This window comes from Zalophus californianus, chromosome 7, assembly GCF_009762305.2.
Source record: "Zalophus californianus isolate mZalCal1 chromosome 7, mZalCal1.pri.v2, whole genome shotgun sequence".
NCBI lineage: Eukaryota > Metazoa > Chordata > Mammalia > Carnivora > Otariidae > Zalophus > Zalophus californianus.
In genome coordinates, this window is record NC_045601.1 from 136,034,638 (window position 1) to 136,106,726 (window position 72,089).

General features: G+C 42.7%; 1 protein-coding gene across 6 annotated transcripts; it reads left to right on the top strand.

Moving 5' to 3' along the window:
- Positions 1 to 3,038: 3,038 nt before the first annotated feature.
- Positions 3,039 to 33,054, top strand: STMND1 (stathmin domain containing 1). 6 transcript variants are annotated; one of them, XR_003521244.2, is made up of 7 exons: positions 3,039 to 3,214; positions 12,693 to 12,873; positions 17,668 to 17,816; positions 25,623 to 25,748; positions 26,378 to 26,681; positions 30,495 to 30,751; positions 32,402 to 33,054. XR_003521244.2 is itself a non-coding variant. In XM_027600878.2 (6 exons), exons 1-5 carry the CDS (start codon positions 3,134 to 3,136, stop codon positions 26,651 to 26,653), a joined length of 813 nt encoding a protein of 270 aa, XP_027456679.2. In that variant the 5' UTR covers positions 3,039 to 3,133; the 3' UTR covers positions 26,654 to 26,681; positions 32,402 to 33,054. The 6 variants fall into 6 exon arrangements, 5 of the variants coding, with proteins under 5 accessions (XP_027456679.2, XP_027456680.2, XP_027456681.2 ...); XM_027600878.2 differs by lacking the exon at positions 30,495 to 30,751; XM_027600879.2 differs by lacking the exon at positions 32,402 to 33,054 and having other exon boundaries at positions 30,495 to 31,066.
- The last annotated feature ends 39,035 nt before the right edge of the window (positions 33,055 to 72,089 follow it).

Here is a 72,089-nt window from a genome sequence, read left to right on the forward strand (position 1 = left end):
AAAGAGGAAAACCTAACTCCAGAGCTTGGGTGACAGCAAGTAAGGATTTTCTTTTCTTCCTCGCCATGACCCAGTTCCTCACAAAGACCCATCCTCTACCAGGGAGGAGGGAAAAGAAGCTGTAATTCTATGCTCAGAAGTACTTCCTAGATGGAAGTAAAATGAAGTATGGACTTCATGTTCATTCTCACCTCTCATTTTCCTCCTCAATTCTTTCTCCTTCCTTCCATCTTTCCCATCTGTCTTTTGAAGTAATGATTTAATATTCAGATGTGTTCTATACGCTTCCTACCCCAAGTGCGATGCCCTACCAATGGTACCACTGGAAGCTTGTTAGAAATGTGGTCTTTGGGCCCCAGTCCAAGCCTACTCAATGGGAATCTGCATTTTAACGAGGTCTCCGGGGAGTGCACATTACAATTTGAGAGACACAAGTCCTTACAATATCCTCATCACTCCAGAGAAAAAAAAGAGTTCAGATCCAAACTCAGGCTTAAATCCTATAGGGAATTGGAGAGTTGACCTTCTCAAGATTATTCGAAACTGAAGAGAAAAACCAAGGATGGTAGTCAAACTTTAAAATGGGCAAGTGTTCGGGCGCCTGGCTGGTTCAGTCCATGGAGCATGTGACTCTTGATCTCAAAGTGGTGGTGAGTTTGAGTCCCAACTTGCACGCAAAGCTTACCTTAAAAAAAAAAAAAAGAGGCAAACGATGGCCCTGTTTTGGTGAAAATCAAAGGCTTTTTCACACTGGCAGCCTTCAAAGTGGAAACAAATTATCTAAGACCAGAGCATGATCATTAAGAGCCAACAGCACAGAGCCTTAGTAGGACACTCGGGTTCGAAGGGAGGAGGAGAAATGATACACACACATTCCATGGCTGGGGGTGGGGGTGGTTACAGAAATCAGGGAAGGGTAAGCAGAGCAGAGCTATTCCTTGATGTTCCCAGAATAAAAGAGAAAAGGCCACGTTAGGCTGGTAAATGTTTAATACCCAGCTCCAGGGGTGGGAGTTGGGGGAGAAAGCCCTGATTGTTACCTTTTATCGATTTTCATGGTGTCCATATTCCCACTTTGGCTGTGATGTCACTGGAGGTGGAGTTGGAAAAAGATCCACAGTAGCACATCATGAAGGCACCATAAACATTAACAAACTCAAAAACATAGCAGCGGTAAATTGTAATAAAATAATTAGGAACTGATGAGTTGTATTTATTACCTTTATTTTTAATATAACTAATTTAATCGTAAATTTACATAACTTAATTTTTAATAATGAGTGTGTTTAACAGTTAGGTCCAAACATTCCAGACAGTCAGCTCTCCTGAGGCAGCATAAGTAGACTCTAGCACATCCCTAGAAAAAGCATTTTCACAACTTTGGAAGTTATAGGATGCTTCCAGAGATACCTGCACAACACATTTGGCTCCCACCCCATTGATTCACACTGACAGCTTAACAAATCTCTGTTCACAGATTGCCTGAAAAGGAAAGGAAAGGAAAGGAAAGAGAAAAGCCTTTCACCATGCATCCTGTACACTTTCATTAAACTTTCTCAAGAACATTTCACTGGTGTCTTTTGTGTCAAATTATTTTAGTTGAGAATTTTTCTGTTCCCAGCTGGAATATTTCATGTGACTTATTACAACCATGAGTTAATACTTTCAGATATGTTCCCCAAACACCATCTGAGCCTTGTTTCAGCTTCATTCACAAATCCTTCAAACTCCTTGCTCAATAACTATAATGCTTCCACTTGAGTTTTATCCCCTCTTTCCTCGCTTCTCAATTTTAGTGAAAGGAAAATTGACAGGCAACACCATCCAAGCAGTAAGGAGAGGCAGTGAAATGAACTTAAATGCCATGATGTAAATAATCAGCTTCTTCTAACAAAGCTGACCAGTAATTTCCCCGGAAGGATCCAGGATTTTTACATTCCCAAGAATCCTTACTGGAATCTTCCTGGTGTTGTGGATTCATGGACCCGCTGAGTCAGGCCACCCCGTTCCTCATTCTAGATCCCTCATTAACTAGTCTCCCCACCGCAATCTGAATCACTCAACCTCTCTGAGCCTAGGTTTACAGCCTGTAAAATAAGGGGTTGGTAGATGATGTCAAAGACCCCTTTCAGCTTTTTTTTTTAATTATTGAAAATAAAAATTAATTTAGAAATAGAACAAAAAGAAAAAAGAAATCCAGGAAAGAACCTGTTGCTCTTTGAGCAGTCTTCCTGGTCTGACTTTTTTGGTGGATGACACCATTTTTATTTAATTCTCGGAGAGAAGTATGCCTAGCCAGGCACTTTCCTTACCATGTAACAGCTCACAAAACGCAGTCTCCATAAAAATGATTTGCATAACCCATTGCTCGGCTGCCTGGTTTTCTGCATTGTGTGGGTTTCTGTTTGCGTAACCGTGACTGTCCTCCCCAGCTCTGCCTGTGACCCTGCCGTCGGGGGCCGTCGGTCTGTCTGCACCGCCCGCCTCCGCTCAGGAGCTGCTCGCGAGATCGGACTCCGCCGCCGCCTTCCGCGCGGTCCCCAGCGTCCGGGGGGCCCGGGAGAGGCTCCCACGGGGCCTTGGAAAGGAACAAAGAGGTCCCCGCAGGATGCCTTCGACTAGGGTACTTTAAAAACTAACTCGGTCGAGGGATACCTGGGTGGCTCAGTTGGTTAAGCGACTGCCTTCGGCTCCGGTCATGATCCTGGAGTCCCGGGATCGAGTCCCACATCGGGCTCCCTGCTCAGCGGGGAGTCTGCTTCTCCCTCTGACCCTCCCCCCTCTCATGCTCTCTATCTCTCATTCTCTCTCTCTCAAATAAATAAATAAAATCTTAAAAAAAATAAAAATAAAAACTAACTCGGTCGGGCAGCGGGCTCCTCCCACCCCTCGCTTCGCATCCTGCTTGTGGTTTAGACGCCTCGGATCTTCCAGTTTCCAGTTACAAACGTCCCACCGCCGCCCAGGTCCCAGGCCGCGTGATGCGGTTTATTGTGGCAACAGTTCCCGGCAACTGCCCAGCTGCCGAGCGCCTCCAGACCCGAGCGCGGGTGCAGGGCGCAGCGGCGCAGCAGGGAGCATCCCCGGGGGCGCACTGCCAGCCCGACCCGAGGGGAAGCGCGCGGCGCGCGGCATGGGCTGCGGACCTTCCCGGGCTGCTGAAGACCAGAGACGCGTGCCCGCGCCCAGGAAGGGCTGGGAGGAGGGATTTAAGGTAAAACAAGCAAACACAACAAACAGGCGGGCACAAAGCCGTTTGCCCCGCTTGGGGGGCGACTGGAGGCTGGAGCTGGGTCCGCAGGGGCTCACAGACCTCCTGGGTGGGTCGGCGGGGTGGGAGCCGCTCTCTTACCCCGTGTTTAACTGCTGTTGAATCCAGGACTCATCCTGCCACAGGACTAGCTTTGAGAGCCTTTTGTGTTTCAAGAACTTGCGGAGGTGGTCACACCCCAGGGCAGAGGCAGGAGTGGCGGGTAGAGCTGTGCGTTCTGCCCAGAGCTGGGGTTGGGGGTGATTCTCGTGGTCGGGGGCGGGGGGAGTGCCTCGGAGCTGCTGTACGTTATTGGCTTTCGGAAAGTGGGCTCTTTGAGAATTACTTAGAGCTCGAAGAGATCGTGGAGGCCATCCGTCTGGCTGAGCCCTCTCGCTTATCCCCGGAGGACCCTGAGGCCCAGAGAGGTGGACGTCTTGCCTGAGGCTGCACAGCTTGTTTGGGGGCAGAGCTGGAGATAGAATCTGATTTTCAAGAGTTTCATTCCAATACTCTCTCTGCTCTCTCTCTCTCTCTCTCTCTCTCTCTCTGTCTCTCGGTTGCAAACCCCGTAATTTTTCTGGAGATATGAAGGGGAATTTTTTCCAAGGTGGGGCCTGGAGGGATGAGGTCCAGGATTTCCTCCCATCCTCACCACCATCAGTATTGCACAAATGAAACTGGGAACCTGCAGGGCTATACCTTGGAGAGGGGTCACCTAAAGATAATATTACCATATAATCTATCATCAAAAGCAGGATATTTTTAAAAGTGGAAAGGAACACTATTAACAAATTTGCCCAATCTGATTTAAGTCCATACAGTCTGCAGAAAACCAGGATGTACAGTCACCCTACCAAAAGGGCATCTTTGGAGCTACTATCTAAAGAGCACACCTTTTTTTTTTTTTTCAGAAATGTGCCAGTCCATTTGATGCCACTTCCAGCAATCACTGTGTGGGTGGCACACATGCCAGGCTCTTGGGGCACATCATAAAACAAACCAGAGACTCGGGCTTAGGACCTGGTACCCACCATCTTGACACTGTTTTCTGCTTGCTTTCTTTTTTTAAAAAGATTTTATTTATTATACTTGACAGAGGAAGAGAGAGCACATGCAGGGGGAGCAGCAGAGGGAGAGGGAGACGCAGGCTCCCCGAGGAGCAGGGACCCCCCTGCGGGACTCGATCCCGGGATCCCAAGATCATGACCTGAGCCGAAGGCAGACGCTTACCCGACTGAGCCAGCCAGGCGCCCCTGTTTCCTGCTTTCTATCCCAATTGTCTCTGTCCCAGTTTAGGGCCCTATTACCTCTTGCTGGGTCTTCCTGCCTCTCCCATTGGCATCCGCCCTACCCCATCTACCTCTCACACTGCCACCTTTCTTCCTAAGAAAAAAAAAATCCTTGGAGTGTGCAAAACCCTTTGCATGTGGTCCCGCCGTTCTTCCTGACGCCGTTGTGTCCAGTCCCGCATACTCCTGGGTCTGCCCCAGGAACCTGCAGTGCTCCCTTCCTCTGCTCATCAACTCCGTGTATGCTGTTCCCCATGCCATTCCCCCTTCCTGGAATGCCCTCCCCAGACCCCCATTTCCAGTTCACCTGATGAATTCCTACTTAACCTCCAGCACCGAGCCCAAACACCACTGCTGTGACAGTCCTTTCTCACGTGGTAAATGTTTGTTTTAAAACTCCTTCTGCCTCATAGATGTATTAGCTTCTTGGAAACAATTGGTCATCTTTATTACTCATTACTGCTTTGAATTAATATATAGGAATACATTTTTCTCCCTTTTTCCAAAAACTATATTAATGTGGGGCATGTGGGTGGCTCAGTCAGTTAAGCATCTGCCTTCAGCTCAGGTTATGATCTCGGCGTCCGGCGATAGAGCCCCAAGACGGGCTCCCTGCTCAGCGGGGAGCCTGCTTCTCCCTCTCCCTTGGCCCCTCCCCACCACTCATGCGCTCGCTCTCTCTCTCAAATAAATAAATACAATCTTTAAAAAAATATATTAATGTGATTTAAAATATTAACCCATTGTGCTTTTATTCTTTTCGTATGAAAAAAATTTTTTTAATTTACTCTACTGGCGTGATTACGAATAAGACTTCCATAGAAGTAAATTTTCACTATCTGTGTTTCTTATCTGGCCACTATCCTTTGTTTCATTTTGCGGTTATTACTGAAAATGATTTTGTTGAGCAGGAGGGAGGTAGAGCAGGAGGAAGTGATAAAAAGCAATCCTCTCTGTGTGTTGGATACACTGGGTCCCTCTAAGCCAAGCTTCCTCAAGCTTGGGAGGGTTTCTGTATTTCTCCCTGAAGTCCCTGGGTGTGAAAGTCACTGCGTCTCTGTTGGACTCCTGTCCAGTTCTCCTAACTGGTCTCTCTGGGTCCTTCCTGCCCACCCCCACCTGTGCTCCAGCTTGTCCTTTTCATGACCTCCAGTGCAATCCTGAGTTATTACCTTCTCACGCATATACCTCCTCCCCCACCCCAAGCACTTGACTTTGGAAATCTGATCCAGCAAAGGTATGACTATTAATTAAACACTCTCTAGCTATCAGAGCAGTGATGCTTTTGCCAACTTCCTAAATGCACAGGCTGAGGGTTCAGTAGTTCACCGGTGTCTTTAAAATGAGATGAACGTGCTTGCTTGCGTGAAATATTTATGTTTCTTAGCGGCACAACTTTAAAATATTCTGACTCGAACTTCTCAAGACCTGCCTACTGACTTTCTCCTCACTTTTACCTTTGTCTAAAGTGGTAAAAAGACACGGTGATAAAATAATGCACGATAAGAAAAGCAGGGGAACCTTTTCTCAGTTGGAGAAATGTTCTTCTGTAGGGTGAACTCCGAGTTTACGGCTTATTATGAAAAGGAACAGACTAGATTGGAATAGACCATCTCTAAGGGTGCCTCACAGGTTTTCCCTAATCTTTGACAAGAAAAGCCTTGTTTATCATCAGAATAAAAGGGACTAAGTGACTTCTTCTAGTCAAGATTTTTAAAAGATAATATTTCTGAGCGTTTTTGGAGGGTTGCTATTTGTTTTTACATTCATTAGATGTAAACTAGAAAAATCAAATTTTGAAGAATACATTTTTCTTATATGTCTGCAAGACAAACGTATTTTTAAAATGCATCTGCCAATAATGTGATTTAAGGTTTCAGCTCAGGGGAGACTTGACAGATGACTCCCTCCAAACTGTTTGGCAAATGTGTTTCCTGAAAGATTTAGAACACAACCTCCAGACCCAAAACAAACAAAACACCAAAAACAACTCTGTCTGTAGTTAAAAGTAGTATCTTTTTTGGAATGCTGATGATTCTCCTGCATCGCTGTTAGCTTAGAATTCTCAGCTTTTCAATTCTGTCTAAAATTGATAAGATTTTATCCCTAAGACAATGAAGTATAGAATAGAATTGATACAAAATACAGAAACATATTGATTCTGTACTTCTACCACAGCTTCGTCTCAAGGAAAAAATAAAATCCCCACCCTCACTCCCAGCACCACGGCAGATAGACTTCTCATTGGTGTGAAAATGAAAACCCTCCACGCATAAAAAGAACAAGAAATCTGTTTTGCCATATCCCCGAGGGGCAGAGATATAATTACTTTGTAAATATCTCTGGTCTTTGAACTCTGTCTATTTTCCAGTCTAGATTATGAAATAGGGTTAAAATTTCCAGAATGTGTTGCACATGGATAAGGTATTTGAAAGACAGACTTAGTTTTCCAAAGAGAAAAACCTTACATTTCTGCTCTGGAATCTGAAGGCTGGTATATGGTATTTTATGTCAAAAGATTGTGTTTCCTCTGCTACCATTTAAGCTTTGGTCACTAACACAGCTTGAAGGCAGACTGGGTCTAAGTAAGCATAAACGGGTGAAGATCCTTGCTAAGGCCTGGGTTCGTGGCTTTGATGAAACCATTGGGAGATCATGCAGGGTTGTGGCACTTCAATATACTCTGACTTGTAGATGGCAGAATATCTTTGTGAAAAGCCACCTTTGAGGCTGAGGATGTTCCAATTTGCTCTCAGCTCCAATATGGGCATTTTGTTTGTTGTGGTTAAATTTTTCAGGGTCTCCAATGGGAAACGTGAGGTGGCCACACTGCTCCCTGTGTTTAACTCAGTGCCTTCCTAGGTCCAAAACTCGAAGGGTCTGCAAAACAAAACGAAGCTGTAAAATCACCTGTCTCACCATCACGGCAGATAATTGTTTTTTCATAGTTCATTTGGAAAGAGGGGCAAGAATACCTAACACGACTTTTGCTTTACCTTCAGCATGAACTGTGAGTCCCAGAAAAAATATCAGTCTCCTTTTCCTTTGTTATATGTCACAATATGTATTTATATATATTTGCGATATATGTGTGCATAAGTGTGTGTGCATGTGAGAGAGACCCTGTCTGATATAATAGGATTATTACATAATAAATAATAATATGTAATATCTATAAAGACTTTTCCTGGTCGGCTTACCATACAGGGACTACACGGCAGTAACTATGTCGAGGAAGAAAGACAAATGGAGAGAGAAAGAAAAAGCACATATTTGTTCTCATGCTTTCTCCGTATACCATTTGTATTTCAGATCGATTGACTTCTTTGCTTACTCGTTTGTTCAGTTGCGTCACTTTTTCATACTTTCCCCTGTAGTCCTGAAGCACAGATCTGATTAACCCTCAGCACGATAAAGTGATGTTGATTTAGCTAGAGCGATCATGCTATGTAAAACCGGTGATGAGGAGCTATGTGAGTCTCCCTATGAACATACGAGAATCCCTAACTCAATGACAAGAACCTGAGGGTGTTGGAGCCACCATGACCTAGCTGCTGTGATTTCTACTTAGCCTCCGAGGGATTTCAAAGCACTTTGGAGAACTTCCAGAAAGTGAGCAAATGTGCTTAGCTTTTTTTTTTTTTTAATTTGTATGATTTTTTATGGTGAGAGTACCAGGAGTTTCATGCTGTTGTCCTGTTTTTTTGTTTTGTTTTTTTTTTTCTTATTCAATTTTCCCAAAGGGAATGCTTTCCGTTTAGTGCCTGGAGTCATAACTTCAAACCAGAGAGACCTCCCTCCTTTATTTATTTATTTTTTAAAAGATTTTATTTATTTATTTGACAGAGGGAGACACAGCCAGAGAAGGAACACAAGCAGAAGGAGTGGGAGAGGGAGAAGCAGACTCCCGCTGAGCAGGGAGCCCGATGTGGGGCTCGATCCCAGGACCTTGGGACCATGACCTGAGCCGAAGGCAGACGCTTAACGACTGAGCCGCCCAGGTGCCCCGAGACCTCCCTCCTTTAAATGGAAGTTCTGAGAAGTGTGCTGTCTTCCTTTCTAATGTTTCTGGGCCCATCTCTTTCCCCCAGTTTCACTGCCACTGTCCTAGTTTACGTTCAATGAGATCTCACCTGGAAAATTGCAGTCATCGTTACTGGCCACCCTGCTCTGTCTCTTCCTTGCTTCCTTCAGCTCCCTTAGTTGGCACTAATCCCAGTGATTTCTCTAACAACACATGCCTGATTATTTTATTTCACTTCCATATACAGAAATCCTACGAAGGATTCCTGTTGCATTTAAAATAAAATCAAATTCCTTGACTTTCCTTTCCCACCTCAGCACCTACCCCTCTATACCTCCATCTGTTTCTGCTTCACTGGAAAAATTCAAGTTCAGACGCTCACAATATTGTTTCATACCCTGTCTTTGTGTGTGCTTAGACTCTTGTCTAGAAGGACCCTTTCTTCTTGCCCACTTTTCTTCTTGGAAACTCAATCATCAAGACCCAATTCAAGCATCTTCTCTTCTTCAACACCTTCTGCTGCCCCAGCAAGATACAACGTGGTACTAGGGTACCAGGGCATTGCTGGAAATAGTGGGGTTTGGAGGTAGGATCCTGGGGCCCTTTGAATACACAGGGGAGAGGAAGAGCACCCCTTGGGCCAACAACGTGAAATCAATAGACATGAGAAGAAGACCCAGAGGACAATACTCATAGAAGGTGATTATGTTCTTAGGTCTCCTGGGGACACTGAAGAGGCTCCCTCTGGTATGTGTGTCTTAGATGCAGAAGAGTTTGGCCAATCAACCCAAGCAAGAAAAGAAGAGCCAGCGCTGAGAGGGAGCGGGCAGGGGAGTTAGAAGGAACTGGAGAAAAGTGTTCCTGAACATACCAATATTTAGAACATGCGGCTGCCTTTCCAAACAAATGACAGTTCTTTAAATTGAATTAATTTAGCTTTTTGAAAAACTCACTACATTTTTGTCTTACTTTTCTTCTCTTGTTGTGGGACTCTGAAAGATTTGATGCGGACCAGCATTCTGCAGTCCCCGTGAAACTAAATCATATATGGGCCCTTTTTTTACAGAGTTTTGACCTATTTGCAAGCAACGGAATTGTAGTATGGAGAAATTGATATTCTTAAAAGGGAAAGGTGGTGGTGTACGCCAGTGCAGGATTTAGGGAGGACCCTCTAGAAACCTGTATTCATATAAGATGTGTACATCTTTGATCCAGCATGTCCATATCTAGGGATTTATTCTCATGGAATGATTGGGTGAGTTCACACTGATGTTTATGCACAGGTATTATGCCAGCACTGTTCATTATATTGAAAATATATATAGAAACACATATATAAACACAGGTAGAAACAACTAAATGGCCATCAGTAGGAATTGGTTAAACAAGTTGTGGTCTATTACATAATAGACCACACTACAGTCATCAACTAAATGACTACTCCCCACCATTAAGTAGAATGAGGTAAACCTATATACACTGACCTATATACCCCTATATACACTATATACACTGATGGAAGCAAATGTCTCTGATATATTGTTAATGAAAAAACAGGTTACAGAAATATAATACAATACCATTTGTGGGCGCCTGGGTGGCTCAGTTGGTTAAGCGACTGCCTTCGGCTCAGGTCATGATCCTGGAGTCCCGGGATGAGTCCTGCATCGGGCTCCCTGCTCAGCAAGGAGTCTGCTTCTCCCTCTGACCCTTCCCCCTCTCATGTGCTCTCTCTCTCTCTCTCTCTCATTCTCTCTCTCTCAAATAAATAAATAAATAAAATCTTTTAAAAAATAATACAATACCATTTAATATATGACCTGATTTATTCACAAATAGCTTTATTAAAATATAATCCACATATCATACAACTCGCCCATTTAAAATGCACAATCCACAGTCATCACCACAATCTAATTTTAGAGCATTTTTATCTTCCCCACAAAAGAAACCTCTATCCATTAGCGGCCAACCTCCACTTCCCAAGCAACCACTAAATCTATACTCTGCTTCTATTAATTTGCCTATTCCAAATATTCGGTAAGTGGACCCATCCTTGCGTCTGGCTTCCTTCACTCAGCATTAATGGTTTCAAATGTCACCTATGTAACAGCATACTTCAATATTTTATTTCTGTTTATTGCCATATAATATTCTTTGGTCTGGATAGACCACATTATATTTATCCATTCATCAGTTGATGGATATTTGGGTTGTTTCTACTTTTTTAGATATTATGAATACTAGTTTTGAACATTTGTGTGCAAGGTTTTGTGTGGACATATGTTTTCATTTTGCTTGGGTATATATATCTAGAAGTGGAATTTTTGGATCAAACGCTAACATTCTGTTTGGCTTTTTTTTTTTTCTTTTAAGATTTTATTTATTTATTTGAGACAGAGAGAGAGCGCACAGCAGGGGGAGCGGCAGAGGGAGAAGGAGAAGCAGACTCTCTACTGAGCAGGGAGCCCAATGTGGGGCTTGATCCCAGGACGCTGGGATCATGACCTGAGCTGAAGGCAGACGCTTAAACACCTGAGCCACCCAGATGCCCCTCTGTTTGACTTTTTAAGAAACCCTAACTGTTTTCCAAAGTGGCTGCACCATTTTATATTCTCACGGCACTGTACAAAGGCTCCAATATCTCCACATCCCCGCTCACACTTATTATGTGGTTTTTCCATTGTAGTAATCCTGGTGGATGTGAGGTGGTATCTCCTTCTGGTTTTGATTTGCATTTCCTTAATGACTAATGATATTGAGCATCTTCATGTGCTAATTAGCCAATTCCAATTTATTTTTAAAGATTCTATTTCTTTAAACAAACACATCTGGGAAGTTATATACTAAGATGTTAATAGTGCTTTTGCCTAGGGAATAGTACCTCCTTACTTTCTACTGTGTTTCTGTATCATTCAGGTTCTACCAAAAGAACAGAACCAGGATTATGATTTGCTGGCTGGATAGATAGATAGGTGGATGGACGGATGGACGGATGGACAGATGGATGGATGTATTACAAGGAATTGGCTTATGCAATTATGGGGGCTGGCTAGGCAAGTCCAAAATCCACACAAAAGCATAAGTGGTCAGAAAGGACAGGTTGGAATTGAAGATGCAGTCCACAGAATGAACTCCTTCTTCCTCGGGGAAGATTCTACTCTTAATGCCTTCAACTGATTGGATGAGGCCACCCAGATTATCAAGGATACTCTCTTTTACTTAAAGTCAACAGATTGTAGACGATAACCACATTTACCAAATACTCTGACAACAAACACCTAATTTGATGGAATAACAATACTATAGACTAGCTTAGTTGACACATAAAACTGATCATCACCAGTTTCTGTATTACTCATTTTCACAATGAGTCTGTATTACTTTTTTAATCAGCAAAAACAATAAAGACACTTTCATTAAAAAAAAACAAACAAACCTTTTTTACACCGCAATATCTTCACTTTTCACACTTGATGAACGTGTTCATCTTGGAGTCATCAGGGGTGCTCAGTGTAGTAGCCTGTATCTGATAGATTCCTAGTAGATACTATATCTATTTCTATTGCTGCTATGACAAATTATCATACACTTGGTGGCTCACCGCCACCCAGTTTTACTCTCTTCCAATTCTGGAGGTCTGAAGACCAAAATCAGTTCCACTGGGCTCAAGTCAAGGTGTTGGCGGGGCTGGTTCCTTTCAGCGGCTGTGAGGAAGGAATCGTCTTCCTTGTGTGTCCTGGCTTCTAGAGCCGAATTCCTCCCGCTCTGCGGCTGGTGGCCCTTCCGCTGTCTGCTGCTGGTAGCATCTTCAGTGTGTCTCTGCTTTGTGGCACATCAATCACCTTCTCCACTTCTGTAGTCGCGTCACCCTGTCTCTGTCTCATAAGGACACTCGTGGTCACACCTGGGTAATCCAGGATCATCGAGCCATCTCGGGGCCCTTAAATGAATCACATCTGCAAGCAAGGTAACATCTCCAGGGAGCTGGGGCTATCTGGCCTCCACTACAGGTACCAGTTGGCTGAATATTCGCAAAGCAGACCTTGTGATGTTGTTTCCATCTTCCAAGAAACCATTTCCTAAGAAATCTTGACTCTCACATGGGGCTATTCCCTTTTCACAGGCTGATGTCGGTGGGACTCATTCCAGGGAGGACAGCAGGCCCCAGAATGAAGCTGCACTACCCAAGGACACTGTGGGCAGCCCCGACAGCCTGGAAAACCAGGCTCCATTGGGAAGCTTACCTGGAACCATACCAGAAAGTTCCCCAGCTCTTAGTGAAAGAAACAGAAGAATAAATTCAGGTAATGGCCCTCATTTATATGAATCTCCACAAAATACTGTGTCTCTAAGCATATTGTATAATGTATGGTAGCAACCCTTTTATCACATTTTTGTGGACCAGGCAGTGCTCCAAATGGCAAAGTCCCTACCTCTGAGACATGAGGATGGAGCCTTAGGACTTCATTATGTGAATAAATAATGCTAACCATTAATCTTCTTGCAGATGAAGTAATTAAAACCGTCTTGTTTTTTTTCCTTTTTTCTTTCTTTCTTCTCTCTCTCTCTCTCTCTGTTTTTAAGCTAAGAGCCCTTCCTGGTGGTTGGGAAACAAGCCTTAGGAATAAGACTCACACAGACTTCGGTTACATTCCTGTAAACTTCCGCTGTGTTCGCATCTTTCCAAGAGAAAGTTCTCCATTTGAAAAAATAAATATAACCTACATCAAACTGTTTCCCCCATGTCTCCCATCCAAAGGATCAGCAAATATACAAAATAGTCATCTTCCAAAAACACAGAAGAAGTCATTATGACCTGGTGTGCTCCCTAGAAACTATTTTGATTTTTCCCGTGGTTGTTTTTCTTTACTTGAGTTACCACCACCCCACCCCCGGTGTTGATTTAAGAGCCTCTGAAACAAAGTGAACTCAATAGAACTCAAGGAAAAATGCTCTGGTTTACTTGAGGGGAAGGCTTTCGTGTCATTCCTCACCACTGTCATTTCTTCCGTAGGCCCATGTCAGACCTGGAAAATAGTTGGGTTAGTCGTTAAGTGTCTGCCTTCCGCTCAGGTCATGATCTCAGGGTCCTGGGATCGAGCCCCGCATCGGGCTCCCTGCTCAGCGGGAAGCCTGCTTCTCCCTCTCCCACTCCCCCTGCTTGTGTTCCCTCTCTCGCTGTCTCTCTCTCTCTCTGTCAAATAAATAAATAAAATCTTTAAAAAAATAGATGGGTTAGTAAATGAGATTCTTTTCCTTGGACTTTGGGGGCACTCTCTACTAATGGTAGATTTCATATTAGCCTTCACCTCGTGGTTCTGGTGTGAGGTAGGAGGTGGGGGATACAGCTGGGCGGCCTCTCCTCTCTCTGTGTGTCCGGCCGGCAGGTATATTTTTTCTCAATAATTCCACTGATGGGAATTCCTCCTAGACCTTGGCACAGATGCTCAGCGTCTATGGTGCTAGCAGACTGTAGACCGTCAGGTGCACAGGGACCCGGGCGAACCCTCAGTCAGTCCATCCAGCGGGGTAGTGCTGACAGACACCAGGCTGGGGAGGCAGTGAGTTTTAAAGTAGGTGTTCCCAAGATGTGGCGTAAATTAGTTTCCAGGGAAGACCTTCCCACAGAATGAATAAGAACCAGTATCCTACGCTTTATATTTGTTCTCTGCCCAGTTTCTCCTCTGTCTCTTTTCTGCATCCCTGCTCTGCCCATCTTTAGAGTGTATTTGTTAAAAATTTCAAGTTTCACACTAACACTTCCCAAGTCTTTCCTTTAAAAAAAAAACTTACTTTGAATAATTTCAGACGTAAGGGAAGTTGCAAAAAACAAAGTATGCCTGCATTCTTTCCCCCAGATTCCCCAAATTCTAACATTATACCACATTTGAATGTGATATAATTACATGCATCACGGTCCCTCTCTCTCCCCCTCTCTCTCTCTCTCTCTCTCTCTCTCTCTCTCTCACACACACACACACACACACACACACACACACACACGTAGGTTTTTCTGAGAGCAAATTGCAGACATAATGACACTTTACTCCTAAGTACACCAGTATGTGTTTCCTAAACCAAGGATATTCTTTGTATAATCACAGGAGAAGGATCACAGTCAGCAAATTACCCCTTATGCAGTACATTATCTCATCTGTATATTCAAATTTTATCAATTGTCTCACAAATGTCTTTTATAAATAAATGTCACGTTCAAGATCTAATCCAGGATCACATGTTTAACTTAGGTATCATGCGGTGCTTTTCTCCTTTAATCTGGAGCCAGTCCCTCAGCTTTTCTTTGTCTTTTATCTAATTGATGTGTTTGGAGACATAAGCCATTTACTTTATAGAAACTTCCTCAGTTTGTGTCTTTCTGATATTTCCTGATGATTAGCTTCAGGTTATCCATTTTTAGCAAAAATACCAAAAATGATATTATACCCTGTTTAGTACATCAAATCAGGAGGTATGCGATATCTATATTTGACCTTTATTGCTTTTTTTTTTTTGCCTTGCAAACTTTTTTTTTAAGATTTTATTTATTTATTTGACAGAGAGAGACAGTGAGAGAGGGAACACAAGCAGGGGGAGTGGAAGAGGGAGAAGCAGGCTTCCCGCGGAGCAGGGAGCCCAATGCGGGGCTCGATCCCAGGACCCTGGGATCATGACCTGAGCCGCAGGCAGACGCTTAACGACTGAGCCACCCAGGCGCCCCGCAAACATTTTTTAATGTAAAATTTATCAATCTTTTTTTTTACTGAATCTGGAATTTGAGTCATAGTTAGAGAGCCTTTCCCTACGCCAGAGTTAAAGATGAATTCATCTACGTTTTCTTCTACGACTTCACTTTTTACGCTTATGAAGAATTTCTAGCCTTGTGAGAAAACACTAATCTATATGTTAAGTGCATAGGAAACAGAACTGTACGTTCAGTATGAGGTCGAATTTGTAAAAATAAAATTTGAATTTGATATAGCAACAGTGGTAATCTCTGAATGGTAAGAGGATGGGCATTTTTCTTTTTTTCTATACTTTCCAAGTTTACTCTGATAACCATGTATTACTTTCATAATCAGAAAGAAACATCATGTCACTTTCCCACATTCCCCCAATCATCTTCAGCATCCCGACATATCACAAGGATTAGTTGCAAGACCATCATAGTGAAGGGGTTTCTTTGTAGGCTGACCCCCATCAATGTCAAGCCAGTATTTTGGTAGACTCAGAAAAATAATTGATCGAGATGGTTGTTTTTATTTCATAATCATTTTAATAATTTTATTACGTTAGTGATAGTTGTCGACTATGGCATTCTTTTTAGAAGCATCCTGATGGGACGCCTGGGTGGCTCAGTTAGTTTAAGTGTCTGCCTTCTGCTCAGGTCATGATCCCAGGGTCTTGGGATCGAGTCCTGCATCGGGCTCCTTGCTCAGCGGGGAGTCTGCTTCTCCTTATCCCTCTGCTGCCCCCCCTGTTTGTCTTCTCTCTCTCTCTCTCTCTCTGACAGATAAATAAATAAAATCTTAAAAAAAAAAAAAAGAATAGAAGCATCCTGAGAGGGGAAATGGACCATGCAGTGTAGCTCTTTCCATGACCTTGGGGAAGGAGGTGGCAGAGAACATGGGTATTAAAGTCAGACATTCTTGGATTCCAATCCTAGTTGATTCTCTTCTTACCCGTGTCACCTTAAGCAAGTTAATTCGCCTCTCTCATATAGTTTATTTATACAATAGGGATAATGGTAACTCTGTCACAGAATTCACAATGTTACAAAGTATGTAAAGTACCTAATATGGTGCCAGGCACCTAAGTGCTCAGTAAGTAATAACTATTACTTTGACCCTTCCAGATAAGCCCACCTTCTAAAAGAAAAAAAAAATCCTCCTAATTCTTTGAAGAGGATTTACCTCTAACTTTTTATTGAATTTTTCTCTATTGTTTCAAGCTTTAGTTTACTAGTTTACCGACTTGAAAGACATGTTTTACCACTCTACCAAAATCTGTACATAGCTCTTTAAAGTGAAAATTGAGTCTATTTCAAGGGTAGAAGACCCAGCACTGGACGAGAAATGAGATTATTGGCAATTTGTTGAAGTTACTTGCCGTGGTCAATAAAGAAGTCTCTTGTAACAACAAGGTGAATATTCTGAAGTGAGAAACATCTGGCTAGTGGGTGGGTGGGTGTGTGGGTGCGTTTTCTTTTTTTTTTATCTTCCCACTACAAATTCATGAAAACTGTCTTTGTTAACCAGTGAGGTTAGAAAGTTTCATAAAAAGACTCTGTCCACCAGATGGAATGAATCTGGTTACTATCAGGACTTCCCGATGATTACAAAACAGAAGATAGCCCACTTCTGAGGACTCCTCATTGCACCTTTATTTTATAATGTGAGTCTGTAAAAACAGATGCTTGCTTGTTTATTTGTAGAAGTGGGTGATTTCTAATGGGGGGGTCTCTCATTAGTGCAGTTTATAAAGGCTCCCCAAGAAACTGTTTCAGTGCATTTTTAGAAACAGTAATAGAAATGTAGCTGATATCACTTGACTTCAATTGTGATTTGGTTCAAAGACTCTTTTCAAAAAGGCATACTCTTACTTACATAGATTTAGCAGATAACGTCATTGTAAACTCAAGGTTGCAGAACTAGAAGTCTCTTGGCAACATCCCACTGTTTATGCTTTGTATACAAAGCATAGAAACCAAACTGCAACTCAGAAGAGTCACTGGAAGAATATCTCCTTCCTAGCTGTGTTTTAGCTTCATAATTAGCGTAGAGAACCCATGTAGTCATACTCAAGTGTGTAAGTGTTGTTACAACAAAAAAGTAGTGCATAGCAGCACATGAAAGACTTTTTTTTATGTTAACATGGGGTCTGCTAAATAAACGGTATATTATGCTGATGTGTATCCTCTGTAAGAACATTAAGAATTTGAACTTCAAACCATTCAAAGATTTATAATAGAAACAGATACATAGGTAAAAGTGTTGAGACTAAGATTTAGTTAAGTAACGTGATTTATAAGGCATCCATTTAGCATCTGATTGATAAAGTGTTCATGCTTACATTTCTATTCCTTCTTTCTTTCCCTTTAGACCTAGTGACCGGATTAATCCGTAAACCCCAACCCCTAGAGAGCCAAGAGAGACAAAAGTCATCAGACATTCTGGAGGAATTAATTGTTCAAGGAATAATACAAAGCCACAGCAAAGTATTTGGAAATGGAGAATCTTATGATGTCATGGCAAGTAATTCCATAATTAACATTAGCTTATAGTTAAAAATAGCAATAGAATAGGATCGGTAACAAGTAACAGTCTGCAAACTCTTCAAGTCACCATGCAGATTGTAGCATTTAGCTAAGCCAGTTTTTTCGCCCATAAATTCTCTCTCCTGTCTACACATCACCCTTCTCTACAGATTCAGGAAGTGCCCTAATCCTTTTTTCAAACTTATTTATTTAAGCAACCTCTAACCCGATTGTGAGGCTTGAACTCACGACCCCGAGATCAAGAGCCGCATGGTCCACCGACTGAGCCAGCCAGGCACCCCAGAAATTGCTCTAATCTTCAACGATTAATGAAGCCAATAAAACATCTTGGGTTTTACTGAATTTGAGAGATAGTAAGTCCCATTGAATAACCTGCCTTCATTCTTTGAACAATTTTTATTAAGCATTACCTGTGTACTAGGTATTATGACTATAAAACTGAACTTCGATTTCTGTAATAGGAAAATACACCTAAATACCAAAGCTGTAACAGATATGCTTATATACACCCTAAGGTCAAACATGAGGAAATGAATACAATGATAAAAATCCTCATACTTTAATTTTTTTTCTTTGTTGATTCATCTTGACTAACTGATCATTGTTTTTCCTTAGTGTGGGCAGTATTTTTACTTTGATTTTAACTGGTTGTGGGCCAAGTCTTGACTCCTTAATTTTTTAATAAGTTCTAAGCCCAGGAAGAGGATAGCAGGTGTTGTTTTGGTCTGTTTTCTCCTTTGTTTGTTTGTTGACCAAAGCGCCCAGGCAACCCCCATCATCCTAAAGAAGATGGAAAGAAGAATTAACAGAGAAAAGAAGCCTAAGGAGAAATGAGTAAGAAAAAAAAGAAAGACACAGAAATGATGGAAGTAGGGACCAGAAGGAACATCAAAGTCTCCTCTATGGTTGCCCATCCCTGTCTTGTAGGGAAAACAACTAACTGGGAATAAAAAAGATGCATTATTTAAATTAAGTTTGCCACCTCGACCAAGTCACTTAAGTGTTTGAATAAAGATAATTTCCTTCCCTGCGTGTAGGAAATGCTGAGAACTCATGAATAAAAGCCAAAGTGGCATTTTCTTTTGAAGAAGGAAAATACACGTCCTGCAGAAGGTATTTGGGGCAAAGAGAGGAGATTGCAAATCCTCATGAATGGTATTATCGGGCTGCCAGTAATAAGAGGGTGTAGGGGTCAGGGGATGGTAAAAATCGATGATATAATGGAAAAGATAATGCCAGTATAATGACAGTTTACATCTGGGCGACGCTATTGTGATACACGGCACTTCAGAATACCGTATCTTATTTGAAAGTACTAGAAGATGGGTCTTTAACATGGAGAAGGAGGGGAGGGATTCTTTTCTAGCTGTTGGGGAGTCTCTGGGGGTCAGAAAAGGGAAGGTGTGTCAAAAGGAAAAAGACAGGAGAGCAAACTGGAGGAGGATGGATGGTGAAAACTTTCAGTAGCAAAGCGATGCCTTCTTTAGGGAAATGCTGTGAGAACCCTGATGCTAACAGCAGTGGGAGCAGCATCAAAACATTTGTCAGTGTTTCAAATGCCAGAGATGAATGAGTTCAGACTGCATCTTTACAAGGGCACCAGCAGAGTTAATTAATCTAAACTACAGCATGAAAGAAATAGATCTATTGAAAAATGAAAACTATGGGCTTGACCTTCAATAACATCATTAGGTGAGCCCAAGAGAAAGACTGGATTCATTTTATATAGAAATGGAGTTGTTGTCAGGAGCCTAGCTGGAGGGTTCTCAAAAAGATCTTAAAGATGACAGGACCACAGAGGTAGGCAAGAATAACACATTTCGTTTCTTTTGCTTTTTGCTTTGCAATTGGGCTATGATGTTCCAGCATAATCCAGACTTGCAACAACACAGCTGTGTGTTTGATCGCCTAGGGCCGTGGTCCTTCACCTGGCTGCACATTCAAATCACCTAGGAAGCGTTAAAAAAACCCCAGTGCCCAGGTCCCACCTGGGACCAGTGACTGGGGGGTGAGCCCTGGCTATAGAGTTCCCAGGTGATTCCGGTGGGCAGCTCAGGCTGAGAACCAACCACTGCCCTGAGGTTTCTACCAACGTGGACACAAAATCCTCAAATTCATCATAAAGCTGCAAAGGGTTAAATCTTTTGAAATTGAATTCCCGGGGCGCCCGGGTGGCTCCGTCCATTAAGTGTCTGCCTTCAGCTCAGGTCATGATCCCAGGATCCTGGGATCGAGCCCCACATCGGGCTCCCTGCTCAGCGGGGAGTCTGCTTCTCCCTCGCCCTCTGCCCGCCACTCCCCCTGCTCATGCTCTCTCTCTTAAATAAATAAATAAAAATCTCAAAAAAAAAAAAGAAATTGACCATTCACTATGAAAAAAAATTCTAAATTGTTCCTGAAAATGTTATTATAATGCTATATATATTAACATAATAATATAATAAATATATAATGTTAATATTACAATGTTATAGTAATTATATATGTATTATTATGTGTTATATATAATTATATAATTAATATTATAATGCTATAACGCACTTTCAGGTAGAGGACTAAGGATATACCCAGGAACATATGGAAATGAAGGAGAGATATAATTGCTCAGTGTCCCAGGTAAAGTCTCTCAATTCAGGTGTAGTGAGAACATATATATATCAGACATATTTTAGGAAAAGTTAGAAGGCCAATGTAAAAAGATGAGTGAATACTGAAAGGGGAACCATACTAAGAACAGAAATATTATTAGACAGTTCATACTTTTAACTATCCAATATTTAATAATAGTTAATTGGATCATACTTTTATTTATACTATCATACTTAATTGGATAGTTAATTGGCTCATGCTCTTAACTATCCAATATTTAATAATATGTTTTGAGGAAAAAAAGAACAGATGATAAAATTGGCTAAAAATAAACAAACCAAAAGGGATGTTAATGTCAGCAGTTCCTACAATGGGATGAAGCCAACTAGACATGTAACACAATTTCTTCACTGATATCAAAAAAATCTTTTAAATCAAATATTGGGGGGGAATGGAATAATAAATGGAGACTACTTTAAAAAGACTTCTTATGTAGACCAAGAGTGTAAATATAAGGGAGTGTTAGACAGATCTGTCCACTTCTGCAATTTGGTTCTCATGCAGAGGGAAATATAAGAAAAGATTCTGTAAAGTGAGGGTCCTCTGCTCATCTGCTGAATCAGGGGACAGCCCCCCCGCCATGGGCCAACCTCTCCCTGGAGTTCCATGGCAGTAGATGTCCCCCACAGGCTCCCAGTCAACTTTTTTTTCTTAATTTTTATCATTTGCTTGTTGGCAAATACTACAGCAATTCCACAGTGCCCCGCCCACCCCAGATAACATGCTTTCAAGCAGATTCATACTAATAGAATATACCCTCACTCAGAAGGAATTATAATGATATGTAAGGAATATAATATTAAGCTAAATATCAGACCAAGTGAATCTTTCAGTATACTTTAAAACATTCTAAAGAGACTTAAGTGGCTGTATTATAAACGTGTATATACTTTATATACACATGAAACTATGTGTCTGGATGGGTATAGATCCCTACAAGAGTTGTAATCGGCTCTCATTTATCCACGTTGGTATTATCCACTTGAAGTGTCTTTTCTCCTTAACTCCTTTTTCTCCCGTCTCTAAACCCACCCAGGGCCTCCAAACACAAGACTCCGATTTCTCTATTGACTCCTTCTGTCTCTGGCCAAGTGGTAACCTCCAGTAGAGTGAGGGAGTTGGTTCATCTTGCACCAGAGTCTCTAACATTGTTGAACTTCATGAGGAGTTTCTTAAGGAGGTGGGACGTGGACTGAGTAAGACTAATGTCAGCTGACGCTGTGGCCTTGCTGGGTGGTCTCAAGGGATGGCGCAGGAGTGGCAGGAAGCTTGGACCCATTCTGTGCACAGGACGCTAGTGAGGGAACTTAGCCAAGGTAGTTCATCTGTGGGTCAACAGTTAATTAGGGAAGCTCTGAGGAATCCACAGTGGCTGCAAAAGGAATATATACAAGCAAGGATGGCTGGAAACATGATCCAAACCTTATCACAGCATCTTTGGCCATAGCAGTCTTCTGCTGGTATTCTTAAAGACAATCATTGAACTAGCAACTTCCATAGGTTTTAGAGTGGATTTTTTTTTTTTTTTTTGAGTTTCTATGAGTAGCACCTCTCTGAGTGTAGTATTATCATTGTTATTTTCAAGTGCCGACAGTTGGTAAATCTTGACTTCGGAAAATCCAGTGGGAAAGAATACAGATATTTTCCCTCGGGTCTTTCAAGGAAAGGAAGAGGGCTGCACAGGGAGGATTCACTTCCGGAAGCAGGAGGAAGTACTTGATTTTGTAGGTGTCATCTGGGATGAAGCCACAGGAAGAGTCCACCGAGACCCGAAATCCCATGTCTCTCAGAACTACTCATCTACTCCTTTAGTCAAGATGCAGACTCCTGTGGAAAGCCTCACAGAGTCTTTCTTCATTGAATCTGGGATTACCATTTCATGTTCTTTTAGCCCTCCATGAGTGAACTTCTCAAAAAAACTGTTTTCGTACTAATTTCACAGTATCTTTAGCTGAACCACTACAGCAAGAACATCCCTCTTTGCAGCAAATAGCTTTTGCCAGCAGAGAGCCTGAGAGCCGATTGTCATAAAAATAATACAGTGATGGGGGAGGGGAGCTTGCTTTGACAGACATCCCACGGTTTTCATGTAGTGAAAAACTTCTCACCACATAAAACTGTCTGATGGCTGTAACTGAGCCAGAACTTCAACAAATGTTTCCCTCTAAAAGGCTTTCCGAGAATCATGGTTCTTAAAGCTGGAAGGAACCCTAGTGGTCCTCAGCCTCCTCACTATTTTTCCATGAGAGAAAACAGAGTCCAAACAGAAGAGGTGCCTTGTCTCAGGTGACACCATGGGTATTAGTGGTCAGCCTAGGTTTAAAGCCCAGGACTCCTGCTGGCCCCTGTGATTTGGGTTCCCATTCCTGCCCTTCAAGGCAAACACTGTAACTTGGTGATGATTCTGTGTTGAAAAAAGCCACCGCTTGAAGACATGAGCGGACATCTCTCCGAAGAAGACATCCAGATGGCCAAGAGACACAGGGAAAGAGACTCAACATCACCCATCATCAGAGAAATGCAAATCAAAACTACAATGAGATATCACCTTACACCTGTCAGAATGGCTAAAATCAACAACACAAGAAACAACAGGTGTTGGCGAGGATGTGGAGAAAAAGGAACCCTAATGCACTGTTGGTGGGAATGCAAACTGGTGCAGCCAGTGTGGACAACAGTATGGAGGTTCTTCAAAAAGTTAAAAATAGAACCTTCCTATGATCCAGTAATCGTACTACTGGGTATTTACTCAAAAAACACAAAAACACTAATTCAGAAGGATACATGCACCCCTATGTTTATAGCAGCATTATTTACAATAGCCAAACCATGGAAACGGCCCAAGTGTCCATTCACTGATGCATGGATAAAGAAGATGTGATATATATATACATATATATGAGTGAAAGTGAAAAAAAGAATGAAATCTTGCCATTTGCAACAACACGGATGGAGCTAGAGAGTATTATACTAAGTGAAATAAGTCAAGTCCGAGAAAGACAAACACCATATGATTTCACTCATATGTAGAGCTTAAGAAACAAAACAAATGAACAAAGGGGAAAAAAAGAGAGAGCAACAAGCCAAGAAACACTCTTAACTATAGAGATCAAACTGATAGTTATTAGAGGGGAAGTGGGCGAGGGAGGGGGATGGGGAAACGGGAGCGGGGCATTAAGGAGGGCACTTGTGATGAGCCCTGGGTGATGTATGGAAGTGCTGAATCACTCCATTTTACACCTGAAACTAATATTACACTGGATGTTAACTATACTGGAATTAAAATTTAAAACTTCATTTAAAAAGGCATTGCTTTCACTGAATGAAACGTGATGACCATTTCCTGAGTGATTACTGATACTTCCTTAAGAAAGAAAATCCTGTGAGATAAGTATTATTAAAATGTCTTTTTTTTTTAAGATTTTATTCATTTATTTGACAGAGGGAGACACAGCGAGAGAGGGAACACAAGCAGGGGGAGTGGGAGAGGGAGAAGCAGGCTTCCCGCCGAGCAGAGAGCCCGATGCGGGGCTCGATCCCAGGACCCCGGGGTCATGACCTGAGCCAAAGGCAGACGCTTAACGACTGAGCCACCCAGGTGCCCCTAAAATGTCATTTTAAAATGATAAAAGCAAGGCTTACAGAGCTTAAGAACTCAGGCCAAGACACACCATGGCCAAGCCAGGGCTCAAACCTAGGTCTGTCTGAGTCTTGGTTTGGTATCTTTTTCTGTTGAGCTGGACCTCCTCTCTGTGGATGTTATTTTCAGTATGGGCAGTCTTATAATATAAAGAAGCAGTCTTTTAGATATTACAATGGGTATCAATAGTTCCTTTGTCTTTAAAAGTCTTTAGAGAAATTACCTAGAACAATCAGTTTATTTATAATGAAACCCCAGAGTTCACTGGGACCTTCCCTGGTTGTCATAAATCTATATATTCTGACCTAGAAGGACATTCGTAGTAAATTAAGTGAAAAAGGCAAATTGCAGAGCCTGGTGAGGGTATAATCCCATTTGTTTGGCTTAACATTACAGAGGTACTTCACATACATACGTATATAAATATATGTGCATAGAGAATTCTGGAAAGACACATACCAAACTCTAGTTCATGCTGATGAATAGGACTGGGGGCCAGGTGGTTAAACCGAAGCCTAGGAAACTATTTATGTATTGCTTTACTTTTTCATGACGAATGTATGTTATGAAAAATTAATTTCTAGGGGCGCCTGGGTAGCTCAGTTAGTTAAGCATCTGCTTTCAGCTCAGGTCACGATCTCAGGGTCCTGGGACCCAGCCCTGCATCGGGCTCTCTGCACAGCAGGACTCTGCTTCTGCCTCTCCCTCTGCCCCTGCCCCTGCTCGTGCTCTCTCTCTCTCCCTCAAATAAATAAATAAAATCTTTAAAAAAGTAATTAAAAAAATTAATTTTTAAAAAGAAAAAACATGTACATTAAAACTTTCTTTATAAACCCTTTACAACAATTTTACTTTTTTATAACTAGAAATTGTAATCAGAAAGTCATTATCTCTGCTTTGAACTACAGAAAGGGTAATAGTCGGGGATTTTTCCTAATGTCATGAAAAATTCTCAAAGTCCTGACGCAGCAGGGTCGCTGCTCAGGTAATTGTTAATTCTCTCCTTTTTGAGACCCAGAGTACTAAAACCCAACCTCGATCCTAAATGAAAGGTCTCTGTAGCCTGTGGGATATTACAAAATTACCAGATTTAACTTCTTACCTTGAACTACACGTTCATCACTCATCTGCTACGTTTCTCTGCCTTGTGCTTGTTCTCCAGAATTCTCCAGAATGTGTTCTTCTCCTGAATCCTCTTCCGGCTCCAGAACATATTTACATTCTTTCATGGGTTTCAGGAAGAGCCTGTTTTTGTTTTGTTTTGTTTTTTCTAGGCATCTCGAAGACTTATTAGTTTTATTTATTTATTTATTTTGAGGAATTAGTTCTGTTGTTCCCAGCATTCACATGGTGGTTTTTAACTCTGCCAAAATACCTGTGTAGATTTTTAGGACTGACATTTTACACTGTGTGTATTCTGCCTCTCCAGGATCTCTCCTCAGCCCCTGAACAACATTTATTTCTCCCTTTTGAAAACTGTCTTCCTCCAGGTAAACACGACTCCGCTGAGAAAGCCACCAGCCAGGCTGAAAAAGCTTAAGCTCAAAATGGAAGCAAAAGCATTCACAGTGAACGACCTGGAAGAGAAGATGCAGGCGGTGGAGAGGCGCAGGAAGGTACCCGAAGTCTCGCCTGAGCAGGTTGCCTGCTGAAATGCACTCACATAGGCCTTTCCTATCAGCTGCTTTGAGATTGGGATCAAGTGTTTGAGTAACCTGTATGCTTCCTGTGCTGTATGTGTAATTTTCCTTGAATTCTCTTTGTGCGGTGCAGGGGTAAAGCAACATCTTGAAGCTGGCTGAATGCTGGTTTCATCCATGTAGGCTCAGGAAGCAGTATTCCCTTCTGAGAATGGAGTCTTCCTCAGAGGGAAGAAGAAAAGCTTCAGGTGGTGCAGGGATGGGAGGGGGCATTGTGGGGGAGGATGGAAGATGAGGGGAGGCGGGCAGACCATCAGAGGACACCTGGTCCCCATCACCCTCTGCCCCCCATCCTGCCGGAAGCAGCCTGCACAGCTGTGGGCTGCCGACCTCTGTCTCCATCCTCTTACCTGGCCGCTCGGAGAGCAAGGGCCACCCGGAAGCTCCAGGAGGGGAGGGAGTGTGTCTGTCCTCCACAGCAGTGCCTCACCCTGTGTGTGTGAAGTGACTGAATGATGAAACGGACAAGCCATATGGGTTCATTTCAGGCACAGGCATGATCAAGTTATCTGGGCTCATTTTTCTTCTTTCATACTGCTTTTCAGACTAAAGAAGAAGACATAAGGGAAAGGCTGAGGAGCCACCGACTTTTGGCCAATCATCCAGAGGCAGCGGAACCGGTTGGGGCTGAGGTTCCCTCTGCCAAAGGACTCGACGCAGTGACCTCTGCTGAGTTTGAGCCGGCCCACCTGCAGGGAGCAAAGCCTCTGAAGAGGAAGAAGAACGGTGCAATCTCTAGTGAAAGAAACTTCAGTTACGAAGGACTTGGGGTGGTGGAGTCAGACCGGTCCTACAACCAAGCGGATGATGCATTTGAATAAAGCCACCTTACCCGAATTTCGTGAAAAGGTACCCAGTCTCCCTGGTTGTGACCATCTTAGTCTGTCGCGTGTTTTTCCTGGAGGCCTGATCTCCCCCCACTGGGACAAGCTGTGGGTGGAGGAATGATTGTGTAAGAGGCAGGGGCCGATCTGGGTAGATGGAATGCTGCTGCTAGCGAAAGGGAAAAAAACCAAGAAGATTTGACTAGCTTCCATATGATAGAGTTGGCATTCTCCTCCAGTGTGGCTTCAAACATCGTGAAGATGTCTTTATGGATACTTCCCAGCTTACATCAATGTGCCAGATGCAGCCCTTCTTTTTGGCTCCGGGCCCTCGGCTATGCCCATCCTCTGAGGGTCCCTTCAGACGAAGTGCACGGATATGAATTATGTATTTAAATGATCTGTACGCTTCTTATTACCTGTATGTTTAGTTATTTCTTTTTAACTCTCTTTGTGTGGTGAAGGATTAAAGCCATTATCTTGAAGCTGATTGAATTAGAGTTTCATCCATATTAGCTTTAAGCAAGCAATATCCAATTCTTGAGAACCACATATGAAAAAAAGAAAAACTTCTGTTGGATCTAGGGCTAGGAGGATGTCCGGGAGGGGGTGAGCTGGGAAGACACCCTAAAGTCGGTGTCTTACTTCCCTGTGAGCACTCGGAGCTGAGTTTGCTGGCCCCTTATCTTACCAGAATTATGCCTGGTTCTCCCCTCTGCTTTAGCATCACATCCAATCACTGACAGGGTTGGATGTGTCTCCATTCTGAAGATCTCCCCTCCCTTGTCACACGTGTCCCGCCCCCCAACACACCCAACAATCATTCAACGGGATCACAACTTCTGTTGATCTCCAAACCATAGTCCTCTGGTTAAAACCCTCTCTTGGCCTCCTTTTGTGGTCAAGATAAAGTCCAGACTCCTTTCCGCGACCGGTAAGGATCTCCCCTCTCACAACGCACCTGAACTTTTAGTTCCTAAACTCGGCACACTCTCCCTAGCCTCGGGGTCTCTGCGCCTGCAGATGCCCCCTTCCCCTCTCTCCCTCCCGCTAGGTGAGCTGACTAATGCCCTCTTGTTGTTCACGTCTCCACTCAGACCACTTCCTCCAAAGCTCCTGGTCTGGGTGGGTGCCCCTCCCTCATAGTTGCCTTTTGACACACTGGCCCGCTCATCTCTGCACTTGCCACCCTCGGTTGCAACTGCCCAATACGTTTGCAGCTCCCCCACTAGATATTTCAATAGTAACAGGGCAAGAGACAAGTCTGTTTGTTTCCCCCTCAGCAAGTGAATGGCGCATAAGTGCTGTGTAAATATTTTGTTAGCAGATGAGTCAATGTACCCATACATCTTCCAGAAGCAGGATAGCCTCAGAAGATGGGAACCACTAGCTAGGGGCAGTGCCAACTGGACTTGACAACCACAAGGTACCTCCCATTTAGGCATTCCCTTTGGGATATTGTGTTCCTATAGCCTATAGGACTGAGGGCTCTTGCAGCCAATGAGGTATGATGTTGGAGGGTGGGGTTTCTTTCAAAACTCATTCCAGGACAAAACCTTTCAGAAACTTTAAGAGTGTCCTTCATACAGTGCGACCTGGAGAGCCCTGGTCCAGGACTCCCCGGGTCTCCATTATCTTACATGTTAATTTGGGAATACCACTTTTATGAAGTCGTACCAAACACTGCTTTAAAAAGTACTACTTTTAATCCTCCATGACACAAAGAGAATTAAAAAAAAAACTAAACATGCAGATAAAAAGCATATAGATCATTAAAATGGCATCTAGAATATGCCATAATATTATAGAATATATTATTTATATAAAATCCCATGTGAGCAACACGATGTTTTCCACGTGTCCTGAGATGTTTCTCTGGAGATTATCTTGTGGTGACATGTGCTAATCTTATAAAATATTGAAGTAGCTAAAATGACTGCACTAGGCCACTTAGGAAAAGATTTGGGTATCATTCAGACCTCCATAAAAAGTCAAATTTAAATGATCCAAACAGACATCAAATGCAAATGTATAGTAACTTTGGAAATTAAATCCCCCAATTTGATAAATACTCCAATAATATTTTCTCTTGAACTTTCATGCTCCTGCCTATGCTATTTATAGTGACTTGGGGGACGTGTCTGTTGAGTTAAAATACACACACTATAGATGTGGACATCATCACTGATACCCTGGCTTGGAAACCTCTCTACATATAGAGAGTCAAATACGCCCGAGTCACACTGCCCGAATGACTAGCTGCTATTTCCTTAGGGAGAAACACTTGAAAGGGTGGGAAGAGAGGCAAAGGAAGCGGACGTCTAGACCCAGGGAACAACTCTAAAGATCTAAGTATATTACTATCACTACTCACGAAAACAAGCGGAGGCTTTAGGGATAGTTTCAGAGGCTCTAAGCACCTCCTACCTTCGGAGTCAGGCATCCACCGAGGTGCCCCTTGGCATTTGAACCCAAGCACAATGCCCCCCAGAGCTATCAACCCATCCCTGCAAAGCATTTTTTTAACTTCAGATGTAAATGGGACTTTTCCCATGATCTTTTTTTTTTTTTAAAGAATGATTTATACTGAAGAGTAATAGAAAAGAAGGAGATTTCTAAAATACAGGCAATGGGATCATGTTAATTATAGGTGTTGAAATAACATACTTGGCTTTCTCAGTCTTAAAACATAAAGTTTTAAACAACCACCAGGGTATTTCAACTCAAATCCAGCCACAACCTTTGGGAAGTCATGAGTCCGGAAGACAAGATTAGGTAAATGTCCCTCAAACCACTTTAACTGGGGGCAACGGAAAAATGCCCATATAGATTTCCTTGTGAGAGATGATCCAGTCCTGTCTAATAGAAGGTAACCTTGATATTTAGTAAATCCTCCAGTTTTTTTGGCGGGGGAAATACTTATGAATAACATCTAAAATAATATTTAAAAGGTATATTTAAAATATTTCACCTATATTTAAAATAATACACTTTGTAAGATTCTTATGTTAGATCAAAAGTAACTTCGCAATCACAGGAACAAAAATAGAATTCATCCTAGACTGTTTCTATAGTGATACCAGTAACTTATGACTGTGCCTATTTCTGTGTTTCTTATTCCTACCAGTAAACAGCTAGTAAATACTGCATTTTAAAGATGTGTGATGCTAAAGATCACTTTGCACTCACGTAACCTGTAGACGCCTCACCTTCTTGTAGGACGTCTCAGGTCAGGAAAGGGCATGAATTATTTTGAAATAAACAATGGGAGAGGACAGTTACGGTCTCTCTGGGTCACTCGTATTTGCTTTTTAAAAATAATAGCTGCCTCTTTTTTTTTTTTTAGTTATGTAAGTAAGTTGGAGTAGCAAACACTGAAAAACATAAGAAGCAAAAAACACCAGGAATCCAACGTGTTTCCCTCTAGCTAAGATAACTGCTAGGAACACGTGTTTCCCTCTAGCTAAGATAACTGCTAGGAACATTTTGCCGGCTGTATCTCAACACTGTTTCCCTGCAAAAATGGACTCATGCTATAGAAACTCTTTTTGCAGCTTGCTTTTTTCACTCGACAACATGCCATTCCATGTATATAAATCTACTTGAGCACCATCGTTCTTAATGATGTAACACTGTTTTGTTTTCTTATTACATATCTAAGGGTTCCCATAGCCAAAGACAGAATGCAGGCTCCATTTCTGTTTTTAAAATGTTGATAGGTCAAATGACTTGAACGTTTCCCCAGTGAACCCAGAACAGTCTGAACACCTGGGAGGGCAGAAGCTGACTTGCTCACTTTCCTGGCACGGGCTTTCTGTTCCTCTGGCCTTCCGTGCAGGATGGCCAGTGCAAATGAACCCAAGGTCGGATGCAACCAGCTTTGTAGACCCACTGCAGACTCTGCTCCTGACTTCGCGTCATCACAGCTCCCGTTCAGCACATGGAGACCTCAAGCATGCTTCAAAAGCCCACGTGATAAAGAGAAAACAAGAGTGACAATTACATCTCACCTCTGAGGGGGCTTTTCATGGATCCGGAATAAAGGCGAGCTGCATTTGCAAAGTGTTATTGCCAGAAAAGCCGTTTGCAGGGAAGGTCTGAAACCTTTTCTCTCCTCATTCAGAAACAAGAAATTACAGTCCTAAAAATAAAGCGATTGGCTATTTTGAGCACAGAGTGCAATCATTCTAAACATCAGGGGCAGGAAAGCAGTAATTCAATTCCTAGTAATTTCTGGTAATTAATACATAAATTTCCTCTCTATGTAATACAACTCAGTCCCTGAAGTAAACACAATGGAATCTAAAATGTACATGACAACAATTCATACCCTTTCCTTGCTTAACTTAAAATGAACAGCAATACTTACTTGTTAAGTGGGAAAAAGACAGCACAGAGAATTTTTATCAACTCCCCGGGTTGGACTGTGCCTGTGTTTCTCAGAGGGTGACCGCCCCCCGCCCCCACCAGTAGAACCAGCCTCACCTGGAAATTTGTAATAAATGCTAGTTCTCAGCCTTCCACCCAGACCTTCTATATCAGAAGGTGGCGCCCAGCGTTCTGGGTCTGCTCAAGCCTGCCAGGTAGTTCTGAGGCTCACCCACGTCTGCACTGGGCTTCCGTTCACTCGTAGGCACACAGTGCATGCATGTGGAAGCTGCCCACTCAAGTCAAAGCCACTTTCCAGCAGGACCAAGGACCCCTGCCCCCCGAGGCTTGCTTTCAATATTTACCAGTCAGTTATGTTTCTCCTAAAGCCTATTAATGCCACTTGTACTGGCTATTATATTTAATTTTTAACAGCTTCTGTATTTTAAATGTGGTCTGTAAGGGAATAGATAAGATGGTAAAAAAAAAAATCTTCAAAGGTTCTACACTCACATCATTTGATAAAATATACAGATTCCACCCTCCAATTAAAACAACTAAAACTTCGGTTGCGGATAATGCATTATGGATGTGGCTTGTGTAAGAATTCAGTCCACACCTTGGTGTTACATCAAAGTATCTTCAAATGAAAGTCTATGTAAATGTTTTAAGTTAAAATAAACTACTTAGGGTATATAGGCATTGTTTCTTAAGACTCTCTGTCCAACCGACTATTTTTTATTCACTAAGAATCTCCCAGACTTGATTCTGTCTATTATATTTCAAAGGAATTTTATAACACAGCCTTTAATATACAGATCAAAATTATAAAAATACTTTTTATTTAAAATCAGTTCTCTCGGGGAGCCTGGGTCACTCGATCGGTTAAGTGTCCGACTCTTGGTTTTGGCTCAGGTCATGATCTCAGGGTTGTGAGATCGAGCCCCGCGTTGGGCTCTGTGCTCAGTGCGGAGTCTGTTTGAGACTCTCTCTCCCTCTCCCTCTGCCCTTCCCCTGATCACATGCATGCTACCCCCAAAAATAAATAAATAAAATCTCTAAAAATAAATAAATACATAAAATCAGTTCTCTCTCACATGCCACTCAAAACTGCTAAAAATACTTTTTAAACCATTCAAGGGGATTTGCATGTTTAAAAAAAGTTGGAAGATACTGTTATTATTTATTTAGTTAATCTCTGTTAAGGGAGGTTTTGGTTATAGTTTCAATTTGTCAGTTTCATAAGTTATTGTAAATCATTCCGCAGTCAACGTACAAATGCTAGCTTATTCAACTAGTCTTCAATGTCTTCAATTTCATTCCCTACATTCTATGCAATGGAAATTTTCCTTTTGCCTCTCACGTCTACCATTGCAGGGAACTTGACGATGCAGGAAATCGCCGTTTCCACAGATACCCCAGCAATGAGTGACTGCTTGATTAGCTTCGACGGCTTGGAACCATTTGTGCGATTTTCCAGGAAGGGACTGCTTCTCCCTTCATCCCTCCAAACTTGCTGTAATCTGTGCAGTTCGAATGCTGGAAATCCTCACTGGAAAACACAAACAAGTCATCATCAGCTGCAACAGCAGAAGTAGAGAAGTTCATCTGGACTTGAGTCCTCAGCCCAAGGTGAACAATTGCTGGGCTGCAAATCAGTTGCTAGAAAGACTGATATCTCCAGTGTGACATGCTATAATCGCAAGAAGGAAGGAAGTGATGCCCTGGATAGACGGCCTTGGAGTATGGCCTTGGCTAAAATATTACATTCCACTCTCTAATGTAAAACTCAGAGGTTCAATATGGTCCAGTCATGGGCAATTTCATGTCACTCTGTCTGATAAAGGCCTGCTATTTCATATGATCAAGGGGCATAGCAAGACCTGCACAAGCAATGCTCCCAACTTGGGGGACACTGGGACCCTCACGTGCCCCCTGGAGCCTCTGAACAACCAGCCAGCTTGATCCCTCCCTGAGGTGCCTGCTATTTAACCGTCTCTCCAGTATATCCCTATCATCTCAATAAAATCAATGAGTACTTTTCAATATATTTTTTCCTCCTTCCTCACCTGGTCTTTTTTTTTTTTTTTTGAGAGACAGACTGTGTGTGTGTTTATGTGTGTAAGGGGGGAAGGGGCAGAGGGAGAGGGAGACTAGCAGACTCCCCACTTGGCGTGGAGCCCAATATGGGGCACCATCTCATGACCCTGAGATCATGACCTGAGCCGAAAATCAAGAGTCAGACACTCAACCCACTGAGCCGCCCAGGTGCCCCCTTCTTCACCTTGTCTTAAATTGAAAGTTTTAGAATGATTTTAGTTACTACTTCTGCCAATTTCCACTTTTTCTGAGAGTACTTCCAATTTAATATTGTTAAATTATCCATAAAGAATGCCCTTTTGTTTCAGGAATCCATAGCTGCGCTTATATACAGATTGTAAATATCACAAGTGTCATTGCCCATGATGGTTTCCTACCATCTTCTTGCCTTACTTCATGCCTGCTTGGGTTTGTGGTCTGCTTAGAACATTTCCTTGACAAAATTCCTCCTTTGGGGCCACTTAAGTGATACCGTCTCTGAACTCATGCCTACCTTCAAGTTTCTTTGACATGGGAAATGGGATATCTTAGCTGGGTATAGGATTGTGGCTTATAGTTCTTTTCTTGCAGAAGTCTGTAGATCTGACTCTATTGTCTTGTATCTTCTAGTGTTACATGTGAGAGGTCCAAGGCCAGTCTGATTCTTTTTCTTTGGAAGGTGATTTGGTCTTTTTGCTTGAAGGTTTTATGATTTTCTCTTTCGTTTTTGAATTCAGGACTCGTATTGGGATTTTTTCCCAAGTCTGTGTTTTTTCTCATATATGAAGTCTGGAAATCAGTATGCCCTTTCAATCTATAGGCCACCAATATCTATTTAACTTACAGAAGTTTTCTTTTATTATTTTTTTAAGGGATTGCCTCTTTTTTTAGAGCTCCATTGCAGAACTAGGTGTTTAAGTCTGTTTTCCTAGTCTCTTATTATATATATATATATATACATATATATATATATATATAAATAATATATAGCCAAACTAGCACCTATTTAAGGGATAAAGAAATGTATCAAGGTATCTTGCAAAACTGTCATACATTATCACAACCAGGATATTACACTGATAGTCAAGATTCCAGATATTTCATTGGTGCAAGGATCCTTCATATTGCCTTTAAATTTTTTTAAATTTTTAATTGTGGTAAAAAAATACATAACATAAGCTTTATTATCTTAACATTTTTGAGTGTACAACATGGTATGGTTTGTTAAGTGTATTCACACGGTTATACAACTAGGTTTACCGTTGAGTGCTTCTTCTTACTCTGATATTTGGCAAATATTAAACATTTACTCTTCACCTGGACCTGTACTAGGTTCAGTGGTAGGGTGGGCATGTCACTAGTAATGTTTAAATGCAGTATCTGATTACAGAAAACTTTAATGAACTGAGGTAGGGTGGGGTGGGGGGAAAGACATGTACATATGAAAAAAGAGAATGGATAGCATATTCCCCAAAGGCCAAATTATAGAAGAGACAACTCTTCTGTCTTATTCCTGTTTCCTTTTCTTTGATCCCTTTGGGTGCCTGTTGGTTAGTCTTCCCCAAACTCAGCTTCCCTCTTATGTCCTTCCTCTTTCTTCTATTTCTTCTCTAGATATTTCAGAAACCAAGCTCTGTGAACCTGATCACCTCCGGTGAAATGCCAAAGTGATTATCTAATTAATCACAGTGCACTGAGAACTTTTCTATTTTTCTCCTGCCATGGCATTTATTAAAATCACACGGAGGACGGTCCTTAGAGGCGTCATCCTTCTAGTTATTGCTTTGGCCTGTGTCCAGCAGGTGGCGCAAAAGGATAATTAATCGAAGTCAATCCGCAATTCACTGGGTTTTTACATTTTGAGTCATTCTGCTTGATTGCATAAATAATCAAAATTTTGGATAGTCTATCCCTCGACTATCTTAGCTCCTGGGTCACTATCACACTTTCCAACACTCCTCTTGTCCCCGTTGTTGGCAATTTCAGTATCTGCGTGGATATCCTTCTCACATCTCTACTTCTCGGTTCCTTGACTTCCTCATATCCCTGATCTCTTCCCGTTAGACCGTCCAGGATGTAGCTTTTCCTCTGGGCTTCTTTTCTTTCCTACCTGTATCACCTTTGGTGAAACCCAAGCTGGTGGCTTCAAATTACCATCTGCATGCGGATGACTGACGACTTTATATCCAATGTAGATATCTTCCCTAAGACCAGGCTCCACCTGATTGTCTCATCAGCAGCTCAACCTCACACGTTCCAAATAGAGCTCTCTCCCTCGGCTTTATTCACCGCCCTTTCAATCTCAATGAATGGTAGCTCTACCTCCATGGCTTGGGCCCCAAACCCGAACGTCATGTTTGACTTCTCTCCTTCCCTCCCATTTTCTGTCCCGTCCTTTCGCAGACACTGTTGGTGAGTCCATTGGTGAGTCTGACACCTCTGCACTGACCCTGTGCAAGCCACACCCATCTCTCAGTAGAATCGTTGTCATGGCTTTCTCATTCATCCCCCTGCGTCTGCCCCGTCTCCCTCCTGTCTACTCTGAAGACAGGAGCCAGAGTGACCCTGTGAAAGCACAAAAGAGAGCCTGTCCTTTTTCTAATTGACATTACAAAGGCTTCCCACCGGCACATCCAATAAAAGCCCAGATCATTTCAATGGCCTGCGAGGCCATACATGAGGAGGCCCCCACCCCACCCCATGCTCTCTGGACTTCATCTTCTGGTACTCCCCCCACTCACTCTGCTCCAGACTCACTAGTACCTCACCACTCCTCAGCCCCCAGGCATGTTCCCCTGGCCTGGGAGGCTCCTCCCCCGGACAGCGGCAGGACCACGCCTCCACCTCCTTGGGGCCAACAAGCTCTTCCCTGACCCCCTGGTGGAAAACTACAGGCTGTCTACTCTCCTAGTTCTCTAGCCTGCTTCCGGCTTTCTTCTTCTCCATGGTGATTTACACACACACACATACATACCCCATACACATACACCAATCAGATTTGGTTTATTGCCTGCCTCCCAACTAGAGTGCAAGATGCATGTGGGCAGCGACTTGTGTGTCTGTTGGTATCCCCGGGGGCCAACCGGAGCCCCTGGCGCAGGATCCGCCCTCAATACCAACTCGTCGAAGCACGGAGAAACGAAAGATTACTCTGCCTTGCATTAGGGGTTGAATCCCAGAATATTTCTGGGCACACAAATACCACCCACCGCTCAGTGACGGATAGTACTTTGCCCTTCCAAAGTACAAGCTCAGGCAGATCTCCAAGCCCTTGGTCAAGGTTTTACTGAAAGGAAAGATTAAAACTCAGGACAAACCAACTCACATGTCTTTGCAAACCATTTACCGGCCTATGCTCTGCCAACAATTCCCTTTCCTTGAGCCAGCTCTTACCTGAATGTACAAGCCCTAATGGTATAACTTCTGCAAGGCTGAACACAATGGCACGTTTTATAAAATACCAGACAGTGACTGAAAAACATCCTCACCCTTAAAACCATCTATAAAGATAGGGTTTCCCAAACTGAGGGTTGCTGGAGTGGGGGTGGGGTGGGAGGGATGGGGTGGCTGGGTGATAGACATTGGGGCGGGTATGTGCTACGGTGAGCGCTGTGAATTGTGCAAGACTGTTGAATCACAGATCTGTACCTCTGAAACAAATAATGCAATATATGCTAAGAAAAAAAAAAGAAGATAGCAGGAGGGGAAGAATGAAGTGGGGGAAATCGGGGCGGAGGAGACGAACCATGAGAGACGATGGACTCTGAAAAACAAACTGAGGGTTCTGGAGGGGAGGGGGTGGGGGGATGGGTTAGCCTGGTGATGGGTATTAAAGAGGGCACATTCTGCATGGAGCACTGGGTGTTATGCACAATGAATCATGGAACACTACATCAAAAACTAATGATGTAATGTGTGGTGATTAACATAACAATAAAAAATTAAAGGGAAAAAATTAAATAAATTTATGTGACAGACCAAAAAAAAAAAAAAAAGACAGGGTTTCCCCCAGCTTCGCCTATGTTTTAGAAACCTGAGACTAGATGAGAAAAGAAATTTTTTAATTTCTTCTGTGGCCGGTGTAGTGTCTTTCATCCCTAAGACACTTGCATTAATCTTAATAAAAGGAACAACCTTGGGTCTCTAGCCTCCAAATTACAGCGTGTCCTATATTTCAAATGGGGAGGGTGTTACCAAGTCCTGTCTCTGGCTTTTTGTCACTGAAATAATGGGGCAGTTTGTATTTGCTCCGAAGAACGAGACCACACCCAAACTCTCTTTAGCACCGATCAGATTTAAAATGCTAATGCCTTTCTGGAGGGGCGGGGGAAGGGTAGGGGGAAGTAGCATAAAATTCCATGTAGAGCAGACAATGGTCTAAGGGAATTCTTTCTGGAAATCTGCATATTGTCCACAGTGTCCAGCCTTGAAAATGTTTTCCAGGCCCCTCTAGCTGATTTGCCCAACCCCCATCTAACGAGTGAGTCTATCTTTTCATCGTATTTTTATGCCTTAAGGGAAAAGTCAACTGACCCTTTGCTTCTATAGTTTGCCCTCGACTGTCCAGTATTTCATGCAGCAAGAGTTTATTTAGCATGTGTCTTATGCTGGCCACCAGCCTAGGTCTCGGGGATACACAGAAGACAAAGATAAAGAGAATACATTGAGCTTTATTTCTAGGGGCTCACAAGGCATTAGAGAAATGCACAAATAGGTCATCAGAAGGTGATGTGATGCATTGTAAATCAGAGCACAGAGGAGCGAAGAGAGAGATTGTGTTACTGAAGGGCTTTGCAATGGCTTCATGGAGAAAGTGACATTTAAGCAGAATCTTGACTGATGAGTGGGAGTTTACCCAATATAGAAGCAGGAGGGAAAGACTCCAGGCAGAGGAGGAGATGCAAAATCTGAAAGTGTGAAAGTAGCAGGCACATCGGTGCTAGAACAGGGATAAGTTTGCTGTGCCCGAATGAGAGATGCCGAGGAGAGAGAGACGTCGCCGAGAACCTGAAGTGTCTGCATTCCCTGCTCAATGGTTGGACTTTATCCTGTCAACACGGAAGGGTTTCCGGCGATGGACGAGTGCACCAATCCATTGTAGGGTGATTGCGGGGTTACAGTGCTTCCGGAGGCGTGGGCAGCAGCAGAAGCCTCACCTGGGAACCTGATAAAAATCCAGATTCTGGCCCCAACCTCAGACTTTAGAGTCAGAATTCAGAATTTCTGGCCATGGGGCTTGGGAATTTGTGTTGTACCCAGGTGTCCGGCTGATTTTGACCCATATTCAAATTTGAGATGCACAGTCCTAGTAACAGTTTGGAAGCTGAAGGTAGATGGGAGGTGTAGAAGGACAGACTGAAGCTGCATAGATCCAAACAGCTCAGCCCGGAAGAAAGCAAAAGCTAGGGGCGTGAGTTTAAGTGGGACAGGATTCGCTAGAAAGACCTTTCTGAAACCTCATGTTTATAGGATATAAGGATATCTCCAGATATCCAGTTCTCACGTCTCACCAATGACCAAAATTATCTGGGTGGCTTTTTAAAATTATAACTTCTAGGTCGTACTCTTGACTTAGCAAACACGATTTGCTTTCGGCTTTTCTTCTTCTGCAGTTCCTGTGTCTCCTTTGTGTTTTGCATTTTCTGTTCATGGAATCTCCCCTGGGGCTAAAGTTGTTCAACTACCTGCACTTTGTGGGGATTTCTGGTAAGTACCACCCACCTTCTTTAGAGTGGAAGACAGCCTTACAGCATCAAAGCTAGGTGGGGCCGTCACTATTCAGAGACCCTGGCTCTCAATTAATTAGATTTCCTGGGTGATGCTCCCTTGGTGATTCTAATGTGCAACCAGCACTGAGAACTGACAAGTGGTCTGAGAGCTTCGTTTTAGTGTGATGGAGTCCAAAAAAGAGAGGTCCTAGGGCCAAGCAGGAGCATATCACAGAACCTGGGTCAGATGTGGGCATAATCCACTGCATTAAAATGCTGAGGAGGTGGGGGATGAGTACCAAGAAAAGACCATTACGTTTCATACTGAGGACGCTGCCATTGGCCTTCCAGGCACAGACGACCACACAAAGCCAACTCTAGAATCTCTCCTCAGTTGCTAAAGCAATGAGCAAAACATTGCAAACAAACACAAAAGCCAAAAGTAAACAACACAAACTTAGCAGGCATAATCAAACACGAAAAAAGAGACCACCATGTCATACACTTTGAAAAAGAGACGCGGAGGAAGGATCAAGCGATTTTGGGGTGGTGCCATCCGTGTGGCTCCAGACAGCTCTCTCCTCCCCCGGAAACACTAGCGGAGGAAAGAAGATGAATGAGCTGATGAAATCTTGGGCCTTCTCACTTCCGATCTGTGGAGAAGTAGACCAAGCACATGGTTTTGGCATCCCTGGACAAACTGTGGAAAAGTCTTCCACATTAGAAGCCCTTCTCTCTGTTGGGTCCTGGAAAGATCCTAGAAAGATGAAGAGGGCTTCCCACCCTCCAAGATGTCGTGTTGAGTTGGGGTGATGAATCCAGCCTGATGGGGGTTGGTTGTCCCCCTGGCTGGGTCAAGTGGGCCCTGTTACATTTGAGAAAAATCTCAAAACACTTTCAGAACTCGTGTACCCAGCCTGAGATGTTAGCCCCAGGCTGGATGTTAGCCTCCACCCCTCTTCATGCCACCAGGCTACAGAAAACTGAACTGAAAGCAACACCTAGCCTTAAAATTGGCCTCAAAATAAGGTGAGGAACATGTCAAGTAGAACTCCTTAGAAGAGCAGTTGGATGTCTGAGCAGAGCTGTCTGCTTAAAGCATGAGTAATTTCTGTCTGCTCTCCAGGTGTCCCATGGCTAAAAACAAACCTACACAAAATTAAACTAAAAGCAAATTAAAGGGGAAAGAAGGGAGTTGCAGAACATGGACAAAGAACCTCATCTGGAAGAAAACATAAGCCAAGAAATAGAAGTAGATTTCCCGTGAGTGCATCATGTCATAGAAGAATTTTTTTTAAAATAATTCCGGGAAGTTCTAACACTCTTCAAGGAAATAGTTTTAAAAGAGTGGTGAGCTACAAACCAGATCCCAAAGAGGAAAGGACTGAGCACAGGGTAGTTAAGGGTCTATGATGATGAAGAAGAAAAACATAAGTTTGAGGGTTTATCTAAGAGAGGAGATCATTGTTTTTGTTATTTCTATTATTATGAGATGGGATCATTGAGCATATTTGTAGACTAAAGAAAACAAGTAATCAAATTAATCTTATCAGTCTTAGGAAAGAAAGAAATTTTGACACATGCCCTCACATGGATGAACCCTGAGGACATTATTGAAGAGAAATAGGCCAGGGCGCCTGGGTGGCTCAGTTGGTTAAGCGACTGCCTTCGGTTCAGGTCATGATCCTGGAGTCCCGGGATCGAGTCCCGCATCGGGCTCCCTGCTCAGCAGGGAGTCTGCTTCTCCCTCTGACCCTCTTCCTTCTCGTGCTTTCTATCTCTCATTCTCTCTCTCTCTCAAATAAATAAATAAAATCTTTAAAAAAAAAAAAAAGAGAAATAGGCCAATCATGAAAAGACAAGGACTGTATGATTGCACTTACGTGAGGTATCTGGAGTAGCCAAACTCATGGAAACAGAAAGCAGGACGTTGGGGGTGGGGGGCCGGGGGCTGAGGGGTGGGGAAGATGGGAAGATGGCTTCCAGTGGGCACAGAGTGTCAGTTTTGCAAGATGAAAAAGTTTTAGGGATCTATTGCACAACAGCGTGAGTATACTTAACACAAGTGCACACTTTAGAATGGTTAAGTTGGTGTATTTTACATTATGCAGGGTTTTTTTTTTTTACCACAATTATAAACAATGAGTAAAATAAAATAGTCTTAAAGCCCAAATAGGCACTTCTTATGACCTCACTCTCAGGGTTGCTTCCCGTCTGTTTAGAACGATCTTCATTCTCTCTGATGGAATGTAGGAAATGACTTGGACTCAAGCATTTTTAAAATAATAGATTAATTGGGGCTTCTGGGTGCTCAGTCGGTTAAGCATCTGACTCTTGATTTCAATTCAGGTCATGATCTCCGTGTCCTGGGATCGAGTCCCGCTTCAGGCTCCCTGCTCAGTGGGGAGTCTACTTCTCCCTCTCACTCTCCCTCTCTTCTCTCTCTGTCTCTCTCAAATAGATAAATTTTTTTAAATGTTAAAATAATAGGTTAATAACCTTTGTAATAAAGTCAAAGGGTAGACAGTTTAACAATTTTATTTATTTGAGGAGGGGGGAGAGGAGCAGAGAGAGAGGGACAAGCAGACCCCACGCTGAGCAGAGGCCGGATGTGGAGCTCAATCCCACAACCCCAAGATCACGACATGAGCCAAAATCAAGAGTCGATGCTTAACCCACTGAGCCACCCAGATGCCCCCAAAGGATAGACAGTTTATCAAAGACCTGAATCGAAAATGAAGCCATCATAGGCCAATCAAACTAGAAAGCAAATATTTGGTGTGTCAGAATAACAGTGCTCCCAGGAGAGGAATGCTTTGGCATTGAATATGACTTTCTAAAAAACCCAATGGAAATCATAGTTTGCAAACAGTATTATAGCATGATTTATTTAGCACTGGAGCACAAACATTTTTATGTGCAGCATTTCAGTTTTTATCAATATTTATAATGGATGTATAATATTCCACCCAGTGAATAGACCACCGCTTAACATATCTTTGCTAACATTTCTCCTGCTTGATATTTTGGCTGTTTCTGATATTGCACTATTAGATAACCATGGTGCAGATTCATTTCACCCATGTAGATTTTCCTGCATTGTGAATTGTTTCCTCCTAATAGATTCTCAGAAGGGGCATGATAAGGTCAAAGGGTAAACAATTTTATCATCCTTGACCCAACGCTGAGTATTATCAAAATAATTTTTATTGTAATTAAGAGAAAGAAATGTTCATTTGCCCTCATATTGTTACTGCTGAAAATAAACATTTTAAATATATTTTTATTAATTTATTTCCTTTTTTGGTGAATTGCTTGTTTATGTGATAGTCTATAAACCAGTGCCAGAGGTGATGTTTAATTCTGGAACCTTAAAATACCCTCAAACTCTTCTGTTCTCTCATCCCAACTACCTGTGATGTTCAGACCAGAAAATTTCCCACAATGCTCTACTGTCACACCAGGGGATGTGTTCAGGGGCAAGTCCCGGGGGCTTCTGTGTTACCTACTTTCTTCTTCTTCTTCTCCTTCTTCTTCTTCTTCTTCTTCTTCTTCTTCTTCTTCTTCTTCTTCTTCTTTTTCTTCTTCTTCTTCTTCTTCTTCTTCTTCTTCTTCTTCTTCTTCTTCTTCTTCTTCTCCTCCTCCTCCTCCTCCTTCTTAAGATTTTATTCATTTATTTGAAAGAGAAAGAGAACACAAGAGGGGGGGAAGGAGAAGCAGACTCCCCGCTGAGCAGGGAGCCCTATGCAGGACTCAATCCCAGGACCCTGAGATCATGATCTGAGCTGAAGGCAGACGGTTAACCGACTGAGCACCCAGGCGCCCCTCACTTCCTTCTTCTTGCCGCCCTCTACCACTGATGAGAAGTGATACTGCCATTTCAGCACTTGGAGAATTTACTCCTAAAATCAGTGGTTCCCAACATTGACTGCACATTAGAATCATCTGAAGAACTTTTAAAATTCCCGATACCCAGCACGTTCTACACACCAATGAAATCAGAGTCTCTGGGGTGGCACCTGGCATCAGTGTTCTTGAAAGCTCCCCGGAGGATCCCAAAACACAGCCAAAGTTTAGAACCATTGCTTTACATCCCTGGTCATGGGAGCACTATGCTAGGCACTCAGGGTGTAGAGGCCCATATGCAGGGGCTCCTACCGTCAGGGAGCTCACAGTTGGGAGGTGGGAAGCAAACACACTGAATGCTTCAATATATATGCACAGAATATAATATGTATAATGTGCGCACACACACACATATGTATGGGACACTTGATTAACTATAACCTATAACTTCATTAACCAGTAGCATCAACTCTATAAAATTTTATGCACTAAGTTTTTGTCATTAAGAGGTAAACTGCATGAAAACAAAAGACTTCTTAAAAACACGTGTAACAAAGGCGTTTGTGACGATCTCTAGCTGTCTGCGCTACTAAGAAAACTGATTCTCCACCTAGGAAACTGGTTTTTCTAAAGGATGACCGTGAAGCACTATCATTCCGATTTGCCTAAGAAATGGTTGGTTATGTTCACGATGCTGTATTTATCGAGGCAAAATATAGATGGACACATTAGGAAAATCATTTTAGAATGAGGCCACAAAGGCTTTTTTCACTGTTCTTAAACTCATTGCGCTCTCCCTCCCTGCCGTTTCTGCAGCGGCACGGATCTCTCCACTAGGTGGCGCTCTGGACAAATTCATGAGCCGCGCGCTCTGGAGACGCTCCTATCTCATTCTGTGGTTACTCAATCCTGGTCTGGACCTAAAACAATCAGAAGTGGTTTTCTTATCTTTTGCTAATTGAGAGATAAAGTTAGGCGCACTTGAACAGTATTTATAACTATCGGTCCGAGAGTTGTCCTTAGAATTTTTAAAACCTACCTTATTATTTTATTGAGTTCTGGTGCATTTCCCCCCCAGTTATCAAGACAATTACAGGCTTTAAAAGGGTGCTACAGGCTTCACTTACAGACATTTAGTCCCTGCTTTTTCTATTAAAGCCAATAATGAAATATAGCTCCCATTGTCTCTATATAAAGATCCAAACACACATCAGACTTCAAAGAATTGGATTTATTTTTATGGGTTAAAGCATCTGAATATTATCTGAGACAGAATTAAATGGCAAGCATTCCTGACTCTTCTCAACAGAAATAGGATGGTGCCTGGCCCTGGGCCTGGCGGTTGAGTCCTCAGCTAGAATAATATACGGTATTCAGCAAAAGACAGGTCCAGTTCCGAAGCACCACTCAGTGGTTGTGCAACTTCTCTGGAAGTTTGGTGAGAATTCCCAGAGGCAGCTGGCCACTGCCGTTCCTCTCAGCTCCTCTGGAAAGGGCAGGATTTTTGAGGGTCAAATTCTGTCCTATGTTAATCTTCCCCTATCCACAGGTGCTGCCTCCCGACTTCTTCTTTCTGACATTTATGTTGACAGAGATGGACCATTAGAATGAGTCTGGACTCTTCCGCTGTAAACCGGAGCTTGATACCCAGAGACAGAGAAGGTTAAAGACATGTTTTGCTTCCTTCTAGCACTGGGATAAATGTCCCCTCAGGAAAACTGGATATTAATGAGCACAGAAAACAACGGTAATATTTTATCCTTCTGTTGGCAGTGGCCAAGAGTTTGGCTGTCCTCTGATCCTGCCTCAGCAAATGTGATGCACTTGACATTCATAGCAGTTTCTTGGATGGGGATCCTGGTGCCTGAGGGTTTAGATGGCACTATTTCTGATCGCCACTTGATTCTCTTTGCTGTCACCCTCCAGGGACCGGGCCAGCCATAGAAAGGGTTAGCCAACCCCCTTGCTTCAAAGTGTCCCTCAGTCTGCTGCTGATGCTTTTGCACAAACACTGCTTCCTCTTTCTAAGACATGTTCTCCAGAGAACATGGGGTACTTGGAATGAGCACACAGGTAAGTACGGATGGTGGAAAGAAAGAACTGGAACACCGTCCAAGTCATAGCTTCTGAAAGAGCATAATACTCGGCTAAAGACAAGCCTCTCACCCCGATGGGGCATCTGGATACATGGGACAGAGGACACTCCATATCAGGTGGTGCTCTCCCTGTGTGAGACCAGCCAACCCGGAAATGACCCAGTGCTCACGGGAAAACAGGAGAGAGAGAGAGAGAGAGAGAGAGAAGCTTCCAGTTAAGTGATGCCTCTGGAAGTAAGGCTGACATGAGTGTGGCTCTTCCTCGATGCCCCTCCTCCCTGCCTTGTGCTGGGGGCACACAGGGGGCCAAGGAGAGAGACTGGGACAACCCAGAAAAGGGGGTGAGGTCAGGGTATGGTTGGGACCAAACAGAACTCTTGCCAAATAATCATGGGCCAAGCACGTTACGTAGAGCAGCTCCTTTAATACTCAACCAACGCTGTGTAAAATGATCTCAACTTTACAAATGACAAAAATCAAAACTTTAAAGTGTTCAATGTTCTATTCAGCATCACACAGTAAGGGACCAAGTCTAAATCTGGGGCCAGGGCTGTTTGCCTCCAAGTCTCAGGCTCTGTGCTGTATCCCAGCAAGAGATGGAGCTTTCCGCGTAGTCTCCTGGCCTTTGTCCTCAACCTTCAAAGGGGGCAAAGGATCCTGAAGGAAGTGCTAGCTACTCCAAGGAACGAGGAATGTGGAATGCACAGGATGGGGAAGAATTCTGCTCCATGAAATGGCGATTCAGTGCAACAAAGCTGAGCCTAGTGGTAGAATCTGGTTTGTTTTTCTGTTGCAATCAACATCTCTCTTTTTAAAGGATGGTGATACCTATTGCCGATACTCTTATTTTTAAAATATGGGGACATAGCACAGAGCTGCTTTGATCAACTGCCCCTTTTATTTTTTAATTTTTTTTAAGATTTTATTTATTTATTTGACAGAGAGACACAGCGAGAGAAGAAACACAAGCAGGGGGAGCGGGAGAGAGGGAAGCAGGCTTCCCGTGGAGCAGGGAGCCCCATGTGGGGCTCGATCCCAGGACCCTGAGATCATGACCCGAGCCAAAGGCAGACGCTTAATGACTGAGCCCCCCGGGCGCCCCTCAACTGCCCCTCTTAAATCTCAGCTTTAGCTCCTCAACAAACGAAAGATAGACTTAGAAAAGAGTTTTTCTCGCTAGACACAATATTGTAGTGTTTGTTAAATCTATATCCACAGGACTAAATATTCTTCACACAATAGCACTTAACACAGAATTTTAAACAAAACATCTGACCCATTTTAATAAACTTGGCAGAGCAGACTTTTTTGCCTGGATGGATATTTCTGCAAGGTTCTCTCAAAGGAGACGAACACCATAGTATTCAAAGCATCATTTCTTCAAAAAGAGACATGTGCACAGCAAAACCAGCATGACTTGCATTACCTAAAAGAAGGTGATTTAGATTCGATGACCTTAATATAAGTTCGTACACCGTCCAAAGGAAAGGACTTTTCCAGATCCCTGTGGCCCTTGGATCCAGGAGTGACCTTCTTGCCTCAGCCCATCCAATCACATCACAGCCTTACCTTGGCATTTTATTGTACCGTGAGACCAAGAGAGAGTGAATCAGTCCTGCTCTGGTTGTGGCCTCAGCGAGATGTCAAATTTGGGCTCGTCTGTTGTGATAATAAGGTCGACCGAGCAGACAGAAGCAGAGACAAAGCACAAATCCTGGTGGTAGTTCAAGGCTCTCCCGGTTTTTCCTTGAGTCGAGCCCCATCCTTATTCCCTTCACAGTCAGGCTGTTGGTTTCCTCTGATTATGTCAGAAACCCCAAGATCCTAGCAAATCCCTCCTTGTGCTTCAGCTAGTTTGAGTTGATCTTTTATCATACGCAAGGGAAAAAAAAACAACAACAACTCACTACTAACGTACCATCAAACTGAAAATAGATGAACTATTTGTCTCAAGAAATTTTAGGGCTATGTCAGAATTTTAACTTCTTGATAGAAGGAGGCCAGCTTCTCTGATTAGAGCTAACAAATGGTTGCTACCTTAAAAGGGCCCTGTAAAATCTGAGCAGGATGCAAGGAGTCAGAGGATAGCTCTGCTGTGGATCAGACTTTTACATAAAAGGAAAGCATTCCGCCCATCTGCATAGGAGCACCCGGCCTGGCTGTTGGAAAATGCTAATAAGAATCCAACACTTCACCTTGGGCTTCTGCTCTGCCTAAAAAGACGTTGCACCGAGGAAGCTGGGAGACTGAGCCCTTGTCGGAAGAGATGATATTTTCAAAAAAGTGCTCAGTAGAGAGGTTGAGGGCATCTAATCGCTTTCGAGTCATGTCAATAACTAACAAAAGCACTTAGACAATTAGAGGCTGCCGTTGACATGAGTGAATGCCACTAGTCGTTTCTTTCCTGGACAAAACCCTCGAACACCAGTCTATCACTTTCAAAACACTTTAAGCCCGATCCCTGTGAAGCCGTCTTAGGTAGAATCGGGTCCCTCTGTAGGGAGGACCAAGCAGACAGGGGACAAGGGGCAGGGTAAGAAAGGAGGCAAGCTGGGGAGAGAATGTTCTCCAGCTCTACAGTAGGTCTGAGGGACGGGAGAGAGCTCAACACCGTAGGTCGGCACCTGCAGTTGCATCTTCTGCCCCATCAGGCCAGATTTTCTGGAAGGAGAAGCCAAGTCTCACCTGACAAGAGAAGAGAGGAAGGGCCAGCTCTAGAAAAAAGACTTAATTTTACAGCTTATTCCGGCTCCTCTCCAGCACCACCTAGATGCCCCCACCCCCACTCTTGCAACGCCTCTACAGTGGTTGAACAGTGTCCCACTGCAAATCCATGGCCAACCAAAACCTCAGAGTGTGACCTCGTTTGGAAATAGGGTCTTTGCAGTTGTTATTAGTTAAAAATCTTGAGATGAAACCCCAAGGATTTCCTGGATTAGGATGGATTAAATGCCGTGACTGGTTCCTTACAAGAAGAGAAGGCACACAGAGAAACACATAGGGAAGGAGGCCACGTGAACAGGGAGGTAGACATGGGAATGATATGGTCACAAGCCAGGATGCCAGGAGCCCCCAGAAGCTAGAACAGGCACGGAAAGATTCTTCTCTAGAGCCTCCAGGAGGAGCGTGGCCCTGATGACACCTTGAACTTGGACTTCTGGCTTCCAGAACTGTGAAAAAATACATGTCTACTGTTTGAAGCCACCAAGTTTGTAGTCATTTGTTATAGTAGCCACCGGACACTAGTGCAGTCTGGAAGCTCGTTAGGCATCCCTCCCCAAACCGAGTTCGCCAAAGCAGCCATGCAGACCTTCCTGGTCTTACACACCTTCTTCTCTCCCCACACCAGGCCTCCTCTCCGCCCTCCACTTGCTCATCCTAATATCAAAGGCCCCATTTCCTAAACGTGGCTCTTGTCAGTTAAAGGGTCAAAGAGAATCAGTTTGATTGAATCCATTCTCATCCGAATAGATGATACCACCATTTGTCCAAAACCATTTCCACTTTTAGAGAGAAACCTTATGAACAAATGTTTAACCGGTGGCATTTCCTATATGAGAAGAGCATTTGAAGAGTAGACACACTTCCATTCTGAAGAAGAAAGGTCTGCCCTTGGGGTTCTCTGGGTTCAGCGTTCAGGGGGGACCTCAGAGCAGGAACTCAGCCCTTCCACTCTCCACCCAGGTGATTCCCACCAGCCAAGGTCATGTCAAACCTGTGTCCCCGGTCTTGGTTATATGCATTCCACCGCCATTTTCGCAGCCCCAGCCCCACAAAGCCAGGAGAGCTCAAACAGAACTTAGAGACCGTCCCACTCAAAGTCCTCATTTTATTGATCAGGAAACACCGCTCTCGAGTGGCGTGATCAAGACAAGAACCAAGGTCTCTTCTGTTCTAAAGATGGTCACTGGAATTTGTGGAGTGGTTGTGCCAGGCACTGTGCTCGGTACTTTGGATACAATGGAGCATAATATTGCCTCTGCAGTGAAAGCTACAATACGTGTAAATGTGCAGGGACAGTCCGTTATCCAACAGGGAAAAAAAGTGCAAGAAGACAGTGTTTAATACTTCTTTCCCCATTGAGATCCTTTCAGCTCATTGGTTTGGAAGGAATGACCCTTCTCTTTCTGGTCTCTCTTCCTCTGTCTCTTTCACTCGGAATCTTTTTGGCCCTTTCTACCCTTGTTCTTCCCCACAGGTTGGTTGCCCTGTGGGGGCAGGAAGCACGGTGGGATCCCAAGTGATCTGAGTGCTCTGGGAAGGGCTTGCAAGCCTTTATGCGAGTCCGAAGAGCAGCGCCCTCTTATGGGACATCTGCAGGAGACCCCTCCTCTTGCCAACATGACCCCAGCCTCGGGCAAAGCTTCAGGACGGCGCAGTCTATCGTCCACACAAAGCCTCAGCCTTTCTCCTTGTCTTACTGCAGACCCATTCAGCACCTAGACTGGGGATGGTCAAGGAGAGGGGAGGGAAGGGGTGGAAAGGCAAAAAGAAATCTCCACCTGCAGCAGTTACTAGTGTTACACCCTGTTTTACAAGAGAGGAACCAGAAGCTGAGTGAGGTTGAGGAACTTCGCGGAGAACTGGGAGGGCATGAGGCCAGCTTCAAACCCAGATCTGTTTTTATCCGCCCCACCTCGTTTGTTCTCCGGAGAGTTGAAGCATGACTCCCCAGGATGCTTGGCTCCAGACTTCTGCTCCCTTAGTGTCTCCTATCGACCCCGGGAGCCCCCTCAGCTTCAGTCATGCCCATGTCAGGACCCACCAGGGGACAGGGGTTGATTTGGGAAGTGGGGTGAGCTCCGAGGAGCTGAAGAATCAACACTGCTTGTGTCTCTCACTGGTGATGCCCGTGGCCTGTCGACATGGCTCAGTCTTCAGCGGGTATAACTCAGAGCTGCAGCTCTGTAGCTTATATTGCTCAGGGCACACTGGCCTGGAGCCAATACGACCCTGCAAGCAATAATAAAAATATTTCTCTGGGGGCCGCCTGGGTGGCTCAGTCTGTTGAGCATCCGACTCTTGATTTTGGCTCAGGTCATGATCTCGGGGTCGTGGGATCGTGCTATGCACTCAGCAGGGAATCTGCTTCTCTCCCCCTCTCTCTCTGCCCCTCCCCCTGTGCTCTCTCTCTCTCTCTCTCTCAAATAAATGAATAAATAAATCTTAAAAAAATATTTCTCTGGCTTTGCAGTCCCCTCTTTCCCAGGACCTCTTGATCCACTCTCTTACCTCAAGCACCCCTCCCCTCTCCACACCAGAGTATTTCACCCACGTTTATTCACATACCTTCTCAAATGCCCTTGCTTGCAGGAGACAGGATGGGACCATGGCACCTGCAGCGGCCACCTACCAGAGCGGGCCCCAGCCCCCCCACCAGGCAGCGCTGCCTCTGGTCAACGCCCTCTAAAGCACCATATCGTGGGGGCCTCTGAAATAGGAAGACCCTCCTTCAATGCGTTACACAGATTCCTTTACATAGATTAGTTGTTTGAGGTTATTACCTGAGGTCCTTTATCTCTTGAGGACTCAGACACAAACTACGTGTGTGTGCCCGTTCTTCCCTGTTTATTCCTTCCTGCTTGTTGAAAAATAGACATGGTGGCTGGAACTGGAACAACCAACATAGACCATAAGGTGACCTTCGAAAATAAGGTCGTGGATTACTGATCATCAAGCCGGAAGGATGGACTTCTGAGTTTCTGAGGCCATAGGATACTCTACCAACTGGACTGTTTATTTCCAGAGTCTCAAGTGAGAGAGAAAGAAATTTCTATCTCATTTGAACCACTGCTATTTTAGGGTTTGTAGCTCATCACTGAACCAAGTCCCGTAATATCCTTTAGCTTCATGTGCACTTCATGTTCTCAGTGAGGTGTGTTTAGTTGTAAGTGACAGAATAGCAAGCCGGTGGGGATTCAAGCAACAAAACATTTAATTGTCTCCCATGAAGATGTCCGGAGGTAGGGAGCTTCTGAGTCTGTTCTATAGCTCAACAGCACCAGGACACGAAGATGATATTTCTGTGGTTCTCTTGGCCTGCTACCCCTGGTCACAATCTGGCTGCAGCAGCTCCTTCTCACACACCAGCATCCAAAACGGAAAGGCAATCTCATCTTTATCAGCTAAGAAAATCTCTCCCACAAGCCCATGAGCACATTTCCCCTTATACCTCACTGCAAGTCCCTAGTTTGGTCATTATCAAGGGGGAGTGGGATTTCCAAAACTTGTTTAGCCTGTTGATTTAGCTTGTGGATTCCCCAACATGGGGCACATTGCCATTCAAGCAAAACCGTGGTTCCATTAGCAAAGAAAGGAGAATAGATATTGGGGAGGCAACCACCAGTGTCTGCCCTACAAATAAAAAAGAGCACATTGTGAGATAAAGACATTTGGGTCCTTGATATGGTTTCCCCCCCGCAGTTGTATTGACATCATTCTGAAATGCCAACACTAACTTTATTCACTTGGGGCTTGTAGCTTCTCCATTTACAATACACTATCCCATGATTTAAGGCTAAAGAAGAGCTAAGTGTGGACAATATTTCATTAAACTTATAACTAGGAAAGATGATGATTTAATCGTTTATGCTCTCAGCCCAAATCAAGCTCAAGCTCAGAGAGAAAAAAAAAAAGGAGCTATTTATTTTAAGAAATACCAACATCAAGGGCTCCTGAGCCGTTCCCTGTCATTCCGGGTTATTGGTTCTCTTCTCAAACACTGTGTCTGCCCTTCCTCCATGGCGGTCTGCGGCTCTCACCCTGCCCCCACCACACACCGCCTCCCTCATCCTCCAGACTTGCTCTGTGCCTTGTTGTTGTTGTTACTGTTTTTTTCTTTTTATTTCTTTGGTCGTTCTCATTCCTTAGTCTTCCTTCCCTGCCTTCCAACTGCACCCGATTGTGAAGTGTTTCTGGTAGGAGTGGTTGTTTCACTAGATTTGTTTCACGTTCATTATCCTTACTCCTGAAAGCAGGTGAGTTCCGTGTTTGGGCACGGCCCTCGCAGAAAAAGCTTTCACAAAATTAAATGAAACTGAATGAAAACAAGACAAACAAACAAAGAAACAAACAAACAAAAAACCAAACCCAACCTTCCCCATTTCTGTCATGTGACTGATTAATTCCATTCAGTATTTGGTCTTATGAGGGAAAGAACTAGCAGCAAAGCAGTATCCTATTAAGCTCTCTTCTTTGATTTGATCTAATGAATTCAGTCAAGCTCTGGCAGACTGTGCAAAGCCATATGGGCTGTCATGAAGCCCAGCAAATATTCATGGAGCTGGATCCTCTCAGGTACTTGGCTACCAACACAGAGAACTGGCTTGGACCCAGCACTGAGCAGGAGAGTCCCACAGGGGGAGGTGGTGGGATGAATTGTGTCTCCCCAGAGTTGAAGCCCTAACCTCCAACGTGACTGAATTTGGAGACAGGACTCTTAGGAGGTAATTAAGGTTAAATGAGGTCATAAGGCTGGGCTCTAATCCAACAAACTGTGGCCTTATAAGAAGACGAAGATCTCTCTCTCTCTCTCTCCCTTCCTCCCTCCATCCCTCTCTTTCCCTCTCTCTCTCTCTCCCCCATCTCCCTCTCTATCTCTCTCCCTTCCTCCCTCTCTCCTCTTACCATTACTATATGAGGACATGTCAAGGTGGTGGCCATCTGCAAGCCAAGAAGAGGGTTCTCATCAGAAACCAAAACCAGCTAGTACCTTGATCTTGGACTTCCCAGCCTCTAGAACTGTGAGAAAATATATTTCCGTTGTTTAGCCCTCCAGCCTATGGTATTTGTTACGGCAACCTGAGCTGACTAATACAAGGGCATAGTTTCAAGGCAAAGTGTTGAGGGACGAGACTAGAACAACATGGCACCATTTCCCCATCCAACCTGGCCCGAGCCTGAAGCAAAAGTCCCACCTTCCCAAGAGCCTGGGTGCCTCAGTCAGTTAAGCGTCTGCCTTTGGCTCAGGTCGTGATCTTGGGGTCCTGGGATCAAGCCCTGCATTAGGATCCCTGCTCAGTGGGGAGTCTGCTTCTCCCTCTCTCTCTGCCTCTCCCCCCACCGCTTGCTTGTGTGCTCTCTCTCTCTCTCAAATAAATAAATAAAACCTTTTTTAAAAATGTCCCACCTTCCTATGTAGGCTCTATTTGTGCATCCATGACCCAATAGAATAAACTCTGACCTCTAGGGGTGCAGTGGGGAGGACATGAAACTTTCCTGAAATAGATTATATCTCTTTCCTATCTATTATGACTGGGTTGATTTCTTTCTCTTTAAATTTCACCCATAAAATATTTAGCATGTATCTCTAAAAGATAAAGATTCTTCAAAATTAACCATAATTATTACATCCCAAGAATTAAGTCATTCATCAATATCATCAACTATTTAGTGTCCAATGTTCACGTTAATAATTGTTTCATAAATGCATTAATGGCTGTGTTTTCATTCTTACACCTTGTTTATTTGAATCAAGATCCAAAAAGCCCACCACTGGCAGCGGTGACTAAGTTGCTTAAGTCTCTCGTAATCTACAGTGTCTTCTTTAAATCATTTTATTTCCTTCAATTTTGTTGTTGTTATGGAAAAGCTGGTTGATTCCTCCCATAGAGTTTCCCTGTTGGATTTGCTTCTTATATCTCCCAGGTGTTTTAACATATCACTCTTGTGCTTTATAATTTCTTATAAGTGGATAGTTGGATCTGATTTTAGGATGAATTTTCTTTAAGATGGTTTTGTAAGTGGTGTTGAGGTCTTTCACGTGGAGGATCTAGTTGTTTCTCTTTGTGTGATGTTGGCAGCCACTAATGAATAATATGTAGATACATTAATTCTTTGAGGGATATAAAATGATAATATGCTATCAATCCTTCTTCATTTATTAGCTGGAATAATTCTATAGAGGAATGCCCCCTCATGTACTATTTAACCTGTGATACCGTTCACAGAGAAACATCAGGATAAATGCTTGATTGTTTCCCTTTGTATATTAGCTTCATATTAATGTGTTGGTTCTCCAGTGTTCCCCAAAGGTAACCACTTGTCAATGAGTCTGAGTTGATTTTGTTTATGTTGTCGTTCCATCATGAACTTGTGGATTTTAACCTATTTTTACGTGCTTGTTCGCTCTCTTTTTTAAAAAGATTTATTTATTTATTTGAGAGAGAGAGAGAGAGAGAGAGAGAGAGCACATGTGCGAGCAGGGAAAGGGCAGAAGGAGAGAGAGAGAGAATCTCAATCAGACTCACCTCTGAGCATGGAGCCAATGCAGGGCTCTATCTCATGACCCTGAGATCATGACCTGAGCTGAAACCAAGAGTCGGTCACTCAACCAACTGAGCCACCCAGGCCCCCCTGCACTTGTTCTCTTTGATGATGTTTAAATTGCTCAGTCTTTAGCCAGGGGGCCTCTTCGTGTTGGCTCCTAAGTCCCTCTGACGTGTCTTAGTAAATAAGTTGTCTTTGCCATCTTCCCTTCTTCCTTCATTTCTGATCCAAGAAGATATTCCAGGTTTCTCCTGTACATTTCCTGACCCAGATCTCGAATCAATCATTTCTCCAAGGAGCACTTTCCTTTTAGTGGGAAATGATATTGCAGGATCACCATCTGTCTGCTGAAGATATTCATTGCTATGAGGTTCATCATTATTTTCTTGGCTATTTCTGGAGACAGAACTAGAAAATTGTTTTAGAAGAAGTTTAAAAAAATTTTTAAAGATAAAATACATCATGAAAATATATAGAACCTCCAATTCAAATTTAGGAGTAAATGGTTTATTAGGCTCTTGTATCTTAAATATGGCCTTTTCCCTGCACCAGTAAAACTGGTTGTCAAGGACACTGGAAATGAATTAGAACATCACACCATTATCCCTTTGCTTTATCCTGCAATAGACCCAGAACAGTCTTAGAGAAACAATGCCGTTGCTCACCATCCCCAGATAATGTGAATCCTGAAACCAGCGTTAAGATTTTTTTTCCCCTTTATGTTTTGTCCTTATGGTATATCCCACTGAGAGTGTACTGTTAAATTATTGTGTTTAAAGCCTCTTGGAATAGTTCTTCTTTGTGTGGCCATCTTTCAGAATGTAGCTCTGAGAAGTCTGAGGAGGACCGAGCCAGAACAGAGGTAAAGGACTTGCCTACCTTGAAGGACCATTATCCTTTCCCCAAGAACCAAATGCTCTTACATCCAGCTTAATTTTTTCCTCCTGCCTCCTTCATGTAGTTTCCCTAACTCCCAGTCACCCCAACCTCCAGTATCTCCCTTCATGCTTGGCTCCTCCAACGCTAGCTTCTGGGCCTTATGGTCAGGTCCCTGAGCCATAGGAATCTCTACCCCTATTTGGGGATGTGAATCAAGATTTACAAAAATGTGTTTTAAAAAAATAGATGTTATTTCTTATAGCACCTTTAGGTTCACAGTAATGTCGAATAGAAGGTACAGAAATTTTCCATATATTCCCTGTCTCCATTCATGCATGGCCTCCCCCTTACAACATCCCCCACAGAATGGTGCATTTGTTACAACAGATAAACCTACATTGACACATCATTACAGCCCAAAGGCCATAATTTCCATTAGGACTCACTCTTGGTGGTGTACTTTCCATGGGTTTGGACAAATGTTATAATGACTTGTATTCATTATTATAGTGTCATATAGACTAGTTGCACTGTCCTAAAAATCCTCTGTGCTCCTCCTAGTCATCCGACCCTCCTTCCCTGCTCACCCCAGGCATCCACTGATTTTTAACTGTCTCCATAGTTTTGCCTTTTCCAAAATTTCTTACAGTGGGAACCATAGAGTACGTGGCCCTTTCAGATTGGTTTCTTGCACTGAGTAACATGCACTTAACTTTCCTTCATGTCTTTTCATGGCTTGATAGTTCATTTCTTTTTAGTGCTGAATAATATTTCATTGTCACATGTGCCACAGTTCACTTAGCCATTCACCTATTGAAGGACAATTTGATTGCTTACATATTTTGGTACTTGTGAATAAAGCTACTGTAAACACCAGCATACAGGCTTTGTGTGAACATAAGTTTTTCATTGTTTTGAGAAAATATCAAGGAGCATGATTATATGATAAGAGTATGTTTAGTTTTAAAAGAAATGACCGCATATGTTCCAAATGGATGTGCCATTCTACATTGCCACCGGCAACCTGTGAGAGTTCCTGTTCCTCCATATCCTTGCCAGTATTTGATGTTGTCAGTGTTTTGGATTTGGGCCATTCTACTAGGTGTCTAATGATATCTCATTGTTTGAATTTGCATTTCTCAGATTACATATGATGTGGAGCATCTTTTCACATGGTTTTTTCCTTGTGAGGTGTCTGTTAAGGTCTTTGACTCATGTTTTTATCACGTTTATTTATTGTAGAGTTTTAAGTGTTCCTTGTACATTTTGGATGAGTCCTTTATCAGATATAGCTTTGGCAAACATTTTCTCCCCCACTCTGTGGCTTATCTTTCCATTCTCTTGACAGTGTCTTTGGCAGAGCAAGAAATGGTAATGGTAATGAAGTCCAGCTCATCAGTTCTTTCTTTCATGGATCATGTATTGGTGTTATATCTAAAAAGTTATCACCAAACCCAAGGTCATCTAGATTTCTCCTTTGTTATCTTCCAGGAGATTTACAGTTTTGTGTTCTACATTTAGGTCTGTAATCTACTTTGAGTTAATTTTTGGGTAGAGTGTAATGACTCTGTCTAGATTCATATATATATATATATATATATTTTTTTTTTTTTTTGCATGTGGATGCCCCGTTGTTCCAGCACCATCTGTTGAAAAAACTATCTTTGCTCCACTGTATTGTCTTTGCTCTTTTGTCAAATATCAGTTGACTATATTTCTGGGAGTTTATTTCTGGGCTTTCTATTCTGTGCTCCTGATCTATTTGTCTATTTTCTCTCCAAAACCACACTGTCTTGATTACCGTAGATTTATAGTAAGTCTTGAAGTTAAGTAGAGTACAGGCCTCCAACTTTGTTCTTCTTCAGTATTGTGTTGCCTGGTCTAGGTCATGTGCCTCTCCCTATAAACTTTAGAATCAGTTGCTCTCTCCATAAAAACTGGGATTTTAATTGGGGCTGCACTGAATCTATAGATCAAGTTGGGAAGAACTAATATGTTGACAATCCTGAGTCTTCCCATTCACGAGCATGAAACATCTATCCATTTATGTGGGTCTTTGATTCATACACCTTTGATGCAGTAATTTCATTTCTGATAAGTATAAGTCACCCAAAAAAGGAAGAAAAAAAATATATGCAGCATTGATTTTAATAACACATGGACAAGATAATTCTGAAACTTTAAAATGAATACAAAATTTCCAAGGGAACATATTTAAAATGTAGATTTTTTAATTAAAAAAAGGAATCGAGGCATTTTATCTTGTATTTTTCTTTTGATAGGTAAAATGTAGATTGTATTTGTGGCTTTAAAGTACGTTTCTCTGAACACCAGTTAGGTTGAGCACCTTCTCATATGTCTATTGGCCATTTTATTCCCTTCTTTGTGAATAGTCTCTTTCTGTGGGAATTTTTCTCATTTGTTTTCTGAGTTCTCAGTTTTTTCCTTATCAATTTGTAAGACTTTTTAATCTATTCAAGATCCTAGACTGACTTTCTGGTAATACATGTTGCAAATATTTTTTTTTTCTATTCTGTGTTTTGTGCTTTCAGTCTCTTTTTGATGTCTTTTGATTGACAGAATTCCTAACTTTATTAAAGTTAAAATTAGCAAGTTTTTCCTTCATGAATAAGAAATTCTTCACTACTTTTAGGTAATTGAAGTTTTCCCATCTTCTATATGCTTTATAATTCTGTCTTTTGCATGTTGATCACTTATCTACTGGGACTCAATTTTTATGTATGATATGAGTGAGGTTTCACTTTTACTTTTTTCCATTTGGATTACCTACCTATCCCAGGAGTACCATTTGAAAAACTCATTTTCCCTCAATGATACACAAAGCCACTCTGGTCACATATCAACGTTCTATATGAGCACATATCTGTTTCTGGGTTCTCTATTCTAGTCTATCAGTCTGTTTACAATCCTGGCATCAGTATCACACTATCTAATTCCTGTAGCTTTATACCATATGGAAGGACAAATTCACCCCTTGTATTTTCCTTCAAGAGTGTTTTGGTTATTTTTTCATCATTTGCATTTCCTTATACTTTAGAAGCAGTGAATCAATCTCAATAGATAATCTGATTTAATTGTTATTAGGATTGAAAATACTACAGTTCCATTTAGGGAGAATTGACATGTTTAATTGATACCAAATCTTCCAACCCATGAACATGGTATGGGACAACTTTCCATTTATGTAGGTCTTCTTTAATGTTCAATAAAGTTTTATTATTTTCTCCATAAAGATCTTTTGCACGCACACACACGCACACACACAAAAGATCTTGTGCACATCTTTTCTTAGATTTATTCTTAGGTCTGCTGTATATTCAAGTTAAAGGTATCCTTTTTCTTTATTTTCTGGTTGTTTGTAGCTAGTACAAGTAAATGATGTATGTTAATTTTGTACCTATCAACCTTGGTGATTCTTTTATTAATTCTATAATGGATCTGTATAGTTTTTTGCATTTTCTATATACATTATCATATCATTTACAAATAATGACAGTTTTGCTTCTTACTTTCCAATATTAATACCTTTTATTTCTTTTTTTTTTTTGTCTTACTACTTCAACGTGACCCTCTCTGATGGATAAAAGTGATGAGAGTAGATATCCCTGTCTGATCCCAAACAGAGGGAAACCTTTCATTTTTAAAGAATTTTTAGATATCCTGACAAACATAAGAAAGTTTCCTTCTATTAGTTATTTTAAAGCATTTTCTAAATTATTATTATAAATGGGTGCAGAATGTTATCAGTGTTTTAATCTCTCAAGAAAACAATATTATGTATCTTCTGTAAGAAAATAATGGTTAATTATATTAGTTGACTTTTCTAATACCAAATCACCTTGTATTCTTAAGACAAGCTTAACTTGGTCGTGATGTGTTGCTGTCCTTTTAAAACATTGTTGGGAACAAATATATTGATGGATTTGATTTTTGTAGGAATTTACATTTTTACATATTAACTTCCTTAGCAAATATTTATTGAGCACCTACGATGTGCCAGGCAGAGTTCCACATCAACAAAACAAACCAGGATCCTTGCTTTCAAGAAGTGTAAATTTTAGCAGGGAGAGATATAAAAGAATAACTGAACATAATCCACAAGTCTTATTCAGTGTGTTAGAAGATGAAAAGTACTACGGAATAAAGAAAAATGGAACAAGGTTTGGAGGATAGGGAGATCTAAAGATGGATTGGGGGGTTGTAGTGGAACAGGGTGATAAGAACAGGTCTTGTTGAAAAGACAACAGCTAAGAAAAGAGTTAAAAGAGATAAAGGGTACTAGCTATGTGGCTATCTGGTGGATAATATTTAGGAATGGGGAAGAGCAAGGCTAAGTTCAAAGGTCAGTGTGGCTGGACTGGAGCGAACAATGGGAGAACTAATAGGTGAGCTGGTCAGAACATTAAAGGGGTAGGTCATGTGAGGTTCTGTCAACTACAGAAGCGTTTTGGATTCTCTGAGTGACCAGGGGAGCCACTGTAGAGTTTCAGGCAGAGACTTGGCATGATCGGACTTACACCTTAAAAGGACCACTCTGGAAGCTGAGTTGGGAATAGATTGTAAGTCAGTAAACATAGAAAGAGGAGACTCATTAGGAGGTTATTACAATAATCCAAGAAGGAGATGCTGATGGTTCAGGGAAGACTGAGAGCAGTGGCACTGGTAAGCAGTTGTTAGATTCTGGATATATTTTAAAGGTTGAGGCTACAGGATTTCCTGATGGATTATATTTGAGGTGTAAGGCTTGGGGAAGGAGGATAAAACTGGCTTCAAATTTTTTTCACATGTGTCGCTGGAAATGCACGCATTAATGCATATTCGGCAGATAAAATCCCAAGTTCATTTTGGTACATGTTGAATTTAAGGTTTTTATTAGACAGTTAAGTAGAATGGTCAACTAGGTAGTTAAATCTTGACACTGAAAGAGAAGTCTGGGCTGGAAATACAAATTTGGGAGTCCTCAGCTTATAAATGGTATTTAAAGTTAATTGTCTGGATGAGATTATCAAGGAAGTGAGTCTACAAAAAATAAGAAGAGAGGGACCAAGGATTCACTCTGAAGAACCCCAACACTAAGAGTTTGGGGAGAAGAGGAGGAGTCTGCAAAAGAGACAGGGAATGAGGAAACCGTGAGGCAGATAGAGAACTAGGGAACTATGCTGTCATGGAAGTCAAAGGAAAAGAATTTTTAGATATCCTATCCAAGAAGAAAGGAAAAATGCACTCTTATTCTGTCAAATGCTATTGATAGGTTCAGTCAGATGAGGGCAGAGGTTGACCATTTGATTTAGCAAGGTCCTTTGATGACCCCATCCAGCGCTTTGTTGAAGGAGTGGTAGGAGAAAAGCATGTGTGAGAGGAGAAAGATGCGAGTAGAGGAATGGTTCAACTTTGGGCTATAAAGAGAAGCAAAGAAATGGGTAGATGGAGATTTGGGGCAAAGAGAGGGGTTTTTTTTTCCCTTAGGATGGAGAAATGCACATATATTTGCATGCTCATGGAAAAAACCTGGTAAGAAGTAAAAAATCAAATATATAACAAGGAGGGGAGAATTGATAAAGCAATGCCCTTAAGTAGGAGAGAGGGGTAGGATCTAGTGCATAAATGGAGGGATTGTGTTTAGACAGGGGCGTGGATAAGTTCATTATATTAACAGACAGGAAGTTTGTGGGTGCAAAGAAGGGTCTTACAGGGAGTGAATTGGGTGGCAGAGGTCTGTGGAAATTCTTTTGTGATTTATTTCAAGTTTCTCAGTGAAGTAAGAAATGAGGTCATCAGCTTAGGTTCTAGAGTTTCAAAAGTTTTAGAACAGAGTTGTTCATGTTCTCTTATTATTTATAAAATAACTACAGCATTGGTAGTGGAAACACATTTTCATTCCTGTTATTGGCTCTCTTCCTTTTTGTTGCTGTTCTATGCATTTCACTGGACATTTGTCCCTATTGTATGTTTTTTCAAAGAACTATATTCTTCCATTATTGATTCTCTTACGATTTCTCCATTTATTGTCTATTTTACTTATTTCTGTACTTTATTTCCTTCCTTATATTTTTTTGTGTGGGAAGGGGTTATTTTGCTGGTTGTTTGCTAACTTCTTGTGACAAATACTGAGCTCATGAATTTCAAGCACTCTTCTTAGCTAATATATATTTAAGATTTAAAATTTTCCTTTATAAAATGTATTAATTACATTCCACAAGCAGCTAAACATATATTAGTATTACAATCACTCAGTTCAAAATATGATCTAATTTCTATTTTATAGCTCCTTCTTTAATCCACTTATTATGTTGAGGTGTATTTTTTTTTAATTTCTACTCATTTTTATTATTGATTTTTTGCTTTATTATGTTGCCGTTGGAATCAAGCTCTGTAAAATTTCACTTCTTCAAAATTTATTAGGGCTTACCATGTGAACTTGTATCTGGTCCTTTGCTATAAATGTTCTACATGTGCCAGGAAAAATTATGGACCTTGCAGTTGGTGGGGACAGTTTTTTGTCTGTGTTCATTAGGTCAAGTTTGTCAATAATGCTATAAAATCTTCTGTATTTTATCTAATTCTTACATGCTAAATTTATGAATTACTGAGAGGTCTAGGCTATGATTGGAATTATCTCTTTTTTCCTTACATTTCTGTCAATATGTTTTCTTATACTTTGAGATTAGAAGATTAAGTTATATTGTCAAAAATGCATTTGGGGGCTGCCTGGGTGGCTCAGTCAGTTAAGCATCTGACTCTCGGTTTCGCTCGGGTCTTGATCTCAGGGTCCTGGGATGGAGCCCCACGTGGGGCTGCACACTCAGCAGGCAGTCTGCTTAAAGATTCTCTCCTGCCCCTCCCCCCAACTCACGCTCCTTCAAGCTCTCTCTCTGTCTCCAAAACAAATAAATAAATCGTTAAAAAAAATGCGTTTGGGCACTTAGGTGATTTATATTTAATGTAATTAGTAATATATTTTGACTTATGTCAACCATATTATTCGTACTTTATATATGTTCTACCCATTCTACACTTTTCCTCTTAAACCCTTACATACCTACTTAACAAGGCCTAAAATTAATCAGTAGACTTAGCTTCCCTCCAAACAATATGAGAACCAAGAAACTTAGAACACCTAAGCCTACATTCACCTGGCTCAGCAAATGCTCTCAGGGCACCAAGGGTTTAAATGCTCCAGGTTCCCATTTAGTCCTCTTGGTTCCCATTTCTATTTAGGTTTTAACTTGTTAATTTCTTATTCTCTTGTCAACTTTTTCATGTTTTAATGACATAGCTTGGCACAATATCAGTATCCTAAATTATATTCTACTGAACTTAATATAGCGAATACAAGAGCACTTGGCTGATTTCATACAAGTATTTTCCCACTATGTTTATGCTTTTTTTTTTTATTTATTTTTCAATGTACAGAGTTGTAATGATTAAGCATCGCAGAGCCTCGAGCAGAGTGAGCACAGAGCTGGTCACAAAGTGGCAGTGCATTAAATATTTATTGGATAAACTAATGTTCTTCGTTATTATGTGACTGAATATGCCACTTTCTTCCATTGTGAATTTGCCAGTTTGCAGGCTCCAAAGTTAAGAAAGTTACTCCTATCATTCATACACTTAATGTAGGATATTCTCTGGAATAAGAAAAATCAGTCAACATTTCTTAAATATATTGTAGCACAAATATGGTGAAATTAATACAGACATTAACTTGATTTAGCCATACTGGCTACATGCCACGCCTCTGGAGACACTGTATTGCTAAAGAGTCGCAAGTGTTTTAACACTTTGGATTATGTTTTTCTACATTCTTGAAGTCAGTTAATCATATTGGGAGATGAGCCTGCAGACTACCAAGGCCATTACATTAATTTGCTTATTAACTTTTTTCCAAACCCTTTCCAAGGATCTGGACCAGAGAAACACCAAACCAGTCTTAGGACATAACTTGGCAAAGGAATTGACTTCTGAGTCCTCTGTCAGCCTCCCCTCAATTTCCGTAAGCCCTTCCACCGGTCCCACTTGCCACGGCCAAGCAGCAAGGGGAACAGTAAATCTCCATTTTAGTGACGGTGACTGGTACTCACAGTATGAGCTCTCTGGCTTCCAAAAGTCCCAGGAGCACGTTCCCCATTTGGTGAGGTATCCTATTTATACCAGTGACCTTCCCCACATTCAGAACTTGAACAGCTGCATAATATATATAACGGAATGGAAAGTAACATGACACACATTTCAAAGAGAAAATTGGAAAGGGATATGTCTCCAACGTTCCTTCCAGCCCTGAAAGACTATGCTTCTTTGAGTCTATATAATAAAAATAACAAAGGGGCCAGCATGGGGCATGACAGAGGAGGCTGTTGTAGGGAAAATTATTCTGGCTTTCCAAAGTTAAAGCCTGAAACGAGGAAGGAAATGTTTAAAACAGGACCGAAAAAGTTTACTGATCAAGACTCTTAATGAGCACTATAATTATTCTTTCTGAATTTGAAACAGTACATTTTAAAAGGTACCAATCGTTACACTTAACATATTTTTTTAAAAGATTTTATTTATTTATTGGACAGAGAGAGACACAGAGAAAGAGGGAACACAAGCAGGGGGAGTGGGAGAGGGAGAAGCAGGCCTCCCGCGGAGCAGGGAGCCCGATGCGGGGCTCGATCCCAGGACCCTGGGATCATGACCTGAGCCGAGGGCAGACGCTTAACGACTGAGCCACTCAGGCACCCCTACACTTCACATATTTTAAAAATAACTACAGATTTATTTATTAGTACCCTTGAGATCCAAGATCGTGTGTATGACTTTCCATCTGCAGGGCCTAGTGCCACACATATAATAATCATTCATGTGTTGTAATTAATAAATTGTGACAATCTCAAGAGTGACAGAGGATATGTGTGTGCTGTGGACACCTGTAGTTGTAAGGAATCATTAACCTTTATGGGGTGCTTGCTGTGTACACCACCTGCTCAAGGGAGTGAGATGTCTTTGGAGATAAGTAAAGTGCTCCTAAGTAGAGTGGAGTCATTGGGTTTTGTGATGGGAAAATGATATTTAGAGTGTAAAACTATTGTAAATCCTAATTTTAAAGTCAAATTAAGCAACCTCTTCTCCATCAACTAAAGACCTCCCTTGTCTTCCAGCCCAGTTACACCCTGAACTCACCTCTGGCCTATGTAACTGGAAAATCAAGGTCAAAGGCAAGAGCCCCCTGCTTTGCCAGACACCTGCCTCCCTCCCTTCTTCCTACTCAACTCCATTATGCACCTCCATTAGTGTGGAAGCTAATATGTGTGGCTTGCTCAGATTGCTGCAATCGCTAGAAGAGGCTCTGCAAGGCACAGCCCCACAGTTGTATTCCTTGTCCCTGAAACATCCTCTCTCTTCCCAATAGTGTGACAGGAAAACAGTAATGTTGTTTTGCTTTTAGTAAACTGTTAGCTGCTCAGTAGAAAACACAAGGAGCATACAAATATGTGAATATGTTCAAATAATTTGGAAATAGGTTTATTTTTCTTTTATATAGGAAAAACATGGAAACTTATTGCTATCACACCCCATCCAATTTTACTCACTAGCCAATTTCCGGAATATAAAGTTAGTCTTCTCCTTCTTCTCCCTCTCCATCTTTCTTCTCCTCCTTTTCCTCCCTGTCAGAGAATGCATGCTTTGAACAGAAGAATGGGAAAGTCACTTCAGCAATATGAGGTAAAAACTTATTTCAAGAATTCAAATGGAAACCCAGGTGGAAATGTGGGGAAGGAACACAGATTTGCTTACCTGTAAAACTTGGGTCTAGATTCTAGATGGACTGTAAGTCTCCTACCTACTCTATAATTCTGAAATTCTGTGATATGAGTAAAGAAAGGAGGAAAGACAGGTGTGCAAAACGTTTGGAGCTACCGCAAGAGATGATTGTCATGTTCCATCTTAACTACAGCAGTACAAGGCAGACCAGGAGGGACCAGGACCCAAAAGTGGACTAGTTTCAGCCTCTTCGTTGGGTGAGAAAAGGCTCTGAAAGAATGTACCTAGCTAGGAAGAGGCGTAGAAGCAAGCAGAGACTGAGATCTCACTGGTCAGAAAATGCCAAGTGGATATTGGGGGGCTCTCTAATCCAGAATCGGTGAATCCCAAATGGCAGAGACAGGGAATCCAAGAGCTGTGAGTTTTCAGAGATCCAAGAAAAACAGAGGGAAGGTGGCATGAGGGAAATTGGCTGGGACTTAGGTGGACTCAAAAAGATGGAATCCACTTATAAAATTGGGTTCAAGGTAGACCTCAAGGCTTCAATAAGAGGAAAAGACCTGTTTTCAAAAGTAGACATAAGTGAAGGTAGGTGGAGGATATATGGTAGTCTACTGTGGTGAGTTAAAGATGGCCATAAATCTGATACCTCTTCCACCAAGAGATGAGCCCTATGTCCTCAACTCTTGAACCTGGGATGACTTTTTGATTTGATCAACAGAATATGAAAGAGAACTATACTAGTTTCTTGGCCCAGGTTTTAAGCAACTGGTAGTTTCTACTTCCTGTCTCGATACACTCACTCTTGGAAATCAGCTTTAGAGGAAGCCCAAGCATCCTCTAAAGAGGGCTACATGTAGAGAAACCAAGGTCCCAGTCAACAATCCCAGCTGACTTTCAGCCAACAGCCAGCACTAGCTGACGGCCATCTTGGAAGTGACTCTTCCAGCCCTAGCTGAGCTGCCCGAGCTGATGACAAGTGAGGCAGAGACTAGCTGCCCCAACTGAGCCTTGCCTGAACTGCAGATTCATGAGCAAAACACATGCGTGTTGTTGTTGTAAACAAACAAGTTATGGGGTGATTTGTTATGCAGCAATAGGGAACACTCATCATATTATTTCTATTTTTTATGCATGTATGAAATGCATACATGGTTTTCGCTCCCTGGAGGAAATCCAAAGAGAGTTTTCACTTTTATGGAAATGGTGAAAGTAGTGCTCAGCATTGGTTTGGCAACGAGTTGTTACAGAGATGGTGCCACCCCGCCAGAGCCTTGAACTGTGTCTGCGAGCATTTGGATTTTATCTTGATTTCTTTTGTGTATCGTTAGCAAGATGTGTCCTAAGGTTTCAGAAAAGCCCAAGAAAGTTTATTTTTTAGGTCTGGGGACACTCAAAACTGTTTCCAGACAAATTAATAGTAACTGCTTGTTCACTTTATGCCATTCGGGCATAGGAAAGGCTTCATAGGAACACTCTACTTTTGGATAGTGGGGGAAACCTTTACCGGAAAAATGGAAGGACCAAAGCACAAACTAAAGTTTTTCTTTGTGATTGAGTAGAAAATAGATGTTTTTCTGCTGAGAGGAATTCAGACTTCAATTTCCTTTTCAAAATTATTTCTACACCCACTTTAAAGTGTTCATCTCTCTTTTGCTATTGCAAAGGCTCTTCTGAGCCAACACATTGCATTTGGGCCTTCCGGTTTTGAGTGGTGTGGGGAGGTGTTAAAGAAGGCGGACTGTGGGAGGATTGACAAGTACAGAAATCTGTGTGGTGCTTCAGCGAGTCGCAAAGCAGGCAGATGGAAGCCAGGCACCAATTACTAGCACATGGGTAGGCATGGCTTTCCCCCTTCCCCACTGCTGGAGGTCATGCTGTCTTGTTCACCTGCTTTCCACCCCACTCCCCTAGTGGCAGGAAATGTAGACAGAGGCACTGGGAAGAGAGGAGAGAGACCAGAAAACCACAGGGGCTCTTTGTGGAGAGGCTTTTACTTGGGACCAGCTTTGGTTATGAGAGAATTAGATCGGAGAGAGAAGAGTGTGGCCACGTGGCCGAGAGGAATCTCTTGGCATGATCCATGAAAAGTCCAAATAAGAGGATGGAGTCGCTTTTTGAGTGTAGGTGAACAGTGGTTCAACTTGACAATGGTGTAAAAGTGATATGCATTCAGTAGAAACCATACTTGTGTTTTTATTTTTGATAGCAATATGCAGTGTCGTCCTCATCTGTGATGCAGGACAGGGGCAGCGAGATCACACGGGAGTGAACGACCACACGCTAACAACCACTCTGGCCCACAGACCATTCCGTTTTCACTTTTACTGAGGTGTTCAATACATTAGATGAGATCTTCAACACTTTGTTATCAAAAAGGCTTTGTGTTGGATGATCTGACCCAACCGTAGGCTTGTCTAAGTGTTCTGAGCACGTGCAAGGTAGGCCAGGATGAGCTATGATATTTGGGAGCTTAGGTGCATTAAGGGCATTTTTGGCTTACGATATTTTCAACTAGCGAAGGGTTTATTGTGGATGTAACCACATAAACTGGTCCCAGATACGTAAGTATTGTGTAAATATGAACCTGGTTTAGAAGCTAAGGTGGTACTCCAAGGACTTTCTGCTCTCCTTATAAATTAGATGCAAAGTCCTTCAACCCACACTCCACCTTGTCTGCATTTATATGCATTTTTATTAATAAGCTGCCAAGAGTTACCATGTATATTTGACTAGTTGATTTGTTGGTATCGAGAACAAAACAATGTGTATTGGAAAACAAACACAAACAAAATGCAACATGTGTCCTTAACATTCTATTGCACATGGAATCTCAAATCTAAAATATTTTGTAGGTAGTCACCTGAGAGAAGCAAGAAAAAATTTCTCACTGCTCCGTAGTAACACAGACCACTATCTGTCTTGCACAAACCCAATTTCTTGTGATGAAGAACTCCTTTCCTTTTGCTTAAAATAACCAGGAAGGGTGTTCTTGGAAATGGGGCTGAATACGGTACTTGGGGACAGAGATGGTTAATATCCCCCAAATATTGATGGGTTCTGCTACAACTCCCCACCTCCTTGCATTGGGTTGGGAGCCACATGAGTATAGGTGGGCAAAGAACTTAAAATAGAAGTGATGATCATCACTCTGTGCATTTCAAGGCCAATGAGTTTTCTCTATTTCTTGTTTCCCCTTTCCACAGTGACTTGGAAGTTGCATGATACCGATGGCCCAGCTCTAAGATGGAAGCAACCCAGACTCCAAAGTCACTGTATGGATAAAGGCTGCCAAGGGAAGTGAGCAAGAAGTACATTTTCGTTATGTCAACCCACTGAGAACTTGAGCTTTATTTGTCACTGAAGCATAACCCAGCATCACCCTAACATGGTTCCTGGAGAAAATGGAGAACGGGTTCTGTTATCCTTCTCCCTAGAAAACTGGGTAGAGGGAGGAAAGCACCCCAGGAAGGCTACTTTCCCATTTGGTGGGAGTTGCAAGGTCAATTGAGGTAGAGACACAATAAGGCAAGATAATTTTGTATCTGTTCACCCAGAACCTCAGAGGTCTCCACTTACCTCCCAACAAATGCCTTTTGTGACCACCTTTTCGATAAACCTTCCTGCATTTACCCAGGGTTGAGCTTGAGCCATCTTCAGGGTTGCCTTCGAGAAAGATGTGGCAATACCTCTGATGAAGCCACTTGTTCTATGATTTCAACACTGCCTTCACATTTATTCAACAGAGGTGGAAGACATTCTATGGCACTAGGCTGCGTCCAGTCCTCTAGGATCTTCTGGTCAAGGTCAGCCAATTCGGAGAAAAAGTGCCTTTCGGCTCTAAGCTCACATCAGTTTAAAACCATGCACTAGAACCTAGTGTTTAGACAAAAGGACGTTTCTTTTCATTTTGACATAAATAATCAGTGGTAAATTAAAACCGATTTGGATCTCAAAATCAATCCTTTTTACTTAAGACCAAGAACTTTCTTTAAAGATCCAACGAGATCGTTTTTGTAGTACTGGATAATGTACTTGAAAGTGCTTTATGAACCATTCATTTTCGCCGCCATGCACAGAAATGCTCTCTTGCTGGTTTTAAAGAGTTGGAGAACACTCACCTTATTTTTGAAAGACTGTTTAAACCCCCAAACAACTTAGAATTACTGGCATGCAACTGGTGTCTCATAGTTGCCTCTGCCTTTATCTGATAGAGCCGTGGATGGTTCTCTCAGCCTTTCTCTCTTTCAATCATGTGCAATCTGGTGATTATGGGACTTAATTTTTTTTAAGCACCAAAACCCAGCATTTAGCCCATGGGTCTCTGTATTACCATCTAAGGACTCCTGGCAGACTGGAGCCATTTTTCCCTCAGACAGACCTTTAAATGATTCTTCATGCTTTTGTCACATAATTAAAATTAGATTACTTCAACTCCCTGCTGGCCGGCCTGAGTGCGGGCCCTTGTAAAGCCTCCAGCTGGCCCAGGGGCCTTTGAAAAGAGGAATATGGTCCAAACACACTCAGCTGCTGCCTCACCCCACCCCTGGCCTGGAGGCCATTGTGCTCCTTGCCAAAGGCAGACAAGATTTACCCCGAGTTTATCAATGGCCGCTTATTTTCTAAGGGCTGGATTTTTCTATTCAAAAGACTTGGAGTCAGAGATTGGTATGTTGGCTTTTAAGGATCCCAAGCTATTCCAACCCCACCCTCCCAGCCCCCCACGCCCCCCACGCCCCCCACTTCCCAACACCCAGAGAGCTCACCTCTTAGTGCTTTGCCTGGGCCGGCGAGGGGAGGGGTCCGCTGAAACGGATGGCATCAGGAAGATCAAGCAGCTGAGCATGTATATTGCCCGACACATTCGCTTCCAAATACTTATTTGGCTTCTCAGCCAAGGCTGAGTTCAAACTCTCTGCTCTCTGCACCCACCCCTCTGCCCCCAGGATGCGCCCTGGCTGCGTTTCTAAGGGCAGCCTCAACTTGGTTTCTGCTCATCACCGCAGACAGCACAAAACAACTCTTCACTATATATACCTACGCCTGCTGAGTTTCTGACATCTGTCTCTTCTCTCTCCTTCTCAAGTTCCCTAAAAAAATAGAGGAGGCAGAACTCCTGTCCACTGTTAGCATCCGTCAAGGAATCTCAGCTCCCTCTGCTAAAAGAACAGCTCTTGCGGGTCACTCTTGGTGTCTCTAGACAAAGGCCTCCTCCGTAACCTTGCCCGGGGTCCCTCTGCCTGCCTCACCCTCCCATCTGCCAGCCTCTCGCCCGCCCACTTTCTAGCCCATAGTGCAGCCACGGAAGAGAGGGTTTGACTTTGATCAGACGTGGGCTAGGCTTCCCGTGATAGCAACTGATGAGGGCCGTGACCTCGAGTAAGTGACTTGGCCTCCCTTGAATTTCATTTTCATGACATTAAAATTAGGGATACTAATGCCCAATGCAAAGGGCTGTAGAGAGGATTAGGAAAAACGCAATGGCTGCCTGGCCTGTGGTGTCACTCGGCTTCCCAAAGGAGCAGAGAAATTGCACGCTTGGGCTTCGTGATTAAACGCCGCCTCCCCTCTTTCTGCAAAAGGCAGTGAATTTCCCTAGTTTATTGATTACTGTAGTCTTGACGGCCTCACAAGTGAGGTGAAGATAGACATAACCATATTTTCTGCCACATGCTCTGGAGTGTGTGTGTGTGTGTGTGTGTGTGTGTGTGTGTGTAACATTTACAGAGTATTTGCAATGTGCCAGACTTTGTGATCTGTACTTTGCATGGACTCTGTTAGGTGAGGCAGCTTCTAGTATATTCCCACTTCACAGGGGAGAGGGCCAAGGCTTAGGGGTCATAACTTGCCTGAAGCCACGTGGTCAGCAAATGGCAAAGCTGGAATTTGAACCCAAGCCGTCTGGGTTTGGACATTTCTCTTGCAGGACTTGAACTCACGACCCCGAGATCAAAAGCCGGACACTTTTTTTTTTTAAGATTCTTTACTTATGTATTGGACAGAGAGATGGAGAGAGAGCACAAGTAGACAGAGCGGCAGGCAGAGGGAGAGGGAGAAGCAGGCTCTCCGCCGAGCAGGGAACCCGACGTGGGGCTCAATCCTAGGACCCTGGGATCATGACCTGAGCCGAAGGCAGACGCTTATCAGCTGAGCCACCCAGGTGCCCTCACTTTGCTACCTTCTTCAACAGAACCTCATTGACGTTTCCCTTGCGGGCACAAGGCGGACATTCATGATGCAACAATATGGCAGTCCCTGCCTCGCCATGCTCTCGGTCTCTGCATTGCCCCCCTGCCATAGATGTGCCTGCCTCCTCCAGCGGTCCCCACTTCCGATTTGCTGTTTGTGGTCTGTTCTTTATGTGACATAAGACACCCAAGCTGGCTAAGACGATGCATGCAGTCCATAAACCCTGAAGGACTGCCTGGGGACTCTCTGAAAGTTCATGCTCTTCAGATTCTGTTTGACAATATGAGGCAATCGGGAAGCTTCTGCCCACACCCTTACTTTCAGGTTTCTCAAAATTTAGTTGAGGAAACAGTGCAAACGCAAAACAACTAGAGAATCGTATGGAATCAGCTAGAATCAGACACCCCAACGACGAACCTCATGGGAGCTCAGGAAAGAGAGTAAGATATTATTATCAATCTTCAGGACAGACCGAAGGGGCACAGGACAGAGAGCAGCCTGGAGTTAAGAGCACAGACTCTGTCTCCCAACTCTCCCACTCACCTGTGCGTTTTGTGGGCTCTTGGGCCTCAGCTTCCCCATCTGTAAAATGGGGAAGATAATACCACATATTTCATACCATTTTTTTAAACTTTTTTAGAGCTAGGTGAGCGCATGTTTGTGAAGTTCTTGCACTAGTGCCTGGCATATAATAAATGTTCCTAAGTGCCATTATACAAGACGCAGGGGCTGACAAGGTAACACAGAACGAAGAGGGGAAGGGAGCCTGGGATGAAAACCACTGATCTCCAGGGACAGCCCGGGACGATTTTATAGACAGTTGCTGCTGTCTTTGAACCGTGGGTGCTCTCGGCATGTCTAGGTCTATGTATGTATGCACCTGTTTGTGGAAGAGTGTCTTTCCTACTTCTTTCCAGAAATAATTTGCGGCCTCTGGAGAAAGTTTTGTGAAATGGTGCCGGTCATCTGCCAAAGGCTAGACTAGTACTTCATACCTATTAAACCATCTTTGTGATACACACGTTGCCTTAACATGAGTTTGCGGACCCTGGATGAGTTTCGCAAAGCCCACTGCAGTGTTGGCCAGGTTCCTGGCAATGGTAGGCAACCACAGACCCTCCGAGCTTATCTCCCTACAATGTGATTTGTTTTCTTAGCACCGAGGCCCGGAAGGTGTCAGCAGGTAGAAATGCTTTGCCCATTGCTATGGCAGCCAGGTACCTTCAGGGGTGGCCT

Excerpts from the sequence above, each read along its gene's own strand:
- STMND1 (XM_027600878.2), top strand. The coding sequence starts at position 3,134 with ATGGGCTGCGGACCTTCCCGGGCTGCTGAAGACCAGAGACGCGTGCCC. Across the intron at positions 3,215-12,692 it reads GCTGGGAGGAGGGATTTAAG|GCTGATGTCGGTGGGACTCA; the intron begins GTAAAACAAGCA and ends CCCTTTTCACAG. Across the intron at positions 25,749-26,377 it reads CGGTGGAGAGGCGCAGGAAG|ACTAAAGAAGAAGACATAAG; the intron begins GTACCCGAAGTC and ends ACTGCTTTTCAG.